At 44.5% G+C, this 72,089-nt stretch overlaps 1 protein-coding gene across 2 annotated transcripts; it reads right to left on the bottom strand.

Moving 5' to 3' along the window:
- Positions 1 to 44,243: 44,243 nt before the first annotated feature.
- FGF9 (fibroblast growth factor 9) lies at positions 44,244 to 71,663 on the bottom strand (the record flags this gene model as incomplete). 2 transcript variants are annotated; one of them, XM_084279143.1, is made up of 4 exons in its annotated part: positions 44,244 to 44,489; positions 63,661 to 63,764; positions 70,461 to 70,724; positions 71,459 to 71,663. In XM_084279143.1, 4 exons carry the CDS (start codon positions 71,598 to 71,600, stop codon positions 44,244 to 44,246), a joined length of 756 nt encoding a protein of 251 aa, XP_084135269.1. The 2 variants fall into 2 exon arrangements, with proteins under 2 accessions (XP_084135269.1, XP_084135270.1); XM_084279144.1 differs by lacking the exon at positions 71,459 to 71,663 and adding an exon at positions 70,965 to 70,986.
- Between the last annotated feature and the right edge of the window lie 426 nt (positions 71,664 to 72,089).

Here is a 72,089-nt window from a genome sequence, read left to right as displayed (position 1 = left end):
ACATATATGGTTTAGGAGACTGAAATTGCTGTGAACACATCTAGTTCAGGAACAGACTCAGAGCAGACTCCTGAAATTTATTACAAACACCAAAGACTGAAGGGGGATGAGCTGCACCTCAGAGGTGGAAGGAAAGAATCTCCCAAGAATGAGACACAATCAACATGTCATCTAGGCAAATTAATATCCCTGCTCCCAGACAGAGACATTGAAAGGAGGGGAGAGGGGGTGCTATTTTGATTTATAGGGATACTTCAGAATTCAGGGCTTAATTGTTCTTTAGCCATGCAAGCTTGTTTAGGATTTTACTTCTTTCAAATGTTTCAGACCTTCCTTCCTTGAAAGCTCACACATTCAAAATGACATCTGGCAATGCTTCATCATGTACCTAAGAACAAACTGAGATAGAAGTCCAGGCTGCAAACACAGAGATCAAGATCATTAAGGCAAAGAAAAACACAAAGCATGTTCCGCTCTCAAACAAACCATTTATCCTTTTTACTTCCTGATTCACCTATCAAAGATAACAGGGGGGGAAAAAAAAAAAACAACCCTGTTTATACCTCCACGCTGGATGCCGCCCTCCGGGCGAAGGCCTGGCACCTTCCCGCAGGTGCAGCTTTCCTGGACCCGTGTCAGACACTCAGAGTCAACAAGGAAACCCTCAGGGAGAGGCAGCTCAGGGCAGAGACAAGGCTGGCACTGGCACGCCGGCTCTATACCCATCTCACACCCCAAGACCTCTCTTCCTCCCTGCCCTTTGCACACCTGAAGCATGACAGGCAGGGGTCATTTGCTGAGCAGGTCATATCGTTAAGCGGTGCAGACAGAAGGTTTTTTTCTCTGCCACATGGTTGTCCAGCACCTAACAGATGGGGTCTGTATATCAACAAAGCTACTGGAATAGAAACTTGAAAATAGCAAGTAGCAATATCACTGCTGATAGTCTTCCAGTGCATTTACCTCCCAAGTCCAGCAACGTTGAAAGTTCGCTGTGTTACCAGAGTTCTTTGAATGTCACAGCTCCTTACTCTGATAAATTAGTGTCTAATCCTAAAGGTGGTTCATTGGTTTTCAGTATTAGGACCTTAATCTCCTTCCACAACTCAGGAATCTTCTCACCCCACACCCAAAGAGATCATCAGTCATTCCTTTGCAAAGGGTTACCAAACAACATCCAATTTTTTAGTAGCAATGTCAAAGTGTCTGTCTAAACATCTTCTGGTTTTGGCCTGAAACTGATAGGGGTTGAAAGTCTCCAGCTCTTCCCTAAACCCTGACAGTTAGCTAACAACAAATAAAAAACAGCCCAGTGATTTACTATGTCGATCCCACATTGTTGTGTTCTGTGTTTCTTTAAGAAAGGTGTGAGTATATGTGTAAGAGTCTTGAAATACAGTGGTTGCCATGGCAATTATCTGTGTTTAGAGAGCTGAGGGGAGTAAAGTTCCATGTAAGTGGCCAGAGTAGAGTGCAAGTTAAACATGCCTCTTTGCAGGTCTAAATTATGTACTTTTCTCCTCCCCCTCCCCCCCCCCTCGCTAAAAGTATTTGTGAAAATATGCATAGATTGTCTGATGAGCTCCAAACTATTCTTGCAACAATGCCAGGTTTGGGGTTTTTTCCCCTCCCTTCAATATTCCCACTCGCCTGTAAATCCTGTGAGAATAAAGCCCAAGCCTGCAGGGAGAGGAAAAAGAGGAGTTTGAGCACAGAATTGCCCGACCGAGCTCCCATCCAGGATTTTGCTTATCTGGTTCATTTCTCCCTAATGGGACTCAGTGCATTACTCTTGCAAAACTAACAGATCAAAACTATATGTGTAGCTAAATGGCTGTAAATTTAATTGGAAGGGAATGTTATATATGTATAAATCATCGGGACAAATATCCCTTAGCATTTATATTGTGCTTTACATTTTCTATCTACTCTGCGGATTTGTTGGTTTTGAACAAGTGTGCATTGTGCCTGAAACTGGAAAGGCTATACTCCATAAATCTTTGTCTTTGCATTCTCTCTTATTTTCATTTATCAACCTAGATTTTTTCCCCCTTTCCTCAGCCTTACAATAAGGGTACGATCCCCAGCCTCCACATGCATGCATGCAGATTGTGTATTTATTTACCAGGTGTTCAACTCTTGATGCTGGTTCTAAGGCCCTGCACAGGCCTCTTCTGATTTCAGACAGAACAGAAATCATGCAGTCTGAGTCCAGAGGAGGGTTAAGAGGATGATCAGAGGGATAGAGCACCTCTCCTGTGAAGACAGGCTGAGAATGTTGAGAATAGAAGAGAAGGCTCCAGGGAGACCTTATTGTAGCCTTCCAGTACCTAAAGGGGCTTACAGGAAAGCTAGAGAGGGGTGCCTTGTAAGGGCATGTAGTGATAGGACAGGGGGAAATTAGTTCAAACTGGAAGAGGGGAGATTTTTATTAGACTTTAGGAAGAAATTCTTCCCTGTGAGGGCAGTGAGGCCCTGGCACAGGCTGCCCAGAGAAGCTGTGGCTGCCCCCTCCCTGGCAGTGTTCAAGGTCAGGTTGGATGGGGCTTTGGGCAGCCTGGGCTACTGGAGGGTGTCCCTGGCCATGGCAGGGGGGTTGGAGCTAGGTGGGCTTTAAGGTCCTTTCCAACCAGTCTGTGATTCCATGATGGCTGCCTGCTCTGATTTAACAGAGTTAGCGTTCACATCAGACTCCACAATATGAACAGTGATTTTCAAAATATCCACAGACAAGACTCCATTCTACCTCTTCCTGCAACCCACTTTCTCCCAAAAATGGTCTGTGATGGTCAATGACAGGGTAATGAAATGAGAGCACACACTTTGCAGTAGGCCTGGGTAAGGAACAATGGTAACACTAGGAACAAGTTATTCATTAATACTTATTTAGAATTCACATACAACATTCATGTACTTCACTTGAGTATCTGGCAAATTCAGCAAAAGAACTGATACTATGACAGTTTGACATAGCTGCTCTTGAAAATGTGTTGCTAGGGGCTTATTTAAATATTAATAGGTAAATTCCAAGACAGAAAGACATGATTATGACATCATGAAAGAGTGGATCCTGAGGCTCTGCTGGTTTCCCAGCAGCTGTCAGTAAAGGAGCCATGGGTTCCAGCAGCCCTGAACTAAGGAGATGGAGCTGTACATGCTCCTAGATCTAGCAGTGCCGTGTTGGATGACACTGAAGTCATTTCACCCCTCTGTTCCCTCCTTCACCAGTGTTTTACAAGTTACAATAGTATTCTTCTGTAAAAGAATGATGAATATAATTTTTTTAGTGAGCTCAGGAGTATTCTTTACCAAAGAATGTGAAATTATTAAGTCCTTGCCTCACTGTGTTTACTCTCCAGTTTTACACAAGGCAGTTGGCAGCATCGATAAACAATTAGGCTGATGAGGCAAAGAAAGCCAAAGATTACCAAAATATGATCAGAGTTAATTAAGGTGTGTGACCAGCACGATGACTCCACAGCAAGGTTGGTTGTTAGGTAAATACAGTCCCTTCTGGTAGGCAACGTGGGAAGGGTGGCATTTTAGGAGGCATCTAGGCAAGAAGAGGGTGGTAAACAGGTAGAGAGCAGATGTAGAAAAGCTCTTTCATTATTATAGATGTACTACCATCAGCAGAGTAAATATGCTATATGAGTAAATTGTGTCCTTTGTCACTACAATGGGGACTGTATTTTCAGGCCCTGAAGAATAGCAGATCACAAGCACCACACCATTTACTCACTTGCAAAGAAAGCACTGCAACAGTATGAGCTTCTCTCTGAGCTAATCTCTTCCAGTAATACAACTGCCTGATTCAAAGGCTCTCCCAAAACCACTGTCTCAGAAAAATCACATTTTACAACTAGGCAATGTACTCTTCCTACCAGCTGATTTACTGCTCAGCTACTGGTCTTCAGATTATTTTCTTGATCTATCTAATGGATCCAATGAGCACAGGACCATGACATTGACTCACTGGACAGTCCCGATGAGGCTGCGTGTTATTGCTTAGAGTATCTCAAAGCATGTTAGATGCTTCTCAGGTTTGATAAAGACCCTGTCCCATACATCCTACTGCCTAATTGTTCTATAACTATGGTAACATTTACAAAAGCTTAGCAATAAATAGAATCTTCCATGAGGCTAGTTCTGTTTCAGAAAGTAATCATTTTGCATATACATGATATGACTGCTTTCTCCACAAGCTGAAGTCACACCATCTCCTCCACTTTGTTCCCATAGCACACAGCAAGCAGCTATAAGCTAGTCTGTGGTTTAACCCACTTTCTGAGGACACAGGCTAAATCTGTGTTGTTCTGCTCTTGTATATGCACAGGGTCTGAAAATTTTCAAAGACAAAGGTTCAGAAGCATATGATGGGAAGAAAAAGACAGACAGCATGGCAGAGAATAAAATGACAAAACTGTCCTGGTGACCAGGCAGTCCCTCCCATTGCCTGGGGGCACCTCAGGCTTGCTGGATCTATTTTTAAAAGGCAAGTTAGAAATGCAGGAGGTATCTTGGAGAGGGAAAAAGTCCATGTCTCCACATTAGTGCAGTTCAGTGAAAATGCGTGTAGCTAACTGTCCTCTTAGACCCAGGGAATGTGGTTTATGACACTCCAAATGGCCATGTTAGCACAGGCTGTATACAGTTGGGGAATTCCACCATATGGCTCCCAGGAATTGCACCTTTCCACACATCACAACTGCAGGTCAATTTTAACTTCAGTTTACCCTTGTACCTTCGCAACACATCCAAATGAGGGATTAACCCTCCTATGGGTGCTGTGTTAGCAGGACAACCCTGCTAGATGGACCCAGAGGTTTCCTTGCTGCTGAGGGAGCCTTAGGAACGTTAGTTACGGGCCGTTCAACCCTTCCTAGCCCTCCAGATATGAAGCAATGCATGGCCTCAGACACAGCCCACATGCTGCACTTGCCTAGGCCTTGGCATTGGTTTAGCTTTATTGAAAGTATTAGCTATAACCTGCAGATGAGTTTGTGATACAAAGCATCTCCTACAATTCCATTAACTATCAGTTTCATAAAGTCCTGACCATTTGGGCCCAATATTGCAAAATACCTACAATCTGTCCTGCAGTCTTACAGGATAAATTCTCTCCACTCCCCCACCCCAGAGTCTTCACATGCTTGCAAAGTGTTTTGCAGGATTGGGCCCCACTCAGGTGCTCCTTAGCTCATTCATGTACCATAATGATGTAGATTGTACTGGATTGTCAATTCAGTTTTAGGGCTTGGTCCATTTCAGTAAACTTTCTTCATGAAATAGGTAATACAAAGCTAGAAGCATTGAGGATTCATGACCATAAAACACTGACTACCTGTATTTCAGTCTGCTCTAGAAAAGAAATAGCTTCTGTCATTTGTAAACTTTAAAATACATTAAGCACGATGAGGAAACTATTAAGGAGAAATGCCTTAAAAACAAGTGGGGAAACTCAGGGTTTTTCATTCTGTGAAGACAGTGTGACAGCATATGGTACATAGTGGGTGGTTGTTCTAAACATAACATGTATGTGTTCGACCTAAAATGTTTTATTGGTTCCTACTTATGAGAGCAGCAGCTAAAAATTACTGATGACTGTTCTTTCTATATCAGCAGCGTGTAAAGGCCCAAGGAAAAAAAACATCAGTCTTTATATTCACAAACATTTTTAAACAGCCATAAGATTCTCTTTAACATAATGTTTTCTCCACAGTACCCTGTTTCCTCTTTGTGAAATCATAACACTACAGTATTATTAATATTATTTCTAGACCATCCTAAAGCATGTCCAACAACAAGGGAAAAATTTTCCCTTCCTCCAGAGTTACTGTAGCTATTATAGGGGCAATATCCTTAGAGAGAATAGGTATCTAGCACTACACTACATAACCTGGTTAGATTAATACAAGGGAAAACACAAGTCACAACTATGAGTCTCCCAGATCTATAGGAGAAAACAATTATATCCTCATCACCACTGAGACTGAGCACCTTATAAATACAAAAGTTGCACAGAAAGCGAAATCTCACCATCATCCCCTCCTTTCTCCCCTCTGCGAGTTATTATCACAGAAGAAACTGAGGCTGAAGCTGGGAAATCTTACACTGTGCTGCAAAGGCAGCCAGTTTGTTACTAACCTGTCCTCCTGTGGCAGCGATTCCTGCATCTGAGGCCAGCTGCCAAGTATGTTCCCTCTTCCTCCCACGCGAGTTTCATCCTTGTGGTCAGCTGTTTCTTGGAAGCTGAGGAACATAATTGATATTGCGACTACCAAGCTGTGCGCAGAATGAGCTTACACAACTTCATGAACATGCTTTTCTTGCCCTCTCCACCCACCTTTCTCTAAAGCTATGCGTTTGTTGGTAAAAACAGGACTCAGGTGTCAGTTTTATGGGTGGAGCTCAGGTGCTTCTGCAAGTGTGTGTCCTAACCCCACTCAGGGGATTGGGCTGCACCCAGGTGACTCTCCTCTTTGAGTGAGCTCAACCCAACGGCACGAGGGGCCTGATTCTTGTGCCCTGCACTATCAGCAACACTGGTGCTACTGGCTGGAAGGGTTGCCTCAGTCTGAAGGGAGACACAGCAGGTAGCCTGCCTGCTGGGAAAGCAGAGAAGATGTTGTACCTCTGCCTTCTGAATTTGTCTCATCTCTGAATTTCGTCTCACATGTAGCTGTCCCAGTGTCTGTGGAGTCCCTTTGGTTACTTGGGGTTCAGAAAGCCAAGTCTGTCCTAGCGGGGGTGGGATAATTCCCTACAGCTCTGGATGTGAGAGAGATGAAGCACCTTTTTCTGACTTTGTCTTAAAGCAGCACAGCAAAAATAGAAGGGACATGGATTTTGGAACTAATTCAAAACTGTTTGGGTTTTGTGGCTGTTTTTGTGGGGTGTTTTTTCAGTTGGCTGGGTGGGGGGTTTTTGTTGTTTTCACCAAAGTTATACAACTGCAAGCCTTTCCAAAGAAAGGACTGTAGAGCGGTTCAGCAGACAGCATGTCACCCTCAATAGGACTGGCCCTTGAGAGCTGTGCAGATGGATTCTGGGGGGAAAAAAAATCTGCTTTGTGTTTGTGCCTCTGAGAAAGAAGAAAACTCACCCAACCTGCTGTAGTAATGACTTTTATCAGAATTAGAGCATGAGAAAATCATTCTTGGCTATCCTACTGTGATTCACTGAGATATTGTGTCCTTTAACCATTGCTATCCTAAGAACCTCAAATCTTCTTATTCATATTCGTATCCAGCCCCAAGTGTGGAATTTTTACTAAAAAACTTTTTTTAGATTAAATGTTGTTCTGACAAACCATTCTGATAGCCTTAATATTATGAAATCTGTGCATCCTAATTTCATTATTTATGATGTATATAACCTCACTTATGCACACTGCTTAAAATGCCTGAGAGAACCTTGTCCCAAAAGATGCTAGTTCACAAATCTCTGAAAGAAGATATGCAGATTATTGTGGAGAGAAAGCAAAAGAAAAACAGTCACAACAAAGACAATTTTGGGAATTTGGTTGCAATAGTATTACATGATCCCTGATAATACGCACATCATCTTATGTATTTTCCCAAAATTAATTAGATAAGGTTAGATTTATCTGCACATTTCAATTATTTTCCTGATGGCAAATGTGTTTACAAAGGAGATGTCTACAGAGCTGCTCGGGAAACTGCATAGCATTGCAGTACACTGGGGAGATAAATCCTGAGTACTCAGGGCCAGCGTTATCCCCACTTACTGCAGCACTGGGAAAGGAAGTCAGTTATGGTGAAGAAGGAGACGTCAGGTCACAGAACACCTCAGAAGACTGAGACAAGAAAGGCTGTCAAAGAGAATTCATCCTCTTAGAAACTAATCCCCCAGCTATATAATATTCAGTGATACCAAAAAGAATCTTTTGGTTATAAAATTCACTGTATTTAGATCCTTGGTAGTGCATTTGTGAAAACAGACAGAATTCAGACTAACTTTATTATAATTCAGAATGGTTAATGACAAAATTTCCAGCAGTGTTTCAGAGATGTTGTTTAAGAGTATCTGTATTTCTGGCAAAGAGTTTCCTCTAGTGCTTTCCTTCAGTGGAATTAAAGAAGTTCTTCTATATTAAAAGTTTTATATTTTGATGGATATTAAAATTTAAGTCATACTTTATTAAATCATTCTAATATAGTAAATGTCATTAAATATGTTTTAAATCAAGTAGTTTGGAAGGAAAATCTGTGTAACCATTGTCAAACAATGTTCTCTTCAAAAGTAAAAACTGCAGTTTTATTATACAACTCGTTCTGACTCTTATATGAATTGTCCCGTTTTCCTGTATTAAAAGACTGGAGAAAGCATAGAAAGTGTTCATGTGGAAAGTATTCCCTTTCTTCGTTTTTAAAGCATTTTTGTCTAACTAGTTCAAATACTAATTTAAGCTACATAAAACAGAGAAGAAAAGTCACTGAACATCTGCGAACAGGGAAGAACTTGATAGGTGAAATATATTGGATGTCCTCAATAAAACAATTCTATTTTTCAATGGAAAAGGTTATGAAGCAGCTTAAATTGCCCAACTGAGCGTCTCACAGTGAATGTGGCCTGACGTGTATGTTTGTTTTCTTTTAATAGGTTTCTCCAGGATCAAACCGTGATTTATTTCAAGTGGGAGTACTGACAGTAGTTAGACTGAGAGAAGAATCATTTCACAGTTTTGTTCAATGAACTCCATCAATAACACTGGGAGAAGCAAATTAATACACCAAGCATTTAAAAGCTTGTGAAAACAAGCCATGCACCAAATCTTACCTTTAATGCATTATTTAATGAGACACTGCACGAAGCAAATGTGTTGTATTTCTTCTGCCTGGTTTCTACTGAGATGCTAAGTGGATGAGCACAAAACCCTTGAGACAGGTAGGGAAGAGGTTCATGGTGGGTTATAGAGATCAAGGAGGCTTCAGACCCAAGGGAGATGAGGAGTGGAGATTTGCAAGAGATGATTTTGGAATGCCTCTCTGTGCAGCAATGCCAAGAATGGTTTCAGTGCAGAGAGGAAGAGTACATTAATGAAATTCACTGCTGACATGATGTTGGGAGGCATTTTGTGTGCATAGGAGAAACATTCTCCTTAAAGGGGTGAAGACAGCTCTGAAGGTCTTGTCTCCAGCTGTGAGACACATGGGTACCAACATTTTACAGCAGGCACTGTGGCTGGGTCAGTGGCTCAGCTCTGCTAGAATATGGCTAACTGCTGCCCCATGGATGAGCTGCCTCCTGCTTCTGCTTCTTTCTTCAGCATCCTCTGTGACAGATTGTCTATCACAACACCAATTCTTTATCTCATTTTTGCAGTCAGTTCAGTCAAAAAGTTCTCAGACATAACTGACAGGCACTTAGAGGAGTGTTTGTGTCAGTACTTCCCAAGCCCTCTCCTTTATCAGGTACTCAGAGTTAAGCACATGCTTAAAAATCTTATTGGATCCAGGCCTATTCTCACACATAAACCAGACAGGGACAACGAGAAGTGGTCAAGGGACAATGCTCACTAGGGAAACATTGCATGAGTTGCCATTGAACAGAGGATAAATTGCAAGAATTTTAAAAAACACTAATGCTGTCATCCAGCTGTTGAGTGACCAGGTTCGCTGTGTGCACACACTTCCAAGAAAAATTAGAATATGGACATGAGGCTGGCAGTTGCCTGGTGGACTGCTGAGTGCACAGGATTTATGTCTGAGTAGTTAGGATTATATTACACTCACAAAGTAGTATCCAAATATCAGCAGCTGTGTCTTGTATCCATTATTTCCCTTCTCCCCCAAATATAAACCTTCCTCACCTTTTTAATTAGAAAAGCTGTTTATTGACTATGACATGGAAATATTTTACATGTTGTTGTCCAAAAAAGCCGTCATTAAATAAGCAGGAAAATATGTTCAGTGGTAAATAGAGATGACCTTTAAAACAATGTCAAGCCCACACACCCCAATATTTGTGTGTAGGTATGTGTTACTTTAAGTCACTGCAGATTACCAGCAGTGTGACATGGAAGGCTGCTGTGGAAAGTATCTTTAGTTCATGAACTGTAGGGTAAATAAATAATTACAAGCTAAAATGCATAGCTAACTTACCTAGGAAGCTGCCCAAATCAAACCTGTTCATGGGAGGCCTGACTTTATATTCACAGTAACACAGATAAAAATTGGTTTGTTTTTTATCTTGGAAATATTTTATAGCAGTTAATTGAGGTCAGGACATCTCTTGCTTTCTTGGCTGACTCATTCATCACTTGTACAGCAGCTTTCTCATGCGTAACAGAGAAGCACTGGTGTCACGCAAGGAGAGAAGTGGCATGGAGAAACCCAGGAATTGAGGCCAAATTCACCCATGTAAAATAATGTCACTTTTCAGAAAACATCCACAGAAGAGAAATTAATAAGAGAAGAGTCCACCCTATCCCTGTCCCGTGCCATTCCAATGAAGTGGAAGGGCTCCCTGGGGTTATTCCAGGAAATTAGCGAAGATTGTTTGCATTTTATTATTGTTGTTGTTGTTGCCATTTCTTTCAGTTTCGCTTTGTATTTATAGGTGAGGGAAAAGAGACCAAGGAGGGACAGAAGGAAATGCTGTCTTCATAGAAAACAGAGCAAAACACTTAGAGTAGTAAATCATTTCAGAAGTACTGTGAACTTTTACCAAAAACCATCAGTTTTCCTTTAATATAGATGCAAATATAAGTGGTCAAGAGAAACTGAGTCTCACATCTCACAAGCTGGTGGCAGCCCTGGGTCTGTAAGAGTTTTCCAGATGTCATCACAAGGATATCCAGCCACTAAGTCTGTGCTTCTAGGCATCTCTGCCAACATATATTTCTCCCATTATCAAGAACACAGACATGTCACTCTATGGGCATTTTATTTTGTTAACTGCAATGGACAGTACCTGTTGTATTTGCTTTACATTACTTCTGCTGTAAAGCTGTGGCTGGGTGGGAGAAGCAAGGTAGCTTGTTGCCTTGGCTGTTGTTTGGGGTTCAGGGTGCAGGAGGGGACACTGTGCCTTCCCAGGAGCATGTGGGAAATCAGGGGAAATCATGGGATGAGGCAACTGGGAAACCAAGACTGGTGCTCTCCATGTGCTGGCACTTTGCAAAGCCACATTTGGAAGACAGCTGTGAGCAGCATAGAGCAGGCTTCCACCAGAGATGGATGGATGGATGGATGGATGGATGGATGGATGGATGGATGGATGGATGGATGGATGGATGGATGGACGGACGGACAGACAGGGCTTGCTGTCATGACATGGGCAGGCTGTGTGGTGTCATCACACCTCCAAAAGTTACCAAGCTGATGGTATGCAGCAAAGCCTGGAGGAGAAGACCCACCTGCAGAAACTCAGCATGCAGAGGAAAATGAGTTCATAAATGTCTCCTTATTTTTACTTTGTCTCTCTCGACAGATTTTGAGCTTTATTTTTAAAAATTTACCTGTTATGGTCCCTGTTCAAACCACCCTCAATTTTAAGTTTAAGAGCTCTTTCCATAGATTTTGTATGCTCTATCTTAGTGAAGGTTTCCAGGAAGTCTGACACAAAATCTCTGCCTGAGGCAAGGTCCCACCACCCTTGCTCTCCATTGCAGACCCCTGGGGTCCCTGGGGCCATGTACTGCTGCTCAGAAAGCACTGGAGGCATAAAGCCATGGTATGGCAGGTCAGACTGAGCTCCAGCACACCTGGAAGCTAAACAGACCCTTGTGTAAGGAAGGGAGTGCCAGGGTGTGCAGGTCCTCACAGACAGACTTCGAGCTCGGTGCAATCCTGACGCAACAGCCGAATGTTTTACAGGATATTTATACCATGGGAACCACACACAGAGGGCAAGGGTTGATAGAAAGAGGCAGCAAGATGTAAATAAATAAAGGTTCTTCTTTTGTAAACGTGAGAGGTCTGTGGAGAGAGGGACAGCAGGACTCTCTCACAAGGGGTAGGCCAGAGGGCAGTGCAGGTCTGTAACGGCAGCCCCTATCAGATATTTAATGGAGAATTTTTCAAGTGAGAAATTCTTTACTGGAAAATAGTTATTCAACAAAATCAGCAATTTTCACAAAAACTTACCTGTTCTGAGTAAATTTTACCGGGAAAGAGGATCTGAAGCACTATATGAAACATGGGGACAAAGAAAGGGAAAGAGCCTTTGCAACTTGTTGGTATTCAAAGCATCCAGTTAAAAGGCAGAAAAAGGTCTGGCTCAGTCCAGACCAGAAGTTTGAGCATGAGTTTTCCTCCTCATGAGCGAGTCCAGTGACAACCATGAGATTCAGGAGAGCTCTTTTTCTGTGCCTTTCCCAAGGAAAGCAGCAATATATCTTGAGGATGTGTCAAACTGGAACTTCTTTTAAATCTCAGAGCTTCACGGGATAAGAAGATCATTTCCCAGCAAAGATATCTGATCTCTGGTAGTTTTCTCTTCTGCACACTGCAATGTGAGCAACTCTTTGAGCAGACACCCAGAAGCCACAAATAGCCCGTTCCCATGAGCATGGTAGCTGGGAGGAGGCTGACCCTCCTGAGATGGGTGTCCCCAGGTCCCCACTACTCTCCAGATGCAGACATAATAACAGCACATTTTCTGACAGCTCTACTTGGGGAATTTTGAATGGCTTCAGGTCGTGAGGGGACAAATAAGAAGAGTTTTAAACTCTGGGCTGTGTAGGGGGTGGGGGAGCTGCTTGTACAATGGGAAACTGTGATACAATGCAAAATTGCTCCAACTTTCCCAGACTAAGAACAGAGTTTGGAGGGGTGGTTTCTTGGTTCCACAACTGACATGCATTGTGAACTGCCCAACTCTCGTGGTGTGCATTGTGAACTACACTCAGGCACGGAAGAAATGAACTATTGACATGTGCTGAGCCTCTCTCTATCTTCCTAATGGCTGTTCCAGTGGGAAGCACCAGCTCAGGAAAGGGCAGAGAGGTAGGAGCGAAGTCCAAGAGCAAAGGGCATATCCTCTAATACACACCTCATGGGAAATCCAGCAACATTCCAGGAGTAAAGGTTGAACTTTGGACTCCTTCCACAACACAAGCTGTGAACAATGACACAAGGATGACAGCCCATGCTCCCATGTATTTGTGGTTATTATTCCTTCACTTCACTTACACGAAATGGGTTTTAAGCAGCCCCATGGTCAGACCATCATGGCCTTCAGTTGATAAATAGAAAAGATAGAGATCCCACAAAAAAGCTAGAGATTTAAAACACTGAAACCCAACTGGACTTAAATTCTTCATCTGCTCCCCTCCCAGGTATCTTGTTATTCTTCTTGTTTATTGTCTCAACCACCCCAGAGATCCTGGACAATATAACCATGTCCTCCTACCACCTTCATTGCCATTTCTTAGGACTTCACTCCTCAGAACTCACACCCTGCCACCTCCACTCACTTCCAAATACCCCAGTCTTCCAAATACCCCAGCCACTGAATGTCATTGCTTTTCTTCTGGGAAAAGAATACCTCTTCTGCAAGTCGTCTGCAAGTCCTTCCCATCTTAGTTTCTTCTCCATTGCTGCTTCCATACCTGAATTTTTCACCCTTTTTGCCTCTGCCTGTGCTAAATTATACACTCTACTGTGAACAAGGGCTCATTTTATTTGCTTTGTAAAACATCCACATGCATGGATGGAGCTGTATAAATAATTAATACATGCCTTAATTTAAAGATTATGAATAAGAAGGTGGTGATTGCTGCAGAAAGATTAATGTGAATGAAATAACTCAACCAGACTATAATTTTCTCTGGCGATCCATGAAAGAATTAACCCAAAGGAGGCCCCCTTAAGTACTTTTGCAGATAGCCCAATGAATTCCAGGTATGGCTTCACTTTGCATTCTTCATTTTCTTCTTTCTTCCAAGATATAGCTGCCTATCTTGCATGCAAACATACACATATCCTTGCCTGTTTCTCTGTGGGTAATTTCTCCTAGTCATTTCATGCTGTGACTCCTGCTAAATAGTCTAACTTCATGGTGCAGGCAGGGTAGCTGAAGAGCAGGAGGGGCAATTACCTACACACGTTCTTGCAGACATCTCAAGTCCAGAAATATGCAGCTCTTGAAACAAGGTCTCAGAGCTGAAAACTGGGTGCAGAAACACTTGCTGGTTCTAATTTTCTAAACATACCCTCAACCCTGAGCTCAGTTCCAACTGGGAGGTAGGAGAGGCAGACCAGCACAGACAGAGATCTGTCAGCAAGCTGCACAGATGTCTCCAGGATAATTTGGTCAGCCCAGCATTTTGTCCAAGTTAATGAATCTTGAAGAGGGATGCGACTCATCAACAAGGAGTAGCCTGCTACCACCCAAGCTATACTGCTTCCCAGATTCCAAACTCAGTACTTCTGTGGCCACCAGCTTGTTTGGATTCAGCTCAGATATGCCCAACCTTTGGGATACTTGAGACCCCTCAAGTGAGTAGGAGCAATGTGCATATCATGGGTTTTTTTCTACCCACCCCAAAAATCTCCAAGAACTCCCAGTATGGCTGCTCAGTGACCACCAACAGCAGCAGAAGTCCAAGCCTTGCTTTCTTCCTGGGATCAGCCCACTGCTTCTTTTGTAAACATTCTATTCTCTCTGTCCTTTGCTCCAAGAAGCTGTGAGAGCAGAGGAGGCCGGATAGACTGAGGGGACTGTAAAGAGGGAGGGAGACACAGAAGGAAGCACCTGCAACTGAGGCAGCTGAGCCCAAATCCAGCAAGTCCAACACAGCTGTGAGGGGAAAGGTTTCTTTTCACCCTTCTGTCTTCCTAGCAATGCCTTACAGGGAGAAAATCATTTTATAATGGCTGGAGCTTTCTGGTGCCAAAGAAGAATGAAGGAAAGTTACTTAAAAGCTAAGAGCAGACTTGCACCAGACTTCATGGTAGCAGCAGCTGAGTGGAGGATGGATACTTTCCACCCATGGAAAAACCTTCCCAGGGAGCAAGGCAGTAGTGGTTTGGGTCCTCAGAGCTGGCAAAAGAAGCTGAACACATACAAGACTGGTTTATGTCTGTGGGATCTCGGTCCTGTTAAGGACCGTAGGGTGGGAGCTTGCGGGGAAGCATGCACGGCTGGTTTAGGTGTCTCGGCGAGACACACTGTGTGTCACCTGATCACAGTGACAAAATGCAGAGGACAGGCACAGAAAAGGTCCAGGTCTGAAAGGCTTTCAGGCACCTCAACAGGCTCTGCTTGCCCCTGGATCTCGACACGAGCACATCACTGTCAGTTCCTGCCTTTCCCTCCATCAGTGCCAGCTTATGCCTTGTGGAACAGTGAAAGGTGAGACTGGATACACTCAGGGACCACTGAGAATAATGCAAAACATGGAGACTGCTTCCAGCTTTGCTAAAATTAATTTATCTGCTTTTTTCCAGGTGAGGCTTTGTGCAAACTCGGCACCACATGCGGACACACAACATCTGCGCACCTTCCTGGGCAGAAGAGGGGAATGGAGGATGCTCTAGGGAGCAAGGACAGACAACTGCCCATCTACTGGAGATATTGTCACTGCAAAGCCATCCCTTTCCTGTCCTTTGTGAAGAAGGGATGGAAGCTCAGAGACTTTGAAGTGTGGCTTCTGCAAGCCCTCATTTACCTGAGTGTCTGGTAACTCACCCTCTCCTTTGTAGCCCCTTCATGTTGCTTAAATGTCACAGCTTGCTTTTTTATTCTCTCACAGGATTTTGATCTTCCTTCCAGATCTTTCTAGAACTTTCTTCTGATGCCACAAAAACACTTCCAGCATTATGAATACAATAAATCATGATTAATATAATAAATTACAGTGCAATAAATCACCTAAGCCTGCTGAACCAACCTTTTGCAGAAGACATTCACTGATTTCAGTGGGAGCTGAGGTTATTCAGCACTTTGCAAGATCAAGCCTTAAAAGTAGTCTTAATGGTGGCCCTGAAACTTAGCTTTCTCCTTTGGTTTACATCAAGTGATGGTTATGATTTGTTCTCTTTTTCTACAAATTTGCAAATCTTGACCAAAGATACTGATTTTCTTATTGGTGTAATCTACCACATTTGAGTTATCAGCCTATTAAAAAAAAAAAAAGGTGGATACAGTAATTTCTTATATGGATTAGGTGTCTCAGATAATTCCCAGATACCACATCTCTATTTCACAGATTTCTGTGCTCACCTGAAAGGTCTGCCTTGATCTCTGCTTGGCTCCTGCATATAAAAAGGGAAACTCCATTGCCCAAACACACGTTCCTCACTAACAGTTTACATTAACATCTTTCTGCTTATCCTGTAATTGCAGCATATGTGCTCTGGCTCTTTGCATTCATGTTTGCCAAAGTAGATGTGTCATGTGTAACTGTCCTATCTATCATAACACCAACAAAACAGAGATATTTTGAAAAGATATTTGGAAAGTGCACAACCAAACTGTTTATAAATATGATGGTTAATCACTTTGTCAACAGGTGAAATAGGCTGCCTTAGTCTTGAGAAATATTGAGTGTATGGGGTATTCTGTGTTACTACTTTTCAAGATCCAGGAGACAAATTAGGCTGTGAAGATTGTTCTTATGTATAATTTTTGGCCTTTTGGTTCACAATCAATGCCAGTCCTTGGGTACAGAAGAATCACCTGCATAAATGGTTTCTGATCACTGAATTAAACTCTCATGACTACACAATAACTGAACCATGGTGCCATTTCAATCAACATGATGTTCACAGTATGCAGTACAAATATGTTGTCAAAATAGTGGTGCATTAAGTTGACTAAATTGAACAAATTGATAATGGCATTAAATAACTGCTAAGGTGATTTTAAATTAAATGAGGGGATAGGTGCTTTATATGTACTTAGCTATACTGTGCCTTGAAGCATGTCTATAGAACAGTTTAGGATGGGAATGTTCAATCCTGCAACATGTTACATGTTGTAGATGCTCTCCAGAAAAGCCCTAAGCACAGGCTTGATTTCAACCAAATCAATAGACCAAAAAAAAATATACAGCTGTGTAAGAGTTCTTAAGGATGAAGGGAATGATTGCCACAACACTGCTGGATCCAGCCCTTGGCAAGGACAAATTTAATGTGCAGCAGTAAGCATCACAAGCTAACATCACAGGGAGCTGGGGAGCAGGAGGGAGGGACCTGCTCCCGGAAACAGTCTGTGTTCAGGCTCCTGTTGAAGTCAGTGATTCAGGATCAGATCAAAAAGGATTTAAGCTATAGCTGAAAAACAGATGGGGAGTTGGTGAGGTGGAAAGAGAGAGTGAGCAATTAATCCGGACAGCTGGCACGGCAGCCAGGCAGGCCTGACCACCAGCGGTGGAAGGGAGCGAGGGGAGAGCCAAGGGATGGCCGGCGTGGGAGGCACTGGGCAGCAAGGATGAGCTTGCACAAGTGTGCAGGGTACAGACACAAGAGGCTTCAAATCACAGTTTTTAGACTAGAAAAGGAAATTGCTAAAGCTCATACTAATCCTGAAAACCTCATTGTGCTGAAGGTGGGAACATCAGAAATTGGTGATCCCCTAACTAATGTGGAGTCCTCTCCTTGGGTGGGCAAGGAGGGACCCAACAGCATCTGCAGCAACCTGGCATTTGCTGGGCTCTGGAAAAGTGCCCAAGGAGGAGCAGGAGCTACAAAAGCATAAAGTGTCCAGTGTTCAAATGAGCAATCAGCAGAGCATGCTTCAGTGCCAGGGAGCTGGACCTGCAAAAAAAGCAGCTTGCCTTGCAGAAAACAAGATGTCAGTCAAAGCATCCTCCTGTCACCTGTGTTCTGGGGCTTGTGTAAGTGTGGCCAACACTGCAGCAGGGACATACAAGCAGAATGTATGTTAGGTCTGTGCTGACATCAGAATAAGAAACATGAGCAAAGTCATGCATGAGAACCTCTCTGCCCATGGGAAGATGGGAAGCCTGTGGGCTTTAATGGCCTTCTTGGGATAAGCTTTGTGTCCTGACACCTGGAGCAGTTTTTATACAGCTGAGCTTTGGCCTTCACATTTGTACAGATGACAGTCTGTGGCCCTGCTGGCTACAGAGAAAAGCCTGAGACCTCTAAACCAATTCCTCCTAATACCAGTCCAGAAATTCACAATATTTACTTGTAATTGATGCCATTACGGGGCCTATGGTGCTTTGGGAGTGCTGGGGATGGGAGATAGAGCAGCAGGCATGAGGCTGAACCACAACCTCCTACCACAAGCGTGTGGGCAGCGCGGCTGCGCTCCAGGGGTGCTGCCTGGTCATCTGTGCACAACATAAGTCTGCAAAGCAGCTCCTGTCTTGGCTGTCATGGGCAACAGAGCAATCTCTGATTAATCACGTTTTAGTGGAATGGTGGTTTAACTTCAGTCAGAGCAGGCTTCACTTGTATTTCTTTCTTTATTTTCTTACTTCTTATTTTAATCAGGAATGTACATGCTATACAATTAGGCTGTATTTGATATCAAAGGCCTTGCAGAGTGGAGAATGTTTTCTGAAGACTTATGAATCCCTTTTGAAGGGGACCCTGTGATGTGGTTGCCTGCGGTAGCAAAGACCGGATTCAGTGACCTCAGAGGTCCCCTCTGGCCCTATCTATTCCTTCCTCCCTCCATGCAGCTCCATTCTTAAGAAGTCTTTGAGAACATTTAGGACTGCTGAAAAATCTGTGGAACCACAGACTGTGATCTAATTTATGAAGTGGATTTAAAAATATGTGCATCCCATCATCTGATCCACTAAACCAACTCAACTAATCCCAGTCCTTCAGCCATAGCAGCAGAGCACCATGACACTGCAAGAGCATTAAAAAGTATCATCTTGCCTAATAAAATGATGTGCCAAAGCTAGGGAGAGTTAGGAGACAACAGTACCACGAGGATGCAGTTAAGCGTGACTTTGCCTCTCTACCTATTGCAGCGATGCTATAATTAGTGTTAGCTCAGAAACTTCAGCAAACTCAAACTATGTCTTTGAGCTTCTGGTTTCATATGGCTGCTTTTGATAAAACTCCCTAAAATTTCAGGGTCTGAACTAAGCTAATTCCTTTCTAACTAAGGTTTTTACAGGCTGAAATTCACCATTTAAATCTAAATATTTGGTTACATGTTGGGTTGGGGGTTTTTTTTGCATTCTGAAGTACAAGTAATTTTTTGGAAATAAATTAAATAAAACAAACCACATGAGTCTAAATTTTTAATGGCTTATGCCAGTACAACTGCTGAAAGCAGTACAATTAATCCAATTTTCAGCAGTTGCAGGGTGTGAAGCAAAGCATGTATTCTAAGCTGTAAAATCCTTTTTAGTAGTATAAAAATTAAACTTAAGCAAATTTTCTTTTGTGCCACCTCGATGTAGAAGTGCTTATTTTAAATTAAAGCAGCTAAACTCAACATTGGAGGTTTTCTGATATGTAACTTAATTCTAATAAATTATAATGGCTGTTACTTTTCATACATAGCATGTGGAACTTGTTAATTAAAAGCTATTTCCTTATGCTAGATCTTGATCATGTTCCAGAATCTCATACTTAATGTACTATTAAAATCTCTCCTTGACAGCCCAGACCTGGGAGGTGCCGAATACCATCAACTCCCAGTGAACCTTCTAGGTTGCTTTGCACTTTGGAGGTTTTCCATGAGTTAAAAGTCAGGCTGGACTGTTGTGATTGTCCCAGCAGGCTGAACATCTACCCCCCAGTTCTGCATACACTCAGAAGCTTCAAGTCCAGGACTGTTCCCTCAGCAAAATTGAATTTTGCATATTTAGGAGCAAGCATAGGAGTAGACACGTATTGGCCACGCTTACCTGATGGCTCGGTGGTTTTGCTCAGAGATTCCTAAAGGAAGAACTGAACTCAGACCTCAGATCTCTCAAAAATAAAAGTTTTCTTTTATCAGCTGTGGAGAAAAGCTGGAAGGGAAACAGGCTACAGAGAAACGCTGTTCCCTTATCTTCCTCCCTGGTAGTTTGAGGACATTTATTTCCTTTGGCTCTTGCAGTGGCTTGTTGACATCATCTCAGTACCCTCTGCCCATGTGTAGATCCCCAACAACTGTTCTCTCTGCAGAGACACTGTGCAGAGTGTCCTGATCATGGAAATTCAGATTTAAATCTTGGCTGCATAAACCAATTGAGACTAAATATCAAGTCTAACCAGGTTTCCAAGAGACTTCTACTCTATTGCTGTCTTTCCAGCTGTGGCTGTGGCTTCTGCATTTTGTGCAGCCTTTCCTTTCAGCTAGCCCAAGGCTCTGACAGAGACAGAAGCAGAGACAAGCTCAGGTATTAGCATGACCAGGTCAGCATACAGCATTCCTAGATTATGCCAGAGCAGCCCTGGCTGGAGCTGCATGTCCAGCTGGAGTCCTTGCTCACCACAGAAATCACCCTGATTGTTCCTCAGTCAAGAACAGTATCTTTCCAGGGAGAATACAAACAGTGTTTTAAGATTTTTAGGTTTCTAGTATTTATTTAAAGCCTTCAAGTGATACACTCTAATACACACCCTTCATGCGCCTTTCCAATGATTATCTGTGCCATTAAAATGCCCATCGTTTGTTTAAGATTTCGTCCTCCCATTACTGAACTTCTGACAGCTCAATTCTGCATTCTTAATTATGCTTCTGAGCGTATTTTTCTACATGGATTCCTTGCCATTTGAAAAAGGAAAACCAACTAGTTCCTTGTCTCATGCTGCTTCTTCCACTTCTCATCTACCCTTGAGGATTTTCATTCTCGGTCCTCTCAGCTGACTCACAATCATTCCCCATTCTCCATCTCAACTAATTTTCCTCTTCTCTTTTTTCACTGTGAAGCCAGTTCTTTGAGCACTCACACAGTGTTCCTACCTTCAGGTCCCATCTTGGACTTAGAGCTACCACCAGCAACATGGTGAGCACGTTACATGCAGTCATCTGAAACCAAACTTTCCAGCCCTGCCTCGTACAAACACTGCATCTTGCATGGCCTAGTGACTCCTTGGGATGGAAGAGTGTGGTTACAACTCTGCAACCTGGGTGTAGGGGCCTTGGAGGCACAGAATCTAGATTTGGTTTCTGCTTCTGTGCAGAAAGCATGAAAAGTGAAACAGAAATTCAGGTCATTATCTCAAATCTATTCCTGCACAGGTGAATAGTTTCTCCTCTAAAGAAAGAAATGCTACACAAAATCACCTTTAATTGAGACTTGGATGTATTCTCCATTCATAAAAAGAGCTGAATTTGTCCTTGCAATTTTCCAAGACTCTTTGTCCTTGTGATTCAAGGATAGGGGTTCGATGAGCATCTACAACCTGCCTATGTGCCTTCCTCCCTCATTCCTGCCTTCCCTCATTTCTGAGTAGTTGGGCTTTGATTGGCCAAGTACTTGCAAAGCTGGAAGACCAGTAGCTCCTGGCATGGACAGGTACCTTTCATGGTAGCCCATCTCTGTACATGGTGGTCCTTGGTGGCTAGCACCATCCCTAGATCAGTGCCCACTGGCCTCTGCACATCTTGGGAGAGAGTCTGCTGAAACGAACTTTTCTGAGGCAAACCTGTGGGTGAGTGCTAAAGGTCAGGATGCTGGCAGGGAAAACATGCAGCAAAGCATAAAGGAGCTTTTTCTGCGGAAGTGCTTTTGGATAAATATACTTAGCTCTGAGGAAATGCCAGAGTAGGCTGCGAGGGGATTGAAAGACATCCCATTAGCCAGGGAAGAGGCAGCAGCCACATGCCTGAATCCCAACCTGCCCTGCGCTGGCAGCACCTGGCAGGGCTCCCCAGGCAGAGAGGCCACCCCACTGCAGGGTCCCCATCAGTCCAAGGATAAAAACTATTAAGAGAGCTTGAACAGGCCAGCAGGATTTTCAGGGATGTGCTAACAAGTGAGGTCTCAGAACAGACTCATTTTCCTCCAGCCACTTAGCTAGTGTCATCTGATAGCAATGATACTTGCTACTACTGAGCCGCCCTGGATTCAACCCCTCCTCCCAGTGCCCAGTGGGGATTCCTGCCATCCAAAATCTCTTTCTTTTTTCTGAAAAGGAAAGTAGTTACCAAGATATATCACACGTGGCAGGTTAAGATTAAAGCTATCGTTTTTACCAAACAAATAGCCATGCGTTGCTAAAGGTCAATAAACTGGCAAAGGAAAATGTACAGCTAGTCATAAAGAAGCTTTTCTGTGAAAGTGTTCTTGGATAAATAAACATGAGTTCTTGTAAACACTGTGTACTCTCCAGATGTAAATATTCAGAAGGTGTGCTCAAAAAGCCTGAGATGGTTCCAGCTCAGCATTTTATTAATAGGAGATGGTGAATTTTTGGTCAGCTATTAAGTACAACTTAATGTGAAAAAGTGTTTGTTTGCCTAACAAGACTTACTGCTTACACCAAGCTGCCTCCAAGATTTTGATAAGAGTATTCAGAACAGTAAAAGATACTTTGGATGTTAGCAAACACCTTGTGCAATATAGAGAGATTAGATATGGAGCAGGTCGCAGGACTCAGGCTGGGATGGAGAACGAGGCGGGGCAGTTTACAGAGTTCATACAGGGGTAGGATGGGTTTGGTTCTGCGATATCGTTTTGTATCATTAGAAAATTATAGGCTAATTTTCTGCTTTTTTTCTGCTGAATTTGAGTTTTACTTAAGTCTGGGAGTTGTTTGAGCCCAGGATTTATACTTGCTGTGTGAAAAATGGTAAATTTGTTCACAGGACGGTAACTTCACTGGGCTGGGAGAACAAGGTAAGGTATTGTCCCGGGTCAGGAGCACACCTGAGGGGACAGGTTTAAAATCTTCAGACTGCTCTGATGGCACAGAGGAGGTCTGAGGCATCATAGGAGCACACTAGCCCCTGCCATCAAAGTGGTCACCTCTGGAGTGCTGGCACCTTCACCACAGGGACTTTTGGGAGGGGATACTGCCCTGTGGGCAGCCAGGCAGTCCAGCCTTATTAAACCCAGTGGTTGTTTTCCTAACTTGTCCTCAGAGTCTTAATTACTATTGCCTTAAGCACACCACCACCCTCCTTCCACAAAATCTGGACAGAATGCACCTGCTGGGGTCAGGCAGTTCACCTCCCTCCTGGTTTGGAATTACTCCTACTGTACCCTTTCTGACTTTCCCCCCGCCCCCAAGTAACACCAAAGCAGCAAGGCTTCTGTCCCTTCTCCCACAAGCCTGGTGCTGGGGCTGGGAGAGGGCACAGCCCCTCTCTGCCCATACAGAAGCTGGGATCCTGTATTCTCTCAGCTCAGAATCGGGAGATTGGTTTGCATCTCGATGGAAATTGTGCAAAAATAACTGTATGTGGTTGGACTCCAAACCGGCGTAAGATACACATCAGACATAGTGCCTGTGCAGCCTGGGGCTTAAACACAGGCTGGGAGTAAACCACGCAGAAATGCATCAGAGACTCGTCACGTACAGGACACTGACAACCATGTATGGCCTTGTGTCCTGTTTCCTTCTTGGACAGGAGGAATTCGGCACACATGGCACCCAGCTCGCCCTGGGAGCTGGAGCCTGAGTTTCCCCTCTGAGCAGCACACAGTGGTTCCCAGCAAAGGCACTGCCAAAGGGCTGAGTCTCTCAGGGGTGGGTGTGTGTAGGAGGGGTGAGGCCCTGGGGACAGTCCAGCTGTGCACAAAGCCTTTCAAGGGGGCTGGATCTGTGTCATACAGCAACATATCCCAAAGCAACCACTGAAATGCCTCTGACCCCTCTGCACTGGAGCCCATCGTAGCTGCTTTCCAAGCCACACATGAGACTAGTGACCAGAAGGAAAGAGGTCGTTATCCTGCTCTGTAGAAGCCTCTGACAAAAGACCAACACGGTATGTAACCCAACCCTGAGGACAGCCCAGAGCAAGGCTCTGAAGATGATGGTTCCACTGGTGCTCCCAGTGCCCACTCCCCAGTTTCACTTCTGCAGGCACCAAACTGCACCGCAGCCCTGCTGCTCCTGCAGCAGAAGCTCCCAATGTGCTGCCTCAGGCCCCTTGCTACCATCATCCACATCCTGCCTGGGCACCCCCCACACCACCCGGCCCTGTACTCATGCCAGGGCAGAGCCCAACTGCAGCAGTCTCCCTGCAGAGCTCCCAGGTGCTGGGTGTTGCACCGCACCCCATGAGCACTCACACCCAGATGGGTGCTGTTCCTGCTGGTTGTTAGGTGAGGTGAGCTTCACCACTTTGCTCTTTTTTTTTTGCTTAAAATAGGGAAGGAGGAAACTAGCACTGTTTTAGTCACAGTGTGTGGAATTTTGCAATCCTGGGAATTTCCCCCAATCATTGCATGTAGAGGAGTCCTAGAGAAGGAAAGCATGTCCATGGGACATGCCTTACACAGCTGCCCAAGATCCCTACCATGGATGCCAGAGGAGACATGGGAACCTACCCCGTGTGACAGGTGTCCAGCAAAGAAGTTGCCTCACACAGTGCTGAAGTGCCTCAACCATCAACCCTGTTTGGTGCTACAGCAGCGCTGGGCAGCTCTAGGACACCTGAAACTGCTTCTAAGGGCTGTGCCTACCTACAAGGAAAGGTCTAAAAATATCTTCCATTCCTACAGCATAGACAAGGAAGTTTGCAATGATGGTTGTCCTTGGAGGACGGAAGTAGGAGGAAAATTTGATAGACATGAGGTCAGCTTGCTTTTCTTACTGCCATATACCAGAGTAACTCTGATGTTTCTAAATTCATTTTTATACCAACCAGAATGGAGATTATTTCCTCACTGCTTCTCTGCTGTTAGAAAAACTCATATCCTTCCTTTTACTTAGAGACAAAAAATATTCACCAAAATCTAAGAAGAAACTCACTGCACTGTTTGATAGAAAGATGCATCTTTACCTTATGGAGGGTCGTGCTACCAGGGATCCCTCTTCAGGGTAGGATAAATGTGTGATGCTGTACCATTTGTGCCCACCTTTGCTCCTCAGATGAGAACTTCAGCCTACAGGCAGGCTCAGTATAGAAAACTGCTGAAAAATTGAAAACTCTAGCTAGATCAGGAGATTTAATGGGTTTGCACAGGTCCTCTTTCATTTACAAGCTCACATGTTAATTGAAATCAATTCTGCCTCTCTCTTTTCCAAGGCTAATGCTGCATTTAAGGGAAGCCTGAAGCAAAAGCGTAAAGTGGAGGAAGCAGAGACAGTGCAGTCCTCACAAAGAACAACAAGAGCTGGAGAGAAAAACTGGTCATTTCTAAATGCCAGATAGGCTTCAGACACTGGTTATACATTTGGTCCCTTTTTAGATAGCTGCCTCCGTCCAGCTCACAGCTGTTCACCTCCCAACTGAACATTATCCTCCCCCTCAATCTGGGGGCCTTTCCATTTCTTCCTCCCCAGCAGAAAGTGACCTTTCATCACCAGGACGAGCTGCCTTTCTCCATCTCGCTGCAGATAGAAACCACTGGGGATATCATCCATTAGCCCAGTCTCTCTTCCCCTCCTCCTCCCCAGAAAGTTGGCAGACACTGCTGTCTCCATCCTTTTCTCTGGAAAGGGTCTCCATCTCACTCCGGGCATGCCCTGGAGGTACCTGCCTGAAGCACACTGAATTATTGCACCTCAGTTTGAAGCCTGGCACTACTGAAAGCAGACAGTGGGAGCCACCTCCCTCCTATTTTTTTCCCCTGGATCATATATTGGTAAACTCCAGACATCCCTCATTATGCTACTTTAAATCATAGCATTCGAGATTTTTTTTAGTTTATTGACTGCTGCCACAAATCCCTTCTATACTGTGGCATTAGAGGCAGTTTTTGGCTCATTCCTCACTTCTTTATGTTTAGAGAGGAGAAACAAAGGAAAGGGAGGGCGGAGTAATCTTTACACTGTCTATTTAAAGGCAGTGATGGCTGCGTGCAGACCAAAGCACACAGCAATGGGAATTACATGGCTGGAGAAAACGGTTGGATGGGTGTCTCCTATGATGATTTTTTTCCTAGTGAGTAGTGAAGGAAAAGAGGCACAGGATTCACACATCATGCAAACTACAAAAATCGTGGAGAATGTACTAATGAGAATTAAATGCTGGTAGGTGCTCTCAAATGTCATCTGAGAAACTGAAGTGGTGAGTACCAGAAATAGGTTGCCAGCTGTCTCTGGTCATATTCTTTGTACAAGAATGCTAACAGTTCCCCCTCCTATACACCCAGGGACAAACTCTGCCATCGTGTAAATCCATGCAAGCCTCCAGCTTCTCCAGGACTGCACAGCTGTAAAAGGAATCTCACAGTTTTATTAAAGGCTGAGAAATAACACTTGGCACTGCTGCCTGCTGTCAGCCACCACCTTTCTGGGAAGCACTAGCGGTCCAGCCCAGCTCGCAGCATCTCACCCCCTACAGCAGGCTCAGCACATTTAGCACATCAGGATAACAATACTCTAACTCTCCACAGTGTGGGTAAAAACACCCCACACAGAGCAAAAATGAGATGGGTGCCAGGTATGCTGAGTGTCAGCCAGTCAGGCTACTTGCAGTTGCATTATTCCCTCTGCTTGCTCTCTCCCTGGGTGGTGCAGTCTTCTCTGTGCTGCACTGCAGCTCGCTGCTGAGCTTTGCTGCTGCAAGGTGAAACCCATCCAGCTCTGGCAGAGCACAGACCCCACCGACGCTTTCTCCACAACACCCAGCAGAGTGGACAGAGCTGTCTTATGGGACCTACACCCACATGCATATGAGAAAGTTGTTTCCAAAAGCCCGGTCGTTCTCCACGATGACGGTGCCAGCTTGACTCTTACTGTGACAGGCCACATATTTAATTTTGGAAATGAATATGCTCTGATGGAAGGTTGAACTGATTACCTTATGAACACCATTCCTTACTACAGACTTACAAACGCCTTCACAGTAATTGAATCTCTGGTTTGAAAATTGCCTAACTGGAATATCCTCTGCCACTACCTTGGTCCCAGACCTCCTCTGTGTACAAAAGATACAGGAATGGTTTTCAATTTTACTTTACAGTTAACACTTAATGGAAAAGAATCCCCCTTTCTCTCATGTAGTTTCACCAAGTATTTTTGCTTCACATCCCATTACTAAAGAATTTGCCATCAAAAGTTGCTAATTTGCCATCATATTTGCTATAAATATCCCCTTTCCCTCTGCTGTTCTTTACTCCCCAGCCTTTTTGCAACTTGAGTAAGTAGCCAAACTTCAATGCCCTACATGTTGTTTCCATTGGGAAGAGAATGACGCAAACAAAGATGTTTTACTTTCTGCTGTAATCCTATTTATTTGAAAACTAAAGCCCTTCTGCCCTGGAACCCAGCAGGACTCAGACCTCAGGAGATGTTTTCTTTTCTCACTGACACAGACATTGTCCCATCCCCCGAGGTACCCCAAAGCATGTCCTGCCCAAGTCCCTCGAAGGCTTCCCCGCTCACCTGCAGCCTTTGCCCCCTTCCCCACTTGCTGCCTTCCCGTTACCAGCTGCCATCACATGGGTTTGCCAGGCATGGGGTTCCTGGGCAGCCCTTCCTGCCAGCAGTGTTAAGCCTCTTTGGCAGCTCCTGGTGCTTTAGCAATCTGTACGGAAAAAGCCGCATCATTCTCATGTTAAACTTGTGACACCCACCAGGAGCAAGGAGGCTTCTCCCAAGTTATCGATTCAATGGTGTTCTTTGCATCCATTTTCCTGGTTGGTCTTGTCTCCTTTTAGGAGAGCCTTAACAAAGTTCTCAGTACTTGAGTATTTATGGCATTACCACAGCTGGGGACAGCCTGACAGGCTGGATGCTGTGTCAGCTTCCCTGGAGTCAACCTGACATTTTTAGAGGCAGTGAAGGAATCCTACACTGGACAGGCTGTGCACAATGAGTAGGGATATTTTCTTTGATAAAAACCTCTCACAAATGGGAATTGGAGGAAACATTGCTGAGATGTTCTTTTGAAGGTGGAAATTGCTGTCTCCTAAAATTAAATTACACAAAGCTGGACAAAGACAGATAGCAAACCACGTGCCAGATGAACTGCCATTCAGCTAATACATTACTTTCTAAATATAAAAACAACCTACTGCCTACACTGACAGTTCAGCACATAGGCAAGAAGGGAATGATGTATAACACCGGACTGAGCTGAGGCTGCAGAAGAACATACTCAGTTTCCTTTCTGTCATTATTTATGAAAGAATGCTGAGGAGATATGGGAAAGCATAGCCAAAGAAGAGGAGCAGCAGCACAGAGGTTGCTCAGCTAAATCCCTTTTACTCACAGAGGTTGTCCAAACCCACAGTTGATATTGATTCCAGAGGGACATGTATGACGTCCACCATTTCCCCTCTGCCCATCCCATGTCCCCTCCCAACCAATTTCTTGCTTTGTTCCTTTATGTTGCTGTTTTGAAACACTCAGGAAAAAATGCCTATAAGCCACTCCAGTCGCTTCTGACATCCTTGGCCACAAAGACAACATTGGGTCTCCCCAAAGTTATCCTGAAATCCATTCGTGGAGAAAAGCAGAATATAAAATTCTCAGATGTTCCTACCTTTTGTGATCCCACAAGCTTGTTCAGGATTCCAAATAACCTTCAGTCTTAACCAATGTCAAGTATAGGACACTCTGCAGATTGACAGGTTTCTCATTTATGCCAATTCCCTAGGCTCATGCAGCCAGAGAGTAAGACATGAAAAGAAGAAAGGAGATGATAATTTTCTTACTCTTAGTACTATAACCTTAATTTCTCATCTGACCAGCCCCAGGAATGCCATTCCTACATTGGGATTCTCTATCCTTTTCAAATTATAATACAATCAATGAAGGTACTGTTAGATTCAGTAGAAAAAAATAAAATAAAAATCCATCTCTAACACTTATTTGTAGAATATAGAATTTTATAAAAAAACATCAGCTTTCTGCAGCACTGTGATTCATAATATTGAAATTCTATTGATTATCTAATAACTTCGGAATTACATGCACTTTTGTTAAAGAAAAATGAGATCTTGGGAAACTTTGAAGCTATGTCAATGCAGAATGAAATCTTTTCCTTTTATTGGAGAAAATGGATTCCCTTTAGCCAGCAGTTCATGAAGTTCACTAGATTTTACCCTCATGCTGCTCCAGCATCATCATACTTTCTCCTGCAGGCTTCATCTGGCAATACACCTTCAAGGCTGCACTCAAACTCTGAGAACAAAAAGTCATCAGCACTGGTAGCTGCTGTGGCAGCTGAAGTCAGGTTAAACTCTGAGCAGGAGCTGAAAACATGAAGGGAGCTGGGAGCAGTCCTACCTTCATGTGTATACTCTTAACAAAGGAAGGTCATACTCTAAAACAGATTTTACATGGTGCTGAATTTTAGCATTATAGAAGTTAAAAGCTGAATTAGCAAGGTTCCTATTTGTCCTTTCTTTGTGTCCCCATGCCAGCCAAGCACAAAAACACGGGCTACCACAAACCTGAAGCAAGCTGAATATGAAAGCTCTTGCCATGCCTGCACTGCAGTGGTCGTTCACACACTGGCAGGTTCTGCCCGCAACAGGGTCTCAGTGAAGACACTTCATCTTGGAGAGGGGAAACACAGCAGGTTTAGGAATATTCACCTCTAAATTTCAGGAAACTGTTCATTCTTGACATCATTTAAAGTGGTGAAAATGTCAATAAATTATTTTGATTAATTAGATATCTCCTGCATTTTGAGGCTCATGACCTGTCTGTCCTAGAAAGATTGTGTCAAACCAGGACAGATAACTTTCAGGATCATTTTTGACAAAGAAATGCAAAACTGCACCACTAACTTTCTAGAACTTTTTCTAGTGAACAAACCTGGGGAAAAAAAATTTGGTTTCACAGGTCCTTTTGGCAGCTGGATCCCCAGCCAGCCAGAGTGCTTTGTATTAATTTCAAACGCCTGCATCATGATTTGAACGTGTTCCTATGCCAAGTGGTTTCCACTAAGTTAACAAACAGAAGTATTCAGCCCCATGCTGGAAATCTATTCACATTCCAGAGGACTTGAGTAGATGGGCACCGGGTTGTCATTCACATACTCTGTCTAGCAAAACAACGTTCCCAGCTTACTTACACAGAGCAAAAGTGTTCTAGGAATTTGCAAGTGTGGTGTTCTTAGAAACAGCGACCTGCAGCCACTTCTCCTGAAGGCATAAGCGTTACTGGTGGTCTGGGGACAGAAACTCAAGGGGGAATGTTTGCATTGGCAAGGTCAAACAAGTAAAGGGTGGAGAGCTCCAGGGAAGTCACAGCGCTACTCTTTTCTGGGAGATAGCTCACAGCATTGTATGTGCTGGATGCAGGAAAGCTTTCTGGAGTTATATCAGGGGAACTCTCACCCCAGATGTCCATCTTTCTGTACCTCTGGCTGGAGGTTTTAAGGGAAGTAAAACCTGATGATCCCCCACAGGAAATCATACCTATGCTAGCCATAATGTAAAGGTAGAAAGATACTGTCAAACTGGAAAATGACAGAAGATAAATCAAACTCAGTGTGGAGCTGGAAGGAATGAACTCTTTGTAGCACAGAGCCCTTTGTGTAACTCAGACTCCAGACATGCAGGTATCCCCTCCCTGCATTTCCTTTTTGCAACAGGAATGCCATCAAAGTAGGACACATCAGATACACTGCTGCCACATTCAGATCATTCCGACCTTAATGCCACTGTTCAGCCTGTGAGGGGGAAATGCCACCTCTTCCTTCCTTCAGTTTTAAAATAACATCACTCAGCAGCAGCAAGAGTTATCAGACAGTAACTTGTGGTTTTGCACAGTAACTCGCTCTGGTCTGCCATAAGAAGACTGACAAAACAATTCAGCATTTTGCATCTCAGTCCTTTAGACCTCCTTGTGGGATGCAGGAACTCGCAAAATCACTCTTTGAGTTTTTCCATCTTGGCCTGTCCCTTGTGGAAGAAAAAGTGAGGTAAAATGAGAGCAGTGTGCGTGGCACCTCCACGAGCTCAGATTCCAGCCCGACCGAAAATGTCAAACTTAAATATTGTCACGTAACCAAAATATATCTCCCAAGAGGACTCCTAAACTCTCTACCTGAGAAGTTTTCTCACTGAAGATTTTCATTACTGTTGTTCTTCCACCACCAACAAATGAGAGCTCCTATGCATCTGAGAGAAAGTCTTTTCATTTTAGAGGGTTTAAAAAGTTTAACAATCCAGTAAGAAATAATCCCAGTCATTGTACAATGTGTTATAAAGTGGGGGATTTTTTTTACATCTGTGGCACGTGTTTTTAGATACAGTGTGTCAAGTTGAAAAAGAAAACGCACCAGTTTGAAACAGCATTGCAAGCTTTGTGTATATTTATAATGAAATTATTCGTCACAGAAATTTGCATAGCTTCCCTCTTTTTAGATACAACAAAGAAAAACTCAAACCCTGCAGAAGCCATCAGCAAAACTCCAACTGGCACAAACAGCAACAGGCGCTCACCCATAATCTATATCATAAAACCGTAATTGGCCACCTCCATTAGGACTGGAGTAAGAGGAATGTTGTAGGTCAGGATGAAGGTGTACTTGCAGCCTGCATAGTTTCTGCACACATTAATAGTCCTTCATAAGTATTATGTTCACATTTTTCAGAATGTATTTGTGGTATTTTATTTGCTAAAGCCTGGCTGGGTGGTCACTGCTCCCTGAGACAGAAAATTATGACAGCCCCAGCCTAACCAACAAAACTAAGCAGTGGCTGAGCTCACCTAGGTTGCTCCAGAAGCTGTACCCCGACTGGAGCAGTGCTGCCCACTGAGTATCTCTGTCTTGGGACATCGGGAATTAGAGAGGAGAAAAGTCTCATTGGGAAGGATGAGAAACACGGACAGCACACAGTATCTACAGCAGCAGAGCTGCAGTTTGCTTAATTTGCCTCTTCGTCTGCCTCAGCGGGAGAGGAAGCTGAGTTTACAGAACGGCAACTACCAAACAGCAGGGAACTTGCTTAGCTGAATCCTGACTCACGCTGCTGGCCTTCCATGGGGTCAGGAGCTCTGCTTTTGCTTATTCACTGCAGCAGCAAAGAAAATCAAACCTGGCACACCAGACCAGACCCAGTGCTACGCCTGGCAGCTGTCACAGTATTTGACTTTCAGGGCCGAACCATCAGCCTCAGTAGGTATTTATTGGTGGCAAAAAGGACAAGCAAAGGGTGCCCTAAACAGCTGAGCTGAAGCCCATCTCCAAACCTGCAGGACCCTTCCCAGTGCCCTTGAGATGCCCCAGCTGCACCTCCACACCAGGAGCTGCCAGCTCTACTTCCATGCTCCTCCGCTGCCGGTCCAGAGGGGCTGGGTGTTGAGGACCACTTGATGTGCTGGCCTCCAGCCTCAGGCTTCCCCCATACAGAGGGGACTGTTTCACACAGGCTGGCTCTGAAAACAGCCCCATTGCCCACCTCGGTAGGCTGCAGCATTGCCCACCTCGGTGCTATGGGGCTGGGCTCGCAGCTGCTGCCTCCCCACCAGCTGCAGTGTAGAGTGAGCAAGCTTCTGCAGCACTAAAGCAATAAATGTCACATGAAGGAAAACTGTGTTTTGGATCTATTTCTCTGTGTTTTGCTTTTTGGGTATCTTTTCATGCAATTGAGATAGGTCAGTCCAAAACCTGGCAGCCCAAAGACTCCAGTAAAAACAAGGCATGTGAAACAAAATAGGAACAATTCTCCTGATCCAGTTTCCACCATAACTATGGACCCTTTTTGATTGCTTCTCCTCAAATGCGTGTTATCATGAATCAAAATTAAAACCAAGTGTGCTAGATGCAGATTAATTAATATTCTGGATGAATGTTTTTGAGTTTTCAGAGAAAGGTCACTTTGCTCTGAAGGAGCCGGGAAGAACACGCTCTGCTGCACCACGCTCTGCAGCAAGTGCAGAGATTTAGTCCTGTCAACCAAGCACTCCTAGCAGATGTCCACCTTTCGATATGCTTAAATAACTGTACATGATGCTCTAATCTAATACTTTAAACCAGGGATAAGGAGGAGGATGAGGGATCAGTAATTGCATCTAGAGGTGTGAAAGGGGTTTGGCTCACTGCAGCCCCTTTATTTTTAGTAAAGGAGGTAGGACATATCTGCAGTACATAAAAAATAGGAAATGCTGTGCCCAGTTTTGCACCATATGCATCCAGTTCAAGAAGGACAGCAAGAAACCAGAGAAGGTCTAAACTGGAGAGTTACCAAGATGGTTACAACAAATGACCTGCAAGGATGAGCATCCCATAGCTACGTGAAGGACAGGGATGATGAGATCTGAGCCAAGATGGGAGCAGAAAATAAATCAAGGAGAAGCCAAGAGGCTTCCAAGACTGTAAATAATAGCTACTTAGTGAGCTGAAGTGGAAGGGTCAGAACAGCGGAGCTGCTGCCATTCAGACCTTCTGCTTCAGCTCACTCAGTAGCTATTCATTTTAGTCCTTGCTGTTTAAGTCAGTTTTCTAATGGCTTAGAGATTTTAGGAACAAGCAAGTTTTTATGGATCTTAGAAGAGTTTTTGTGCTGAATACCCATCCCCAAAAAGATTAGGAAAAGACTTTAAAGCCAAAAATTTGAAAGGGCAATAATCTTTCCTTATTTCAACATCATCGTCTGGGTGAATTTTTTAGATTGATTTTGTTTAGCGTAAGAAATTGAATATTCTTCTATGTTTTCATTAAACATATGTTTGTTTCATGTTTTCAATAAGCGTACAGTCAAATATGGGCTGTGTGGTTGCAATTTTAACCATCTACCTCCCAAAATTACCATATATATTCAGATATTGGCTCATCAACCACTGTTCCAGTCCCCTTGAAATGATTCCATTTGTGCAGATTATTTCCAAAACTCCTGAAAAACTCAGTCAAAGAAGTGGGAACCACCTTGTGTTTTCACATCTGTGGAGGTGTCCTCATCCACATTTTCTCAGAACCAGACTAGTGCAACCCTTTCTCCTCCAAGCAAAAGGGAGAAGGCAATTGCACATGGTTCCCTGTGCTTTTCAAAGCAAATCAGGGCCAAGTTCTGCTCCAGATCTCATAGTCTGATGTATTCAAGATTGCCACCAAAACAAGTGTTCCCCATTAGGGATCAGGGGCCCTTCAGCCCTGTCCCTACACAAAGCACCATCACCTATTCAGGCAGGGTGACAATCCGTTATTTCCAAGTGTATTCACACGGGGCAGTTGCCAGCTGCACTGTGACTTTGCTTCCCAAGAACGGCTGCAGGTGAGCTCCTAGATAATGCTAGCTCAGCTGAGCTGTGTGGAAGACACTGAGCCAATCTCAGTCCTTGAGTTTGATTTATCCTGCTGTCAACTCAGTGGAGTGAGTTTGTATTTCCACCAGTTTAAATGTCAAGCTCCTGGCCCAGGCTTTCTTTAGGTGCTGGGGAAAGGAAAGAAGAAGTTTCTTGTGCAACTCAACAGGAGACATTCTGTTTGGATGAGCAGCATCTTTGCTGCATTGTGGGGAACACACCCCTTGTAGCCAGGGCTGGAACAACAGCATCAAGCTCCGTGGTCGGAGCTTGAGCAGCAACATAAGGTTCAAGATGAAGAATCACCTGCTCTCAGAAGAGGTGAACGGAGGGTGAGCGAGTACTACAAGATCAATGCAAGTTGTAGCTCCTGATGGGGAAACAATGTTAGAAAATTAAATATGTCAGCTAAGGTCTAACATAGTTTCATTGTTTGCTTTGGGCGGGAAGATCGATTTAATACAGGTGAATTCATTCCCTGTGTCTTCTATAAAACATAACAGGTGACAAGCTCTGTGCTTCTGATATTTCCCAGCATCATGGCAAACACCCCTGAGAAGGAAAAAATGAAAACAGAAGCATTTTTCTTTCAGTTCAATAGCTGGTTACCACCTCAAGTGATAAGACATTGGTATACTAGATTGCCAGTGTTTGGAGAAATTATAAAAGGACTTTTTCTGCCCTTTTGGGAGGCAGAAGCAAGTCAAAGTGACAGATTTTTTTCTTAATCTTGCCTTTCCTGCCTCGTACCTAGAAGAACCACACTACAATGGATTTCTGTTAGTCTTTAAAAGCTCCAATTTAGGCATTAGCCTTATGGACATGATTAAAGCCCTGTCTTCTCTAATTACCTGCAGGCACAAATTTTGAGTTTGAGAGTGTGAAAGAGAAGAGGCAGACAGCTCGTGGAAATCTGCTGTTTGGCTAGTTTTTACTAGGAAAGGCAAGATACAAAGAAAAGAGGAAAAAAACCTCATTGATCTGGGCATATGCCTGATAGGTTGCAAAAGTAACACTGGGACACACACTTTTATACTTTCCTTAATCAAATCCTAACTGTTGGAGAAACCCCCTTTTTTAAACTGGGTGTTAATTCTAAATTCCAGACACAGTTCAGGGATTGATGCCAACACTGAAATGGATTTGGTCCTGCTCACCAGAATCACTGCTTGAGTACGTGAAAGCTGGGAGAGTTGGCCCTTGGTTCCTCTACAAAAACCATTGCTTCATGTCTGTGATGAGTAGCACTATGGAAGAAAGGAAAACTTCAAGGCTATCCTAACTTCTCTTACTACTAAGCCTGACTCCTTAGGTTCATCAGTTAGACTGATCGTACAGGTTTTCACTTCCTTCGAGCCAGGGTTTAGCTCTGAATTCATTTATGTGAAGAAAAATGAAGAACAAATTGCCCACACCTTCAGTAGCTGTCTGTGGCCACCTAGGGATTTTGCTAAAGGAGGAACACAGACATCTCCTGATGCCAGGCATGGCCCCGGCTCAGCAGACACCTCTGTTGTCATCACCACAGCCCAGCACGTACGGATCAGGCTCTACAACACCCCCTCACATCAACTGCAAAGCTGCTGCAGACCTCAGTGCATGGAGCAAGGGCTCGAACCCCAGCAAGGCACATCTGCTTGCAAACCTAAGCCTCCCCTGTGGTCTGAATCTTTTTTAGTGCCATTTGAATCACAGACCTAAGCCTTGAGATGGATCCCTCGTTAAAGGTGTTGCAGTGCACAGTCTTCTAAAGTCACTAAGGTCCAGTTAATTCCGCCACGACTTGTGATAGCTGGAAAATGAAGAAAACAGGGTGTGCTTGAGGGAAAAAGAGCAGCACACAGGCAAAGCAGGGAGAAGATACTGAGATATTTGTATTTCTCTGTAATGACTCTGTCCCTGCTTCCAGCCTGTGCTGATTTTCCCCTGGCAAACCCAAGACCTTCCTTGTACCCCTTCTTAGATGAACCCCATTCTCTCTACCTCTCTGCTGCCTCTCTCTCCGCTCACCAGGGACGTGGCTTGCCCTGTTTCAGAGAGACTTTCCCTGTGGCACAGACAAGTGCCTCAGCCTGTTTGAGCAAGCACTTTGCCCCGGTGGAAGTTCAACCCTGCAGCTGGGCAACGGGCAGCTGAGGGGAAGGTTTAATGGGCATCTGCAGCAGGCAGGTAGTAAGCACTTTTACTGTGCGTTGGAGGCTCTGCGTAGCCATGTAAGAGCTGAACATGGTCTCCAAGACTACCCTTCTGTGAACAAATCACATTTGCCATCAAGAAAGAAACAAGCATTCAGCTGCACATGGCTTCACAAGCTGTGGAGCAGTTACCTGGCTGTTATCACAACTACAACTATGGCTACAAATAAAAGGGCTTCGAATTTGAAAATTCAGCCCAAGAGTATCCTGGCTGGTTTTTAATTGGTTGTTTAAGTAATGCAAGAGAGGAACAGGAAATAAATCCGTTTGCATGTGCTCTCAAGCTTGTTGTGCATCTAGATTTACTTTTTTTTTTAAATGTGTCACAGTCACCATGTTTATATAGTGAAGAGAGTCACTGAGAACTGGGACGAGAGCACCGCCTGTTTTCCGTGACACTGCTGTGGGACAGTGAGGCTACTCCTGGGATGGAGTATCCTCCCTTAATCTAAACAAGCATGCCTGCTTGTCTTAAAGAGAAGGAAGGCTATCAGATGTTTCTAGCTGTCCTTGGGAGATGATGTGTGCATCAAGATGTACCTGTGCATGCATGTACCGATATGAAGACAGTCCAGATGGAAAACACCCGTCTGCTCAGAACAGCCTTCTGGCATACACCAGCAATGCAGTTTTCAGATAATAAGGCCATAAAAATAGAAACATTAATTAAGTGCATGGAATGTGGGCCAAGGTGGGAAAGATAAGAGGTGCAAATTCTACTGGAGCCAAGTATGAATTCCTTCATGTGGTCCTGGAACGAGGAAGGTGGTCTAATCCTGGGGAAACTGCTTGTGCAGTAGAATAAACCAAGAGACAGCATCTTCCTTCCTGTAACAAGCAGCAGCCTGGTTGGCACACTGTTACAGAGCTTGGAACAAGCAGGAGACGTTCGGCTTGGAAAAGAACAGGCTGATCTCAAGAAAGAGAAATTGTCAGTGGCCATGGCACCGTGTAGGAACATCCTCTTAGCAGAGAATTCAAGGAGTTCATTGTACATGAACTTCATTGATATTCAAACAAAGCTTTTGCTAGGAAGGCAGATAGTATCACTTGGGAAATAATGGGATGTTAAAGAACCCCAGAAAGACAGTTAAGAGTATGGAAATCTCTTAAGAGCTATCTTAGCATGAGCTAATTCACATCAGCTCTCCTTCAAACCCACTTGAGATAAGGGATAACAACATGTATCTTTTTTTTCCTTCACTGTTTCTCCCATACTTCTTTGTACTGGATAAAGATTGGCTTGATTAGAAACGAGGGTACAACAATTACAACATACAGGTTTCATTGGCGGTATCTGCCTCAACACCCAAATACCACAAAATGATATTAGGAAGATTAAGGTGATAGAAAGAAGCAGCTAAAAAAAAAACCTGGTTGGAAGAAGGGGTTTTTTTTTAATCAAAAGGAAAAGTTCTAATACAGGAGAGCAGGTGACATTGCAGGTTGTTTGGGAGCAGTTTCCATCCACAATGAGGAGGCCAAAAGAACTGTTTCCGTTTGAACTCATCTTAATGGATAATAAACAAGGGTTTGCACGGAGCACTCTGTGGAAGGAGAATATATGCCACATCTGAATAAACTGACATTATTTGTGGAACAAACTTCTAATGATCCTGTTAGGAACATAGGGGAGATAAAGACCCAAACCATCCTGAAGAGGAAGATACAAGCACTGATTCCTCCATCCAAACAATTTCTCAAGGATGAAAATGCACAGAGAGATTACCAGCAAGTCTTCTGCTTCCCTGGAATGAAGATAAATAAGACTGGATGTACAGTCTTACCCCGCAGGTCCTTTGTGAAGGTTTGTGAAACTAACTACAGGCCATGAAAGGTTGTGGCAGGAAGAAGAAAAGGAATAAAAAAAGTTCCTAGCTGAGAAGCTACTGGCTTGCCTGCCAAAACATAAGGGGTCCAGAAAGAGAAAATTAGCTTAACCAAAGAAGACAGAGGTATGTAATTTGGGTCTAATTAAGTCAATGTGTGTAGGACATTCACAGTAAGCATAAAGGTTTCTAAAAAACAATAGAAATTATATGAGAAATATAAAAGAAACAAGCAGGTATTCAAGAGTGCGGCTGTGAGAGAACATTTGAAGACTCTGCTTCAATTTGTACATTTACTCTTTCCACAAGGGGAGAAATAATAATAATTTTAACTAAAGCTACGCTTTGCCAAGGGTGGTTGTCAATAAAATGAATGAGTTACAACATTACAGAAGTGCTCTTTTCACCTAGACTTGCTGCCTCCAACAGTGAGATATACAGAAACCCAGGCCCTCTGGACATGGAAAAAAAAATCTACAGGGCATATTTTGTGTATCACCATAATTTGATGGTCTGTGATTTCTCAAGAAAACAGAAATGTGAGAAATATGTTGACAGTTCAGTCTAATTCCAGAATTCTTTTGACTATGTCGTAGTTCCTACTTGTGAGTACTGCACATAAAAATAGCTTCCCTCAACCTAAAGAAAAAGGGAAATTTTTTTTTAATTTATAGTTTTGCTATGAGGTGAAACCCCTCTGCATCACTGAGCAATATGGAGCCAAAATTAACTTTTAAGAGGATATTCGTGAGTGTGTGTTCAACAGACACACAGGGTTTGAGAAAGCCAGCACAACACGAGGATCATTTGAAGAATTCTCTCCTATAATAACAACAACAGGCAATGCATTAAGGCACAAATAGAGTTGTAGCTCTCCAGCTGATAGCTCCAGTAAGACAAGGTCACCCTACAGACTATACCAGCTACTCTGAGCACAACAGCCGCATCTTCATAATGTGTGTTATCCTCTGTCCTAACACAGAATCATATAGTGACTTTCCTGCCCTGGGGTTCAGATCAGAGTAAAACTCTGAAAAATTACACAAAGACAGCTGGGCTTCAGAAATAACAAAAGGAAAATAAAGGAGCTTTTTCCAGTATCATCACAAGCTATTCAAGATACATAACCATCAGGGGAAAAGCAAACAAGACTGGTTTGTTGGGTTTTGGGGTTTTTTTTTAACACCTTTGCAGGTAAAACTTGATTATTATTCTCATTTTAAATTTCCTGAGTGTCAAGACACATTCCCTGCTTTCAAACTTCACACAACTGGGCTGGCAAGACACCTTGCACAACAGCATTTCTTTGTCTTTCTTATCCTCAATTGTCTTTCTTATCCTCAATGGATAAATATTACAAATCCTAACTTTAAGATGTTAATTAGTCATGCCCTACTCACTTCACAATACCAAGCGATTCAGTGACAAACTCTAGGGCAGGCTGTTCCAGCTTCTTGGCAAGAGGGGATGAGATTGTACTACAGGTACTTATTTAGGGGCCAGACAGCAAAACAGCCCTGTAGTTCTAAAGTAAGGTGGAAGATAACACCAAGGCAGGACAGAACTGACCTGTGAACAACCCCTGGAGAGCTCTAACAGTTTAAGAACAGAGATAAAAGTCTGGAAAACAGAAGTCTTCTGGTTTCTATTCTCAAGCCAGTAAATTATATGCTGTGTGGAAAAATAAAATATTGAGGACAATGCCGGTTACTTCTTCCCACAGGCTCCCTACCTACAGATACATCTGCCCTCACATATACAGCTACACAAGCAAGGGGTGAGCTCCCAAGATTTCATCAAAATTTCAAAGAATCCAGAACCTCACATTTCTGCAAAGCAAACTGTGGTTGTAAGGAGAGCTGACCGTATCCTCATCCCCATGTTTGCAAACGTTCCTCACAGGCACCTTGTGAGAATTCACTAGCTGATACAGGAGTTCACACAAAAAGGTATTCAGCATAGCTCACAGCTCCTCTAGTTCTACTCGTATAATCATGGGTAACAGAGCTGGACCTTACATTTGATTCTTTGCAAGATACAAGAGTATGCAGAGCAGAGCATAAGCTAAGAAGATGATGCAAGGGACCCTGAAAGACGTGATGCAGATGCAACTTCTCTTATCTCCTGCCACATTCTGTCTCCAAAGAAACTTGGAGGCTGCCTTGGAAGCACTCTCTCCAACTCCCTCCTATTTTTACACTTATTAAACATATTTATGTTTTTCCAGGAGGACAATGGAAATGCTTGATTTTCTACCAGAGTCCCCCCTCCAGCCTCCACATTACATCCAAGTCATTTACTAAAGGCTGTTTGGATTTTTTTTTCCCCTTCCAGTTGGTGGGAAGTTTAAGTTCTGCACCAACTGGTGACAATTTAAGACAATCTTCCTCTGTTTTCTCTCTTTTCACTCCGCTGAGCTCTGCTAGGTTTCTCCCATCCCACTTAGTGTGGGAGTGCTGCCTGACACATCACTAGGCTCAGCTCAAGACCAGCCCATACAGTAACGTTGCTCTGGATTTCTATCACCTCTTTGCCCACGCTGCTTGCCCAGATAGATCTGCTCCAGGTGACATGCTAATGCAAATCTTGCCAAAAATATATCCCCCCACTTTCTTTTTTTCCAATTTAGCAAGAAGACAGAAAATGCCGATGGTTTTAGGTCTTCCTGGAATTTTCTCACACCCTTTCTTGGAATATGAAAGGACATCTTTTTGCAATCCTGTTATTACACATGTGCATGGTTATAAGAAAATGCTCTGCAGGGACATCAAGCAAATGATACCAATTTTCAAAATGCTATAGCAATGTATTTATACAAATTACAGAATTCTGTATGTATTTACACACCATTACAGAATATCAAGTAAATAACACCAATTGTTCTTTTGGGCTATGGGGTTTTTTTTTCCCCTCAGATTTTTTCTTCAAGTGAATTTTAGTGCTCAAGAAAGGTGCCAGATGGACAGCACTAGAAAATGAAGACTTCTGTTTGTCTGCCTGCCTGCTTTGCCGCATCAGCCCTGGTTTAGCAGGAGGACATCCGTACCCCTTCAGACCTTGGCAAAGGAGCTAAGCAGCACCCAGGTGACGATGGCTTCGTCCACCCCCCCCACCAGAAAACAAACAGAAATAACTCATTTTACACAAGTGACTGAACAGAATCTGTTGTTTGCTACCTGAAACAGGCCGAACTTGACCCAGTGAACCTGCAGGGAGTGGCAAGCTGCCAGCTCCTGGACCATCCAGTCTCACAATAATGCCTATGTTAAATCACATGTTTCTATATTTACATAAAGTCAGTATTTACACACCGTTACGTGCTATTTGAGTAAATCGGTTACAGTTTATTTATATGGACTGCCATAAACTCATAACATTTTTCTTGGGTTTAATCCTTTCTCTAGAAAAATACAAAAAAAAAAAAATTAAGTAAAACACGTTAACTAGTAGTAATGATTTGCCTATGACTAAAAAATCCACGTCAATTTAACAATAAGACTCAAACCACGGCCTAGTATTGGGGCCTCAATCCATAGTATTCTTAGACTCTGAGATGAATTTCCTGGTGTACGTCAGATTTATTGACAAAGCAGAGTGGCAACCTCCCTTCTTCCCTGCCGTAGGATTGATCCATTCAACACTGAGGAATGAACCCCAAGTCCTTCCCAGAAGCTCACTCTCTTCTCCTAAGGTCCAGTATGGCTTTGCACTGCCTGGGTAAAATGATTCAGCACCTGGTTGATCCGTGGCAGCCAAACTGCCCAGAGGTCTCAGCAGCTCCCCAGGGTTAAAACAAAACTCATGGGCTGCAGTCGAAGGCTATAAACTCCCAGAGAATAACAGTCCCTAGAGAAGTATATCTAACCACATCCTACAAATCAACTAATTTATGTAATAAAATGCCACATTTTACTTAAGATTATGGGTATCGCCAGCTGAGATGTGGCACCTCCTACCTGCTTGAGTAGGGGAAGGTCACGTTCATTCAGGACACCAAGCCAGGGGTTATTCCAGAACAGAATTACATTTCAAATAATATATAAATCACATGGACAGGAGTGCCTTGGAGCAAAAAATACTTAACTACAAGTAGGCTATAAACTTATATATAGCTCCTCCAAAGTACACTGCGCTCAGCCTCCGTGCCTTTGCGGACAGCCAGGGGTGTCAGGACCAGCCACGCTCCCAGCAGATCCAATGGCAAAGGTTACACTCAATGGCACCAGATTCAAGTCCTAAGGGATACAACTACAATATGCATTTGTCAGATGGATCTTACATGATTTTTCTCTCTCTTTTTTTTTTTTTCCCTTCAGGGTACTGGGGAAAAAAAACGCATTTTCCTAAAGGTTAATTCCCAAATGATAACTGCTAATCAACGTGCTTGTGTCCTTAACATAAAATGCTACAATCCCTTAAGCATCACATACTGTCAGCTCACTTACAGTTCGTGAATATTTGATCATACTTTAGGAAAAAAAAAAAAAAACAACAAGTCTAATACTGTCCCCCTCATTGTCATTATTGATAGAGATTTATTAGTTTCATTTTGCAAGTTTTACTTTAGGAAGGGTGCTAATATCATGTATTATGACAGTTCACACTGAAAGCAATTTTCCATAAAAGATGTTACAATGACCCCTATGGAACTTGTATAATTTCATAGTAGATAGTCAAGTGCACAAATAAACATGTTTACAAGAGTGATCCTGTTAACCTGGTTCTTGCCCTCTGAAACGGTTATGTACTATTTGTGGAACCTTAAAATTAGTACAATTGATCATATTACTTAGGTTGTTTCTGGCATTCTGCTTTAGGAAAATAATAATTAAAAGGAAAAAAAAAAAGCATATTTATCATTTAGCTTTGGTATAATCTGCAATAGGTTTTAACAAGTAGAATATATTCCAACCCTATATTTTCCACAGCTGTGAAGATTACAACGATGTAAAAAGTCACTTTATCAGAGAGGAAATATTACAGACACAGAAAAAAAGTTGAAGACCCAGTTTTCTCTTTAATCCTCTGGGGGAAAGCTATGAAACAAGCAGTCAGAAGAGTGAGGACTCAGTGTCATGAGTGGTGTGCATTCTTGTACAATAATACGGGCACAAAAGAGATTGTCGCCTTTAGTACATGAGGGTCACTAGAATTTATTATTATTACCTTTTTTATTGTTTTCTTGTTGTTGGTTTGTTTTTGTTTTTTTTATCCATGCACCTTTATATTTACTTGCATGAATTTACCACAGGTTCATAGTGGCCTTTGCCATTTTAATGCTTACAGAGCCTAAAGCTTCCAAAATGCCTATCTGGCCTGTACATATTTCATTAAAAATAAACTCTATATAATAAATAAATATATAAAATAAATAAAATGTTGCCTTTGGAATTTCTATAAATAAATTTAACTTTTTATTTTTATTTTTTTACTAAGAGGTCTTTGCTTTAAACTCAGTGGGGTGAGACCCAGAGAGCGATTAACTGAAAAGTCTCTTGTTTAAGTAAGACTGCACCCTCCATGCCTTTGTAAATGCAGCGTACACTTGAGCAGGCCACCAGCCAAAAATCCTGATGAATCGAAGTATGGCAGCTATGCTGATATATGACGAAGTACAACTGATCAAAAATTTAAAAGCGTGTCTATTCCCCAGCATGCATCAGGCCTTCCTCCTCCTCCTCCTCCTCCTCCTCCTCCCCTTGGCTCCTCTCTCTCGCGCTCTCACTCCCATTCATCCTCTCCCTTTCTCTCTCGCACTCACTCTCTCGCGCTCCCTCTCGTACTAAATCAAGCGAGTGGGCATAGGCTCTCCTCCAGGAGGACAAACCTTTAAGTGCAGAACAAAATCAGCATGTTCCATCCAAGCCTCCATCATACATTATGCATGCGACAAAGTTTGGCAACAGTGGAGCTGATGTGATGACACAGCTAATCAATAAGAACCCACCGCATGAAACCTTTATAGTGGTTACTTTTTAAGGGCTCAAGTGAAGGAATTGTCTTTGTCAACTTTGGCTTAAAATATCCTTATATAGTTCCGGTACTTTCTCAGGGTCCACTGGTCTAGGTAAAAAATGTGTAAATTTTTGATGCCGTTTAGTCCTAGTCCCTTCTCTTGGAGTCCCATCTTTATTTAACGCAACGTAGTATCGTCTTCCAGTGTCCACGTGTTTATATAGATTTGATGAATATGTGTTATACCAGTTTTCTTCAAACTGCTCTCTGAAAACACACTCCTGGGTTAATTTTTCCTATGGAAAGAAAAGAAAAAGCAGTAAGGAGATGGACAGGCACAAAAATTAGCTATTTTCAGAAGAATCGCTATTTTCACAGCTTGGAGTCGGTACCTCCCTGCTCAGTTCACAAAATGATCCATTTCAATACTCCTGCTTTTGGCTAAGTAAAGCTTCATTGCTGGGTATTGCATTTAGGCAGTCACACGGGTGGATTATTCCGTGAAGCAAAAAAGCCTCAGGTGCACAACTCAAACCAGCAACAACTAAACTGGAAACGGGTATTTTAATTTCTGATCATTTCTGAGCAGCTCCCAAGGCATTACCAGACCCGTATAACTAATTGTTTCAACCGTGAGTGCAGGCACTTGGATGGACAGAGATAAAGAAAAGTAGAACTGGGTCACAGGGCTGCCATACAGTCTAGGGCCTTAAAATCTCTATATCCTTTCACTTCAGGGAGAACTCGGTGCATTGCTTTAATTCAAAAAGATGTAACTTGCTACTTTTCATTTGGTTTATTATTTGTATCACAGAACTACAACCCAAGCGAGCCTCATGTCCTAGATGAAGTTAGGTGAGGAAACTCCTCCAGGCTTGCTTTACTTGGGTTATCTTCATGCCTTGTCCTACTGACAGGACACACTGAAGACATCAGCCATTCATCAGATCCCCTTGCCACAGACTTCCAGTCCTTCCAGTTCATCAGCTTCTTCACTCTGTATGTACCCCTCTGCATCCTTTTGGTCTAAACAGATGGGGTTTGCTGAAAATACAACCACTTGACAACTGGATTCATTTTAGGAAGGACTCACACAAGTGACTGAACAAGAAGACTGGAAAAAAGGTGGTGAGATCTAGCATGGGAGAGCTGGTGAAAATTGGGAAGAATAAGCCTGGAAACAGTCTTTTCAGCTGGCACAAAAGATACGTTCATGATAATATTAGAATCATAGGATCATTAAGGTTGGAAAAGACCTCCAAGATCATCTAGTCCACCGTCCCCCTACCCACCTATATTACTTACTAAATCATGTCCCTAAGTACCTCATCCAACCTTTCCTTTAATACATATTTTCGTAACATTTCTCACTGAATAGAACTCTCATTTACCAAACTCCAGCTGAGGATCAACTTATTCCAGACCTCCACACAATGCAGATTTCTGTGCAGATCTCTTAAAAACATTAAATATTGAAACAGCCCTTTAAGATAGATACCCAGAGAAGGGAAAATGGTGACCAAGCTCTAGATGCAGCAAAGCATTTACATCACCTAAGCTGTAAATGTGTGCCTCAAATACAACCAAGGAGCCACAGCTCAAGTTCTAGTGCTCCCCAAGAAACTACCATCCATGGCTTAATCCAAAACCCATCATCACCAAAGCTTGTGCCTTGTCCTAGGGCTACAGCACTTTTAAGGCCACCTGTTCTGCTCTGGACTTAGCTTTCCCAAAGCAACATGCTTCAGCACAGCTATTCTGTTGCTGCTTTGCATGGGAAGCACACTGCTCCCAGGGCAGAGCGCTGCAGCTCACTTAAGTTAAGGACCAGGGTCCCAGTCAAGTCCATGGAGCACTATGTACCTTACAGGACTCATCCAGGAACCACCCCATGTGGGGACAGCAGCCCCTGCGCACATGGGGAGAACAAGGTAGCACCCCTCTGGCACCACTACAAAGTGTGTACTGGGCTGTACAGTACACACTTTGCTCAGTGCATGAAGATTGGGGATTTGGAGGTTTCTTCTACATTTGACCTGTGGCAATTCCAAAAGGCAAGCAAACAGTTTCTGACTTTCCCTCTGATGGGCACTGGGAACCTCTTCACAGAATTGTAGGGGTCGGAAGGGACCTTGAGAGATCATCAAGTCCAACCCCCCCTGCCAAAGCAGCTCCCTAGGACATATCACACAGGTAGGTGTCCAGATGGGTCTTGAATATCTCCAGTGCGGGAGACTCCACCACCTCCCTGAGCAGCCTGTCCCAGGGCTCTGGCACCCTCACTGTGAAAAAGTTCTTCCGCATGTTGGTGCGGAACTTCCTGTGCTCCAACTTGAAGCCATTACCCCTTGTCCTGAAACTCACTGCCCCTTGTCCTTGTCTTAAGCCCTCTGGAAGGAGAAATCCACTACAGGACTGGTGTGGGACTTTAAACACTTGAGTATTCACTACAGCAGTGGCCATGTCCCTGTGTGGACCTGAGTCGCTGTGGTTTGCACAGTCACAGGAGCAGCCTGTTGTGGAGGAGAAGAAGGTGTCAGTCCCATCCCTCTCATCCTCTCCTGTGCTTTGACTAGGACACCTCCCTCCCCACAGGTCCCAGTGAGCAGCATGTGTGGAACCGTGAGCACACGTGCAGACCAGCTGCAGGCAACGATTTATTTTGGAGGCGTTTCCAACTACAGCGTTTTTAGCATGTGAAGCAGCTCAAACACAGTGACACTCCACACTGGCTATGGGGGAAAGAGGGAAATGAAAGCAGCACAACACTGTTTATGCTAAATCCTTATATACAGACCAGATCCTGCAGCCTCCCATTGACCGTTCCTTCTGTCCTTCCACAGCTAGAAACTGCAGCAGCAAGTTACACACACTGCTGTAGTCCCCTCCTACAGCCTCAGTGTACAAAATATTATTAAAAAACCTATTTAGCTGCTATAAGGATTGTCTTTAAGTACAGCTTTCGTTAGCATTTTATTTAGCAGGGAGTTTAAAATCATTTCATTTGCTTTAAGGCAGAAGCAGATGCTAAGGGGTATTATATGCCGGGCCCGCAGGTCCGTGGGGAAAGAGAAACTAATTCAAATTGTTTCCCTGCTCTCCAAAGGCAATAGGATCACATGACAAGCACTGCAGAAACACTCCCTGCTAAAAATAGCAGCATTTTAGGAAGATATTTCAGTCCTGTCTTGAATTTATTAATTATTCACTTCATCTGCATTTTTTTTTAGCATCATCATAAATTTCTATCTTTGTGAGAACAGTACTTCCCCGTGCCCTGAAGGAGAAATTTTAAAATAGCCTCTCTTTATCTGGCAGGTTTGATGGATCATGACAGTGCTGTGGTACACTTAACTAGCAGACCTTGAATAAGGGGGTTTGCGTTGCCCTGAGATAAATTCAATGGATTTCAAGCCTACAAATTCAATCTTTATTTCACAAGCTTATCCTGCTTTTTACTTTTCACCTTCTTAAAACACAGCTACATCTCTTTTGTCCTTCATCAAAATTCTCAGGAATTCCTGTATAGGCAGTGGGCAAAATACTTCAACATGAACGGGACAGGGCAATCAGGATGCAGGTTCAGATACGTAGGAACAGCCACAATCACACTGTCAGAGAAGTGACGTCATTTCTTTATAAATCCATCCAACCGTTTCCTTCTAGGACACCTAGAAATTCTGTTTGTAGTCAGAGATGACTGGAGTAAAATCAGTGTCGGTGACTTTGGATCAGGTCCTGTAAATAACGTGGGAACCAAAATCCCAGCTTACTCTTCTTCCCATGCCCTGGGAGATCTTTAAGTTAATGAAACATCTAGTATCAAGACTGACAGAAACCAATATCCATGAGGACAGTCATTTGTGTAGACTTACAGAATCATTTAGGTTGGGAAAGATCTTTAAGATCATCTAGTCCAACCTCTAACCTAGCCCTGCCAAGTCCACCACTAAACCACATACTACCAGAACACTGCTTCACGCTGGCTTACATTCATGTTTTGAGTGCACATGTCTTTATTCAAGCCAGAAATGAGCATAATACAGGGGTGAGGCTGGTCCATCCTGCTAACAAGCACCTCTTACCTCACCAGCTTAGGATGGGAAAGTCTTTCTGAAAGCCAACTCCCAGTATGGGAAGAAGATGGTGTTTCCTGATCGCAAGCGGTTTGCATTTCCCCTTCTGGCTATGACTTTTAGAAAGTCCCTGCATGCACAGTTGAAAAGCAAGACTTAGCCCTGGAATAAAGAAATTTTTGCATACTTTTGTTCTAGCAGCTGACTTCTCTATCATTTTGCACCGAACATCAGGAGACGTCTTTGTGGGAGGCTGACACAATTACCAAACATACTCAGCTGGAACAGGTATGGAAAGTAACCTGCATTCCTGTGAAGAGGGAGGCTGCTTGCCTTGATCAAATCATTTAATTCAGGGGCCAAATAAGGAGGTGACCTCAAAATTATATAAATCAGATGTTGCACCACATACCACATGTTTTCTATGAAGACTGTTCATAGAGTACTCCACTACAAAGCGACTGATTCTCATTTTCCCACATTTCCATGCTTTACCTGCTTGGGGTTTTTTAACCTCTTATTTAACTTGGAACATTCAAATAACTGAACGGTGCAAAGATGCACATATCACAAGGGTGGAAACCAGAGTAAGATTTTATTCACGAGTCTGCTAATGCCCAAGCATTGTTAGAGAGCCCAGAATCCCTTTCCCTTCCTACATTCTCCACCATCTAAACAGGTAGAAAAAAAATTATTACATTATCCTGTTTCCAGGTGGATGGATTAAAAGTGAAATTGTAAATTAATAAAGCAGATAGTTATAGTCATCGGGATAAAAGATTTGCCAGCTTGTTTAAAATTAGATATCCCTGGGAAGCAGCTAATTGGAAATAAGTGGAAGTACACACAACTCATATACACTGCCCAGAGAATGGTTACAAGACTCTAAAGAATGCTTAGACAGTTATGCTGCTTAATAGTTGAAAGCACAATACAGGGCTTCATATAAAATTCATCCATATTCTTTTTTCTCTTTTCAGTATTACTTTTCTTTCAGGAACTTTAGAGCTAAAACTCCAATTTACTTTGTAACCTGGCAAAAGGCAACCTCTCCAGGCCATCATTCTTTAAACCACAACAAACACATTTCACGTCTAGCAAACTGTCCCGTGACATTAATAGTTTTCCCTTTTGCAAATAGCCACACTCATTCAGTAGACACTTCACAAGAAAACACCTAATCCAGAAGTCCAAACAACTATTCACAAGAAGTACACCTAATGTAGTCAGCATTTCCTACATACCTGCTGCACCTTATCACCACGTTAATCCACCCCGTCTTAATAAAGTCATATTTAAATACTGTCTCCTAAATGAGTTCATGCAAATCCCTTATTATGGCTGTATGACATTAATAAAACCTGGGTATGTTGTGAAGAAAAACAAAACAACCCCCCTCCTATTCTCTTCCAAGGTGTTTTTCTCTGCTGTTCAGCCTACGAGCACACACATCTTACATGCAGCCAGCCCTTCCCATGCAGCAATGCAAACAGCCTCTAGAACACAGGACATTCAGCTAATAATTAACACTCATCCAGAGTTGTCATAAATAAAGGTGTAGTTTAGCATTTGCTGTGGTGCTGTCTGATCTTCCGTGCTAAGCCTGTTAGCCTCTGGCTGGGCAGACAACCTCCAGCCACAACGAGAAGCCAAGAACTGGAGTGAGAGCAACACCGCTTCCCGAGGCAGGCAGCAGTGTGAGCCGTGCCCTGCACATGGAGACCTGACTGGGCACATGTCACAGGGTTTTCTTTGAACACTTTTTTCAGGCAGTGGTGGTTTGGGTTTTTTTTCTGAATGCTTTGTTTAATAATTTGACAAAATACAGAAAAAAAAAGGAAGGAGAAAAAAAAATAGTCTGCCAAAAGGACTAGCTGACTAGTGTCAGTATTTCTCCACAAGCACGTCAGAAAGACAGCAGGAAACCCTGCAGGGCCAGAAGAGAGAACAAGCAAATAGCCAGGCACCCATGCTGCCACTCACATGCATTTCATATTCCATGGCCCTTCTTATAAGATTAGGCAAATTAGGAAAGATGTCCTGGCAAAACCATAATTAGGCAACTGCTTTCCCCCTACCCTGAGGGTCACCCTGTACTTTCATGGAGATGGAGTGTTCATGTCAGCTTCTCTTCCTAAACTTCTAGGAAATTTGTATAAAGTTTTTATTACACATAAATCCCCACTTAGAAAAAAAAAGTGCTGTGAGTGTTCTGTGTTGCTGCCCCAGAGCTGTTATGACAGTTCCTAAAGATTAATATCTTTACAATACAATAAAGTACCCAAGACCCAGCAGAACCTGGTCCCCCTTGGGTGTGTTAGCATCAAAAGCCACAGTGGGTACACAGATACAAACACTGTAGTGCTTCCACATCCCAATGAGGGTGAAAAGACAGAGCTTCTAGCACCAACCAGAAAATCCTAAGCAACTGTCAGTACAGCAGGGATTTCATTGCTTCTTCCCTGTGCCCCATTGCCCTTCTTTTCCTGCTCACTTGCTCTCCACACCATCATGAACCTCCTCTGGAGGGACCAGACCGGGATCCAGCACTACGCTATCTCAGGGTTGTTTACTGAGCTCTCCTGACATGAGCTGCAGGAGGATGAGGTGCCAATTAGGCCTCCATCCATTTTTGCCACTGCCAAATCCACAGCTCTTGGGTTTATTCATATCCACTCATTTGAGATTTCAAGTTTGCAGCATCTGTCAAGCTTTAGGCATGCCCTCCCTGGACACGAAATCATTATATGAAGAGCAACCCCACTGTGCCTGAGTTCGCATCTGCCAGCACAGGCTGCCTACAAGCAGCCATGCTTATGTCCATAAAGGTTTGATTTAGATCTGCCCAGCCAAGTGCATTAGACGAAAACTCATTTTCACCTAAACACCCAGGGTCTGTTCATGCTGCTGTTGGAAGTGATGACAAACTCCAGGGACCAGACCCAGGCCACATAAGCTGTCACAGCACCATTTCTCTGGGAAGCTGAAGTGCTTCCTTCTCCATGCTATAGTGGAGCAGGACCAGGACTAAGTCAACTCTTAAACACACAACCAACCAACCAGGCATGTTCCTCTCCCTTCCACACCAACAGGCCCACACTGTGCCATCTACTAGTCACACTTCTGACCTCTATTTTATTTTTGATTTCCCTGGCACAATCAAGAGCTGCAGTCAATGTTATCTAAGCATCTAATTCCTAACGCTTGGCTGAACCCTTCCAAGAACCAGAAAGCAAGGTGGTATGCAACCTGATACAGGGGCCGGAGCCAATTTTTAAAGAAGACAGGAGAAAAGTTCCCATCAGCTTAAATGGAACTTGGATCAGGCTTGCAATGATAAAAAGGCAACAAATATTTTAAGACACTAAAAGAACCATTTCAAGCACGCTCAGATTTACTGAAAGCTGTAACTTGACCTACTCCAGCTCCCCACGCCACAAATTCTCTTCTATCAAAAGGCAATGTGTATGTCAACCCAGGGCTGTTAGCCTGCAGCTTTACGCACACTCTTTAGCCTGAAATACTTGTTAGGCTTTTAGCTGAATAGAGATTTTTAAATAAAACATACTTTCCTTACATACAACTAAGATGGAGTATATCATCAGAGTATTTTGTCAGTATCTTTGACTTTGTTTTGTGGTTCTCTGAGCACAGAATGATGGGTTGGAGGACAGATAGCCCTCATTTGCAGACACAGCTAAACTCACACGCTGAAAGGCACTGTGAAGTGGGTGATAAAAAGTACTTGTTCTTCATCAGTCTCTACACTCAGCAAGTACCCCAAACTGGATTTATCCATCCTTAGGGAAGCACCTTATCCCTCAGCTACAAGGTGTCATCACAAAAAAAGCACAACGCTGAGGTCCCTTCATAAAATACTTTGCTATGAGGATTATAATACTTATATAGAGATAAAAATGTACTTCGTGGCTTATTTGTTCAGCAAGATGGTTTGGTCAAGGATTGATGAAGAAAAGCCTGTCTCTATTTTGTTATTGATTTCATGCAAAGCTAACTACTAGGTAGCTCAGAGGACAGGGACATGACTGACCACATTGTCATTCTGTGGATGGGGGTCATCAAAGAAAGCATCACAGGCCATCACATTTTGGAAAGATTCAGTCCTCCCCCGTGAAAGGCCAAATATCTACTGGAGTCTTGGAAAACATAAGTTTGCCAGAGATATTTTAAAACTACAGTGTAGGCAGTATGGCACAGGGCTGGTACTCTAAGATCTTTATGCAGCAGGACTCAATCAAATATTCAGCTTAAGTTGTTTAAAAGTGAGGCCTTTGACTTCCCCACCTTTCTTGGCCACAGAGGAAGGCCAGCATTTCAAAGAGCTGCTGCTGAAGAAAAGATGTAACATTTACCCTTTTAGCCAGCAGTGCTCCTCCATTAGCAAACATTTCTCCTAAGTGGTCTCTCCAGAGATGCCTCTTTGGACACTTCCCCCATTCCTTTCCCCAGAGGCAATCCCACCATAAAGTCATGGATCTACATACTCAGATTTTAGTATTTCACTTTCTGAGCAGGACAAAAAGATTTCCCTAAGATTTCTCAGAAAATTCTCATACATCTTTAGTGCTGCTAAGCCCTAACTTAAGTTCTAAGCTGATCCAGCCTTTCCCAAAGGAGGAGGAGCTCTGCTCCTCTGTGAGTCCCCTACTCCTCACACACACGCACACAACAGCGGACCTGTCTTTCAATGGGTCAAACTTTAGCCACACAGTTAATTTCAGCTTTGATGAAAGAAGTTGTCAATCTGCCTGGGGAAAAAAGAAAAAGAAAAAAGAAAAAGAAAGCTATATAATAACAACTTCAACAGAACTGGTGATTGAAGAGCTCAGAGACCAGGCAGTTGATCTACCACGTACCAGCAGCAGCACATGGACCTTCCAAAGAATTCAGGTTGTTAAAGTATAAATTTTTTTAAAAAAATCAAATTCATGATTTTGTTTAAACATTATAACATTATTATATTCTAAAATGACTCAAAGGACTTTCCTGATGTCTTCCCCAGTAAGTTTCCTGTTCTGAGTCCAGATCATACATGAGATACTGTCCTAACAGAGGCATCAGCAGGCCAAAATTCCCCTTGCTATGGAAAAGCAATAAACACTTACACATTAAAAGACTTGAGATTGCAGACTCTCACAGGCAGGAACCCTGTCTAGATTTAGCTTTTTAAAATGATGAATACAGTAGAGCTCTTATCTTGATTGGGGTCTGCTGACACAACCGTAAAATTAATTGGTGGTTTTACAGGAGCAGGTCCAACTCTGAATCCATTGAAGTCAATGGCATTTCAGCCTTAATAGAATGAAGTCAAAATTTCTCCTGAGTCACAGTTGCTTCCATAATTGAGTTAAATATGAAGAGTAAAGTTTAGCAGATTAAAGATTCACAGCCTGGGACAGACCTCAAAAGCATGCGGCATCCGCACCAGAAGCCAAGATTTTCCTCAGCAGCAGCCGTGGGACACAAATAGAAAACCTGATCTTCAAATCAAAAGTAACGGCAGAGGTCTGTCTTTATAAAAGGAATTAAAAAGAAACCAAAGGGCTTTATAAAGGGGAGGGGGAGGTGTTTGCACTGTAACAAGCTTTTTGAATGTGACACAATTGAACTGCATCGCTGCGCACCACCAAATCAGCCTGAGCACATGCAAACTGCAAAGCAAATATCAACCTAGACAAAAATCCCTAATGAAGTCCCCACAGGGCAGACTTTTTCCTACTCTGCCTTTGAAAATGATGAATGGTAAAGTGTGAAAGAGTGCCACATTCACATCCCACTGGCTCCTGAGCCAGAAACAGAGCACATCAGATCTTTATCTGATGCAGCGAATAATCCCCAAGCATATCTCAGTATGTCACTGCTGATGATGCTCTTTTAGCATGTCACTTCAACACAGTATTCTCGCATCAACTGAAGGCAATGAACTTTTTCACACCTCTGTACTGCTAACATGGCTAGCTCCAGAAATGTTCAGGGCTGCAACAGCTGAGGAGCTACACAACTGCAAAGAAATGAATCTGAAGACAGGCAAACTGAACATGCCCCACACTTGCTCGCTGGGCAGGATTAGAGTTTGTGCTGGAGTTATGGCACCTCAACAACTACCTGCTGTTGACAGCACAGCACTCAACTCCTCTCCCATCACACTCTGCATCTGATTCCCCCACTGAGTGCTAGTGCTTGCCCAAACAGTCAACGAGCCAGTTCAAATTAGCCTTCTGACAAGTCAGGTGAGTGCTGGTGCCGGAGCAAGGAAGAAAGCAGAAGCACGCAGCAGAGTCAGGCAACCAGTGCTGCCCTTTCTGCAAGGTGCTAGATCACCTTGGCCACCTCCTCAAGCAGCACCTCTAATCTCCTGGTTTTGTACAAATACAAAATTCTGGACATCTCTCATTAAGGGAAAGGAAATCATTAAATTAAAGCTCGAGTAGGATCTTGCTTTATCAAAGCTTAGTGTTATTTACACACTTGTATATGATTTATGCAGGAGATACTCTAATATACTTTCCAGTCCCAGGCACACAGTGAGAATCCGAGCTCAGCACAGGCCAAGGTGAGGAGATCACTGAGGATTTTCTCTCACAGAAAATTATCCTCAGACCTAGCAAGCATGAAGAACTCTGAGGAAAATCAAAGACCTGAGGAAAAGTGTAGTATCTGACTTGCAGGTCACTATTAGCAGGCTTCCCCCTTTGGTGACAGGTGTTATAATCCGTGAAATTCTGATTTTAAAAAAAAGACTGAAGCCTTAAGAACCAAAAAAGCTGCAGTTTCTTGCAGAGCTTTCTCCCATATCAACGCTGTTAAGACTATGGAATCACCTATCAATTCTTCCTACACAAGTACCCACATCTCACAAGACCTTTTTTCCCTACAGAGTCCTTCATACCTTGCTGAGTGGGTTGCAGTTTCTGCTCCCATCCCCAACGGTGGTACCTGTGAGGAGCACCATTTAGCAGCACCCAGCTTTCAGTGAGGCTGTCCATCCCAATTCAGAGAGATGCTATCTGCAAAGGTGAAGTAGATGAGGTTGTAGACAAACCTCTGCAAGTAACTAAAGTTTCAGGGCTTCTCTCAGGCCTATGCCTTCCACCAAGTAAAAGTCCACAATTACAAAGCTGTTTCCTACCAAGAGGAAGCATTTGTGCTTCATCTCCCACCTCCATACAAAAATTCCTGAGCCCAGCTCAAAATCTTACTTCCTCTTATCCAGCCTAAGCTTTCTGGTGAGCCACTCAAAACAACTCATTCTCGTCCTCTATTTCAAGGACCCTCTCAGTTTCCATTCTGCAGGCTAAATAAGCCAAGATCTTTAGACTTTATCATTTGATAGTCTTTTTATCCCTCTGATCATCTCAGTAAGCCCTTTCTGCACCTGTTTTGTTTTCAATTCATCTTCTTCAACACAAGTGACCAACTGCACTTTGCATTTGGACTGAATCCTACCAGTGCTGCACGCAGTGGCATAGACAGAGCTCTCCCTGAGCCCCATGTGTAAACATTTTGGGCACTTTAGGTCACCAAGTTCATTCTGTGAGGCTGCCTTCTGTGCTGAAAATACTTCCCAGCTTTGCAACAATTCCAACAGCACACAAACAACTGCTTTTTTATGACATGTTTAATGTCCCTAATAATTTTTTTTTTAAAAAAAAGGGACTAAAACCAAACCATAAAAACTCCACTAATAGCTTCACTTCAGTCTAGTACTTTTCAACACTCCCCATTGCTGTCTTCAGGTTTTTTTCACCATCTATCATGCAGGTCTCCTACTTACACCCCTTATACCCGCTGTGGCAAATGTTCTCTTCCATGGGTCATACCTGACACAGCCCTGCAGATTAGCACAACCGTATTTCCCATTTCTAGAAAAAGCTATTCCAACCAAAACTAAAATACTGGGCTTGCCTGAAACTATTTATCCAGCTTCAGTAAATTCATCCTGCACGTTCTTCCAGGTTCTCCTCTACTCCTTCATTTAAAGGCGTGTTCCCACAACCCGAGTCAGACTGAAAGCCTCCAGCTTCTGAGGTCCTGCCCCCACCAAACAAAAGCCAGAGGTCCACAAATGGTCGAGCTGCATTACCTCAAAGAGAACCAAACCCTGCCTCACCTGGGCTTGCTCCCACCTTTGCATCACCCTGGGAAGGGACCACTGCTGCTGAACACAGCCCTTCTGCTTGGCCAGACTGTTTTCCACTTCCTCGCTTCAATTCACCAGGCAGCAACAGAAACGCTTGTGCCAGCAAAAGGGAGGGGACGGATGGTTGGATGGAGGGAAAATAACCACTTCTTGTCACAGTGGTGTCAGCTGCCCCTGCTCCCTTTGTTCATCACACCATGGGAACCCCCCAGCCCCCTGTTACCACCCCAAGGAGTCTGCCAGAGATACCGGCTGGCCCGGTGAGCAGCCACATTCACACTACATTGCATTTACACTCCCACCTGAATAAACCGTGTTTGTAGAGACTCCTGTTCCCTTCTCATTTATAAAGCTTAAAGTTTTTGCCTCATATTTCAGTATACACTTCAGGGCCCCAGTCCAGCTTTATTGCAGCTATTTCCATTCTATCCCCTTGCTTCTACACCTCTAAAACATGTGTTTTTCTGCAACCTGCCTTTCTCCTATTCCTCACAGACCGTCTGCCAAGCGCCCACAACCTGTTCATCTCCAAATCCTTCCCAGCAGCTTCACCCCTGCGGGGATACTGTTTCCACAAGATTTCTGCTCCTCTGACAGAATTTCGAGTTTCCTTCACATTCAGAGCCATGAGCACCTTTTTGAACTTGTCTTCATCAGATCCCAAAGTTTGCCCTTTCCAATTAGCTACAGCCCCGCTTCTTACCACTGTGCTGCTTAAAGTGGATAAACTCAGGAAGACATGAGTGGCTGTTACTGCTAACAGCCACCATTGGGTTTTCCATCACAGGAGTGGCCAGTTTTCCTGAGCAGTGCTGCTCCTGTGGAAAGCCTGACCACTCCTTGCAACCCATCTGCCCCAGGACCCGCCCTCTGCTTCCCCACCACTCGCACCATTTACCAAAAGGCCCTGTATTATTTTACACACAAGCAAAAGGGTGTTAAACCTGCTGCTGCCGTGGCCATTATCCTTCCTGGGACTGGATTGCTTTCAGCCTAGAAGTCTGCACTTTCACCCAGGGAAGCTGCATTTAATTCCCACTCCAAAAGTTGTTGTGCTCTGCAACTGTCCTGCTTTGAGGCTCACCTCAGCCACAGGCACCTGTGTGTACACTGATAGACACATAATCCAGATTATTTTTAAAACAAAAGAAAAAAAAACCCCACCCTCAACCTGAAGAATACAGAAAGGCTTTAGATTGGAGGCGTTTAACACCAACAGGAAAGCATGAATGATACCCCAGGGCAAATTATTTACCTATCCTATTCTAAGATATCTGCAGTGACCATATACTTGGCCCAAATGCTGTTCCCAACATGCACCTTCAACCTGTTTTTTTCTTCACGTTGTTTCCGTGCACCTTGACCTACCATTTGAAGGGCTGAACAATTCCCTTCCCTTATTTGCACGGCAACATAAAAGGTATTTTTAGAATGCAGCAAAACAAATCCTTACCTATACCAAGCAATTTTCAGTAAAATATGAAAAATTGCCCATTTTTTGGTCAGAAAAACCCCTTCTGTTCACCGGTCTTTGTAGCTGCATAGTCCCTCCAGGACTGTGGGCACCCAAACAAAACACTGCAGGTGCAGCCCTGCTGGGACAATAAAGAGGCATATCGTCACCTCCCCGCACACTTACTGGGAAAATATGTTCCTTCAAGGACAGTACTCCCTATCTCCTCCTGCACCCTCTCCCCACTAGTTTTAGGAGTAAAAGGCAGGTTTAGTCTCCTAAATACATTGGGAGAAACAAGTTTTTAGGGTTTGTTTTTTTTTTTCCTGAAGGACAGCCATTTATTAGCCTGTTACAAACAATCCTAAAGCTCACTTTGCTGCACACACCCTGTAAGTCTAAAACTCAGAGGTGAGGAGCCTCCCTCCCTGGCTCCAGATCTGGATTCTTCATCTCTGTCCCAGCTTCTCTGTGGGCACATAAAGCCTCTCCCTCTCTCTCTCTCCCTATGCTCTCCTTCTTCCTCAACAACTCCACCAGCTCCTCTCCCACCTTCCTTCTCCCCCCATCACAGCTCTCCTTGTAGCTCCTCCAACTCCCAATTTTCCTCCTGAGCATCCTGCCTTTTGCCACCTGCTAACGACACAAGGAGCAATGGAGACATGAGCATTTCATACACTCTTAGAACAGTCTGTGTTGGAAGAGCCCTTTAAAGGTCATCTAGTCCCACCCCCCTGCAATGAGAAGGGACTTCTTCAACTAAATCAGGTTGCTGAAGGCCCTGTCCAACCATACCTTGAATATTTCCAGGGTTGGGGCACCTACAACCTCTCTAGGTGACCTGTTCAGTGTTTCACCACCCTCATCATAAAACATTTCTTCCATGTATCTAGTCTGAGGACTAGGGCAGGTCCATGTCCCTGGGAGACTAGTGTGTCAGGCATGCCAGCAATGGGATGTACCATGGCTCTCTACTGCAGGAGAGCCCAGGACAGGAGGGCAGCAGAGGCAAGGGCGTCCTGTGATCCTGCTGTGCTCCAGGTAGCTCAGGAATGCCTCAGAGGACAGCCTACAGTGCAAGCGATGGTACCTCTGTGGTGTGGGTGCTCATCACTGCTTGCCATGTGGGTGCCAACTGTTTATATTCCCAAGGGCAACGATGCAAAGGCAGCATCAGGGTGGGCACAGCCCATGAAAGTTGTGGAATTGATCAGAAAGACCTCCCTTGCTCTGTGGCACCACACCAAGGAGCACAGCTAAGATATTTGCTAACAATCTTACCAGAGGTGTTGGCAAGACCCAGCTGGCACTCAGGAAGGAAAAAGGTCTCTGTGTCTGGTCTTAACAACTGGGTCCTATCTGTAGTTTTTTCCTCCTCTCCAGTGACAAGCACAGTAGCTGTTGTGAAACATGATGAGTCATAGCTGCAGGCTGCAAGGGGAAGGCAAGGTAAAGGGAGAGCAGGAACAGGTCCAGAGGGAGGGAAAGCTGCTGCCACTAACCAATCTCCAAGTCATCACTATATAGCTACTGCTGGCTTCTCTGCAATACCCCATAGCATATATCTTCAGCTTTCCCTGGCTAAACCCATGGGGTGAAGAGGAACTTGAAAACAGCCAGCCTCTGTAACACAGTGCTGCCTGAGAGCATGAGAGTCACAGTGAAGATGAACAAGAAGATGCAGTAGGAACTGCCCCCTCTAACAGTGGCAAGTTGGGAAGAGTTTGTAAGGCAGCTCATCTAAGAGGAAAGCAGCACTTTGAGAAGGCCAAGAGGAACATGTCTGGATCAAGATACACTGAAACTGCCTTTGCTGTTGCCTTTCATGCAAATTGGCAGCGATCACCCATCCTGGCTGCTCTGCTTCACCATATGTCCCATCTCCAGTGGCACCACAAATATGCTGGGAAAAGTATTCCTGTGCCAAATGTTTCAAACACAAATCTAGAAGGGTAGAAGTCTTTTAGGTCACTGATTTCATTCACACCTAATATATTTTTCATGCCATAATTTGAATATAGTGTCACAGACACAGAGCATCTATTCCAACAGTGTGAAGTACTGCAGTACTGAATGCTTGCAGAAACACAGTGTTTAGATCCACAATGCAGATACAGAGCAGGACCAGGTATTTCACAGAATCACAGAATGTGTAAGGTTGGAAGGGACCTTTAAAGGTCATCTAGTCCAACCCCCATGCAGTAAGCAGGGACATCTTCATCAGATCAGGTTGCTGAGAGCCCCATCAAGCCTGACCTTGAGTATCTCCAGGGATGGGGCCTCCACTAGCTCCCTGGGAAAACTGTTCCAATGAATTCTGTGATTCTGTGATCTACCACCCTCATACTGAAGAACTCTTTCACTGATATTCAGTTTAAATCTCTCCTTTCTGAGTTTAAAACCATGAACCCTCATCCTACTGCTACATGCCCTCGTGAACAGTTCTTCCCCAGCTTTCTTACAGGTACCTTTCAGGTACTGGAAGGCCACTAAAAGGTCTCCCTGGAGTCTTCTCTTCTCCAGGCTGAACAAACTCGACTCTCTCAGCCTGTCTTTGTAGGGGAGGTGTTCCAGCCCTTTGATCATTTTTGTGGTTCTCCTCTAGACACACTCCAACAGGTCCATGTCCTTCTTGTGTTGAGGGTTCCAAACCTAGACACATTTCTTAGGTTGCTATTACAATACTGTTATTTCTTAGGTTGCTATTCTGTTGTGCATAGGAAACAGTTTTCCTGCCCCAGAAAACATGTTCACAGCCTCACAAGCATACCAGCTCCACAGCAAAGCTGGTGTTATTTGTGGCCCTCAGTGAAGAAACCAAGACAGAGGGACCCACTTCCCAGCACAGGCAGCACAAGGACAACTTGCTGGTGCTACAGAACGGTTCAACTCAAGCGACCACTCAGCTTGAGTCTGGTGAAAATCCTGAACTTCAGCCTATTACGTATCAGTCTCAAAATTAATTCCATTTAAACTGATCTCTCCCACCAGAAAGATAATTCTGTGCTGGATCATGCCTTGCTTCTGGTTCAAACTGCAACATTTATTCCCATCAGAGAACTTCATTTTCAGTTAATTGCTTTTTTTTTTCTCTGCACCAAAACCAAAAGCCAAACACTGTCACTTAAAAATGTCCAGCCAATTCCACACAAAAATCTGTTCTGAGACCTGCTTATCTCAGTGTTTCTATGAGAGCTGACAGTTGCTGAAATATAGGCACTAGGATTGCTAGTGTTGACAAGGCTTTAAAGCATCATCACACTGAGTAGCCATTAGAGGTTATATTTCATTGGAAGCGATGTAATTCAATTACCATCACTCTTTAGTATGTCCCATCTCTGGAGGCTGATAATAAGCCATATCATCCATCAGATTTTAACCTGAACTTTGCATTCTGGCCCTACAGATTGCCAGTTCTCCATTATGAATGGCTTCAGATTTTTAGCGTCATTTCTTAGGGAAAAGAGGTTATCCAATTATATTGTACATCCATCTGTCCTTCCTTAGCTTTTCAACTAGTTTCAATCAGGAGGCAAAGGTCTTTGAGAAAATTAAGTTCCTATCAGTTTTGCGACTAATCAGAGGCAGGGTAAAGAAGAGAAATCATCTGCACTTCCCACTTGGGAGTGGTGAGCTATGTAATCCTGCAAACTGACAATCCAGTGAGCCTCGCCAGCTAAAACCATCTCTTTTACCATGCAAGAAGCTCAAAAGGCTGGTGAATTTGTGTTACTGCAGGAACAGAAGGTCAGGGAGACCCATGTCTTAGACTGTGAGACACAAGCCCTGAGGAAAGCAGCCTCTTATAGAACTGCTGTTCATGGAACAACTATTTCATTAACGCAGTGAGCTTAGTAATTTACAAAGAATTTCTCGTGCATATTTCTCCAGCCAAGAATGTTTTGAGTAATTCACTGACAGTCAAACACGTAGCAAATGCACAGAAAAGCAAGGTAACATTTTCTTCCCAAAGTCTATGTATTTAAGCTCTATTAATGACCACATTTTCTGAGTATCTGAAGCATGGGGTAGCTGATTCACTATGTTTACCTGTTTAAACGATTGCTCTTACTGATGGTTATCAACATTATTGATTCATATTACAGTTGTTGTTCTGCCTTTTTGCTGCCTAACTGAACCATAAAGGTACTCATGACTTCCCAGTTCTTTATCCTATCCATCAGCTGCACAAGGATTGTGACTTATGACAACTTACTCATCACAGGCAACTTGTTTACATTTGTCATTGCATCCATTCCCTTCCTGTCTTCCTCTCCATCCTTCCAACCTCTTTGTCTTCCACATTGCCATTTATGACAAATCCCTTTCCTTTGGCCTTTCTCACACATTGGTTCTCACCATTTCTTCATCTGCCCTTCTCCCATGCCCACACATTCTCCATCCCAGCCTTATCCCTCACTCTACCACCTCTTTTTCTGCCTTCCACATACACATGATCTGTACCTTCTAGCTTCCTCCTCTTTGCTCAGAAGACAGTCCCCTTCCCCTCTCTACATTCACTCTCTCTCACAAAACATTACTAGGAAGGGATCAGTAAATATGGACACCTCCATAAAACCATTTCTGCTAGACCTTCCTGGTCTTACTTCCTCACACTCCATGAATCATTTATAGGGAAGCTGGACTTCCTGCTTACTCCTGTTTTCACATGTCTATTCATCACCATCTTATGTTTCCTCCCGCTTTCACTGCTGTCCCTCTGAGCTCCTCCCCACCCTTTTCCCAGTTACAGTTACTTCCATTGACACAGGTATCTTCAGATACACCCAAAGCCACATTCTATCACTGCAACTCTTTGGAGCATCTCTCTTTGCAACATTTACACCATCGGTCAACCACTGCACTTCATGCCTCTAATGAAGGCCAGCGAATACACAGCTTCCCCTCACTTAAGACATTTGCTTACCCTTCCTGTCACCCTCTTCCTCAAACACAACTGCTTTTCTAGTCTTTGTCAACTTTGGAGGTGGACATTTCACTGCTAGAAGAGTTTTAATTCTACTATTTGGGAAGCTACCTGCTCAATTTCAGATTCCCCTTGTCCACGGTCTACCCAGAGTGTGAACCCCTGTGTACGTTGGATATCTCAAATACTCCCAGGTACGACTCAGGTCACAAGCGCGCGCACACACACACACACACACACACACTTATCTGCTGCAAAGCAGCCCATGTTGCCAAGAATAGTCACCCATTAGCTCCCACATCTGAAATACCAAATTGTACTCCTCCCTCACACCTGTTACTCACTCCTGCTGCCATCGCTCAAGGAGCATCAACTGAACTTTCAGGACAAGACCACCAAGCCCCCTGCTTTCCATTCTGATACTATTTCTCATCTTCTCATGCACGTACTACCACCCTTTACCTCCCCCTCTACTTTCTTTTATCAATTCCTAGAAAGCTCTCTGCCTACGCACGGAAAGCAGCGACTTCATCTCAGTTTAGGTCTCTACTGAAAAGACACATATATAAATCTTACAGCACATCCTTCAGCCTTCTGTGACCAGCTCTGGCCATCAGTCTCCATTGCTTGTATCTAAATCATTGTCCATCCACATTATTCCTGATTATGTCACCTTTTCCCTCTACCGTATTTTTTTTATACCACCCACATGGTCTTGTTTCAAATTAGACTTTTAGGGCAAAACCAGTGCTTGTACAGCACCTGGTGCAAAAGGGGCTTGTAGGAGCTAGCAAGTATTTTTCCCACAAGACGTAAGGACCGCGACTGCCCAAGGCCAGCGGGAACTTACCGAGCCGTACAGTTCCCCTTTCTCATTCATTCCAAGGTAGAGTCCACTGTCGACTCCTCGGATGCTGACCAAGCCCACTGCTATACTGATAAATTCCAGTATACCTATAAAAAGCAGGAAAAAACAATGTACATGTTGTTTCCATTGGAAGATTATATTTTTCTTTAGATGTGACTGATCCCTGAGCAACAAGCAGTTATTTTCAAGGGCGTTTTCCCATTTTCAGAGTTGTTTGGAGGAAGATGAGGAACAAATGGGTATATCTTAGAGTACAATACATGGACAGGGAAGTCCTTTGAGTCTCTGCTAGAATTATGCATTGCAGACAGCATTAACATAGCAAATTAAAAGATTATTCTTGACCTTTCTTGTAGTTTCTAAACACAAATCTAAAGCTCAGCCATATCCTGTTTTGCACAAAAACATTAACAAATATTAACACCCCCGATTTTTTAGATTGCCAAAGTTAGCAGTACTAAAGAACCTATGAAATTGGTCTTGCAAAATAAATTCTGGAAAAAAAAAATACATTAGAATCAGGATTGTAAGATGAAAACAATGTTATACATGGAACCAAAAGATCTACTTCCAGGCATCAATGAATCAGGAATATGCGGAAAGATTTATTCACACTATGATCTTCCAGGAGCTTGAGAAATTAAAATCTTTACTATAGTCCAGAGTCTCACACATTTCTGTCTACGTATTAACCATCTTTCTGGCGTGTTGGTTTTCACTCACCTCAAATTTGAAAATTAAAAGCACTCTAAAACTAAGTAGTAGTGTATAAATGATTAAGTCTTCCTGTGCACTCACAGCAAGCTCACACAGGCATTTGAGCACTGGAGGTAAGACCATTTTGCAGAGCAGCACTGCTTCTTGCAACCCTCCCAAGTTCAGCATCAGCGTGCATGGTACAGCGAGTGCCTGCATCAACTATCAGCTCATCTGGTTCTGAGGGTTTGGGGTTGGTTGGTTTTGTTTGGCAGCCTTCCCTGCAAATTGCTTACCTCCTTCAGTGAGGAGGATGCTACCGGCCAACCCTTGCATAAACCTAGAAAGAAGTCTTGTGGAAACAAATGGAAATTGCTGCCTATTTGGGAGCGTTTGTGTAAGACGGTAATGAACTCACAGGAGTCACCCAGCAACGCTCAGAAGCACACTGCTGTGTTATGCTGCTCTCTGAGCCACAGAATGAAGCACAGAGTAGGATTTTCAATATATTTTGTGAATTTTCGTGTCTAAAGAGCACTACGTAAGTATTTTTAAAGCTTATTGGAAACTATATTTACATGGAATAATAAAACAACAGCATAGTATGTGTGGTGCCTCACGTGGCCAATAAAAAAGCACTTCCATGGATTTTTTCAACAATTAATTTGGCATCTCCCACAAAATAGTTCAGCACTAATCAATAACAGGCATGAATCACATAAATCTAACACAGCATAAGTTGAAGCCAATAGGGAAAATTTATAGCCTAGCTAATGTAAAGATGAAATGTATTCCCTGTAAGGGATTATTGATCATTACCTTATATATTATTCAGTACTACAAACACCATAGTCTTATTGTTTTGATAACCCTGTTTTAAGGCCTGGGTATCTTAAATTATTCTCTACATAAGCACAAATCGAAAACACTGGGAGGAAATATTTTGTGATTATGGATACTTTTTTTTTAAGTAATAAAAAGTGGTAGCAAGCTGTTTATCTGGTATAGGTGGTATCTCAGACACAATCGACCCATTGAAACAATTTAAACGTTCCCATTATATCTGGGCATGAAATACTTTCAGATTTCTTACTAAGGCTTCTTCTGTAAAGCTTTTACCAAACTATCACATTACATGATACATTAAAAATACCAAGCAATCTTATGCTTAGTCTGTAATATACTGTACTACAGCTAGGTTAGTTGGTCTGGCATCTCTCTCATAGGTATAAATGTAGACTTTAATTGCTGTCCTCATTTCAAATATTTGGGTGCATACTGCTTAGTGTATCAAAAGAACAAAAAAGCACTGTCACATCCTATTGTAAGGGCAGAAGATGAATTTAAGGTACTTGGCAAAGTGCATCCACATATTTGAGATCAGAATAGAGACTTGATCATTTGAAATATTCAAAAGCCTATTCACAGCAAGTTCTATGTGCCATGCTGTTAAGTCCCTCAAAAGATTATCTGGGGCCAAGTATGCAGTCTTACGCAAGTCTTGCCAGTTTAAGGGTTGCATGATTTGGCCCAACACTCCTGTGAGTATTTTCGCTGTATAAATTTTATAATATACAGATAGTGCTTAGGATCTGAACCAGATATTAAAATATATGTTATTCTTCAGAGTGAGGCTGGACCAAACCAAAATCGGGACAGCTACAGCATTTAAAAGCTAGAGCCCTCTTTATAGCTAAAAATGGGGAAGGGGAAAAAAGGAGAGAGGAGAAAACTGCCTCAGCACATGGGATGCTGAATATCTTCCTTTCAGATACTGAACATTTTCTTTAGTGAAAGCACTTCAAGGCAAAGACCGACTCATCCACAAAGAGGTTAGGAAGAAAGTTTTGGGGAAAGTTATTCCTTTACATGCCCTCATCAGCCCTTCTTCCATGTGATCTCATTTTGACCGAGCTGAATGGCAGCAGGACACCAGCCTGACTGTGAAGGCCAGCCCTGCTCTCCTGCCAGGCTCACAGGAGAGGGGAGGTGGGTCGTTCACGCAGGGTGAAATTTTAACTTTCATCTAGCTTAGCTGTCAGACCTTCAGAAGCGTTTGCCTTGGCTGGAAGCAATGAGCATCTCTGCAACTACAGATCTTTTTGTCGTTCCTGTTCCGCCCTGTGCACATTTTTGTCTTTGGCTATATATAGGCTCTCTTTGTACTCCTGGGTTGAAGCAGTTTAACTTCCACTTAGCACCCTAACGTGCCATCGACGACAACGAGTACGACAAACAAGCATCTCTGCCAGCCACTTCTTTGTGCGACTTCCAGGGGAAGCAGAGGGAAGGGAAGCGGCCGAGGACGCGCAGGCAGAGCGCAGACACCGGAGCCCTGCTGCCGTGTATTTAGCGAGCAGCCATTCACCCGGGAGGAGCAGAGGGGAAGAGGAAAGCAGAGCCCTTCCCCTAAGGGCTAAGAAGCTGCCGGGAGGCCAGCCCGGTGATGGGGGCGAGGGCAGGGGCTTCCCCGGCGTCCCCCCGTCCCCGACGCCTCCCGCCCGCCGGCCGGGGCTGCGGCGCTCGGCTGAGCAGAGCGCTCCGCCGGGATGCGTCCCGCCTGTCGCAGCTGTCACCGCTCCGCCCGCTCCCCCACATGATGCCAATTAAGAGACTGGAGCGCAGACAGCCACGGCCCCCCAGGAGGCAGCAGGGCCTTGCTTCAGTTTTAGGCTTTTACAGGCCAGTGTGCCGCCCCCTCCGCCGCCCCCCCGCGTCCCCTCCCCTCTGCGACGCTCAATAGCGGGGAAGACTGCGGGGGCTGCGCAGGGCCCATCCCTCCCCCCTCAAACCCGGTCCTCAATTTCTACTCCCGGGGGCCAGAGCCCTCCGCATGCATCATACCCCGCCCCCTGCCCCGGTCTGCCGGCTCTCCCCGGAGACAGCACGGGGCGGGGGGCGGCCTCAGCCCCTCACGCCCGGCAGCAGAAGGAACGGCTCATCACAACCCCCCATCCACCACCACCACCGCCACCCCCGACATCCCCCGCCTGGAGCCACCCCCCGCGCCCTCCCCGGCGCTGAACCCGCCTCGCCAGCCCAGGAGCCGGAGCAGGCAGGGCGAGGTGGAGAGGCGGGAGGGCGGGCTGCTGCGCGGCTCCCGCAGATGATGAACGCAGCGGTTCCTTGTAGCAGCAGGTCCCGGGGAGCGGAGGTCACCTGCTGACAAGCTTTTTTTTTTTTCCTTTTCCTGCATGCTCCTATTTTTTTAATGCTGTGCATGCAGTACTTGTGCTGACGCACAGGGGCACGCCTCTCCGCTGTTACAGAGTTCCTGAATTTACAATGACTCCACTGTCTAGCAAATGCCCTAGACTAAAGGAGACTGCATCAAAAAAAAAAAAAAAATTCTTTTGTCACCCAGGAGAGATAAGGCTTTGATCACCTGAGATCGCATTACGGGGGGGGGAGGATCGAGCGAGGCTCTCCCGGGGAGCTTTTCTCTCCGAGATGGACATCTTGCTGCAGGAATTGCGAAATGCCAGGGCTCCCAGAACCGGGCGAGTATAGACACACAATATGGCTCGGTTTATTGTATGCAATAGGCACATATCCAACATAGCATCACAAAAGAATTACTCTTATCTGATGTCTCTCCAGAGGTGTGTGTGCGAGTGTGTGTGTCTGTGCGCGGAGGGGGATTCCCACAGGGCAGAGCCCAGAGAGGAGTTTACGCGCAGCCCCCGGGGTTTTCTCTTTGTCCTCCTTATTCCTGTAGGAAAACTTCCTTCTGACTCGTCCCCCCACATACACACACGGCGAGGTTTCCCGCACACGCTCAGAGGAAACCAAGTTAGCCCGTTCTCCCCCAGGCAGCTCCCGAGTTGGGATGCAGACCTTCCCAGGATCATCACAAGACATTACCATTACCAAAAGCCAAATAGCATCTGCTATTCGGTGACCTCCCGGCAAACACAGCAGCAATGTCACAGCACCGATACAAAAACAACAAGATCCCCTCTGCGCCCCCAGACAAGCCGGGAGCCCCGACGCATCCCGTGGCTTTGCCGTGCCCGGTCTGGCCGACCCCCAGATCGAGCCAGGGGGCATCACCGGCGTACTCCATGGGAGAAGAGTTATCGCAAACATCCATCCCGGGGAGGAGAGGGCGATCAAACCGAGAAGGAAAAAAAAAAAATCTATCTATTTAAAGCCAAAGCTCCGCAAGGGCTGGAAGAGCTGCCCCTCGGAATTGTCAGCTTCCTACAACTGCGGCTGGAAAGCCATTTTTAAAAATAGACGCCGCGAATAATGTGGTGACGGCCGCCTTGCGAAGGGAACAGCTGGCGGCCCTTCACCGGGGGCGGCGGCGGCGGGGCCCCGCGGGGTGCCGGCCCCCCGCAGCCCCGGCTGCCGGTGCGCGCAGCGGCGCGGCCGCCCTACACCTGCTGGCGGCCCGCTCCGCGCCTCCCCCGCCGGCCCCGCACCGCGCCCGCCTCCGTGTGCCCGCGGCGGGCAGGGGGAAACCCGCGGCTGCAGTTCAGCAGCTACGCCCGGCGCCTGGCTGTGACAAGGAAAATGCCTGGATGCACCGTTCCCCCCACACACACACTCCCCGCGCTGCGCGGCTGCCTAAAACACTTCCCGCACTTTTTTTTCGCCAGCAAGCGTGGATGTTGCGACCCCGGGAGGGCCGCGCCGCTTCCCCTCTTCCTCCTCCTCCTTCCCCCTCCCTCTGCCCCCCCGCCTCGGGGAACCCGGGCGGGCGGCGTGGGAGGGAGGCAGAGCCTGGAAGCAGCGTGAGAGTGTCAGGGAGCAGCGGCTGGCGGGGGATGGAAGATAAACCTGCGCCCATGCGAGTATGAGCCCTCTCCCTTCCCCCCCCTCCCCTTCCCTTCTGCGCCCTTTGGAGATCATCTCCTACAACACCGGCATTATCTAAACAGCTTCACAAAGCAATAAAATACAGTTTAGATATCGTTCAACATCTGGCATTAAAATACGGAGAAAAAAAAAAATCACCACAGGACTTTGTTTTTACGACCGAATTTAAGTGCTGTCAGGTTGGCTCACTCACAAGTTAACTCCTTCCAACAGCTGGGAGCGTGGCGAGCTAACCTGGCATATTTTCCTCACCCTCCTTAAAAAAAACCAACTAACCACCAAACCGAAGAATCAGCCCATCCAGGCTGCTTTAGCTACTTTGGTACATTGAATCAGCCGGGCCCTTAACAGTCTCCCTGGCAGCAAAGAAGTCCCAGGCCCACTCGACTCGCGTGTGCGTGCAGAGGCTCTGAAGAGCGGCCGAAGCCATGAGCCCTCCAGAGCCCTCGCTGCTGAGTCACAAATAGCGTCCCCTGGAAATGAAATCCAGGGAATGCTCTTTCAAATTCGCTGCCAGCTTGACACGCCACATAGCTCGGGAAAAAAAAAGAAAAGGCAGGGTTTGGCGTGCGGGCTTCCCGGCGGGTTACGGGTGAGCACGGACCCCACCTGCGCTCCCTCCTTCTCGGGGCGCCGGGCACCGGGCAGCGCGCCCCGGCTGCGGGGTGCGGGGCCGGGCTCGGGCGTGCGGCGAGCCCCGGTGCGGATCGGCGGGCGCTGCCGGTGAATCCTCGCCGAGAAGCGAACTAGGCTGGGTTTGGAATTCAGGCAGTTACTAGGGCAGGTAATCGGCAGAGAAAACGAAAGAAAAGCCCTCGCTGATTTACGTACAGGGCGACAGCCACTCCCTTCAGGAAACTCGGCGAATTTTAAATTGTAGTGGTTAATGATTAAAAACCCTTTAAACTCGCGAAATCAAATCATTCAGCAGAAACGTCCCGAGCAAAAATTCCACCACCGCCACCACCACCTCCCAGTACGGGTCCGCTCTGAAGCGGAACTTGGGGCTACACAAACATCGCTACCAAACACCCGGCGACTTCGGCGAGGGCTCCTGCTCCGCTGCGGTGGTGCCGCTTGTGTACATCTGCAATCCCGGACACATCCATTTATTTATTTTTTTTTTTCCTCCCCTCGGCGGATCAGCCATCAGCACGAACCCCCCCTCCCCGCCCGCCTCGCACCCCCCGCCGTCCCCCCGCCCGCAGTTCTGCCCCATTATTTCATCACATGACCACTAAAGGGTTAACGATAATACCTACCAAATCTGCTGTGGTCTTGCCTGGTTCCCTGGATAGTACCATTGGGGAAGATTTCTAAATGAAATCCAGTCCTGCAGTATAGCTGCCTCCGCCTGAGGATCCCCTTTAAATGGTCCAAGTCCGTGACCGCAGGCCCCCTGGGTAGCCCACCTGCCTCAGACTGACCCAGGTGGTCACTTAACAAAACCGGACTATCCACCGGCAAAACGGGCACATTCCCAAAGGGTACTGCATCCTGCACACCGAAATAGTTCCCAACTTCACCTAAGGGAGCCATCAGAAGATTCTGCTTTTAGAGAATAAGAATAAACAATAATGATGGTGCCAAACCCAGGAGATATAAGATTAGGTATATTCCACTCCTCTCCCCTCCCTAGCGCAGTTACAGAGAAAATGTTCTTTCTTCAATCCATTAAATGCATAAATAAAAGTAATATTCTGTTTTGACTGGTACAGGTTCAAGGTCAAACCAGTTAGTCTAAGAAACCACCACTTTATACTCACACACTGACATATTTATAAACATATAGATGTGTATATCTATATAAATGCATATATCCCCAGCTCTTAGCAAGCAACACGGTCTTCAGCCCATCCAACTGTAATAAAGAAAAAAATCCGTAGTTTCTCCATTTGGTTTAAGATAAGAATGACCATAGCAACTTAAATACCTAGGCGTTATAGGGATTTTTTTTTTTTAAGATGCACAGGCTACGTCAGGATTTATGGATTCTGACTCCAGAAAGGCATGCGCTGTTTTTACTCTATAACAGACTGCATACATCAGCATGAATCCTGCAAAGGGGGAGGGGGGAAATCTCACGTTGTTGGCTGAGATAAATCCAAAAAAAAAAAAAAAGATAAAAAAAGGAAAAAAGAAAAAGGAAAAAAAAAAAAACTTTTGACGTCCAAATCTATTATCCAGAATTCTCAGGAGGCTCAGCAGATGTCCACTGGTTTAGGATTTTTGACGATCCACAAGCAAAGCAGCAACATACAAGTGCTTGTGTCTTTCTTGGCTGGCTCGAAACAGGTGTTGCTTCTGCAGGGCTCCCTGTGAAATGTTGTACTCCAGCACTGAGCTGCAGCTCTTGACTGTGGATCTCCATCCAACACGCAGAGTGGCGCAGGAAGAGGCATTGGGCTGGGTTTAAGGTAGTCCTGATTGCTGCTGGAAGGATTCTCCGAGGTCCTAGCGCTCAGCCCTACCTGCTGCAATACAGAACCGCTTCCAGCGCTAGGCACGGCGTGGAGCGGCTCTTACTGCTCTGCGGCAGCGCGGCGCAGGCAGGCAAATAAATAAATAAGTGGGCGAAACTTTGGGGGAGGAAAAAAGCGGCGCGATGCTAAATATACCGAGCCCGCCCGCTGCGGGAAGCGGGCTCCTCGGGAGATGCCCGCATAGCCTGAGTCCCCCTTGACATTGGCGGGGGGAGCGGGGCGGGCAGTGCCCCCCCCCCAGAGTCGCCCAGCCCTGGCCCCGCCGCTCTGCCCCGCCGCAGGGGAGGCGGGGGCGCGGCCGCCCCGCAGCGCAGCGCAGCGCACAGCAGGCCCGGCCCCGGTCCCGGTCCCTGCCCCAGCCCCAGCCCGCGGCCGGCCGGCCGGTCCGCGCCTCAGGTAACCGGGCTG

This window comes from Gallinula chloropus (assembly GCF_964237585.1).
Source record: "Gallinula chloropus genome assembly, chromosome: 1".
Lineage (NCBI taxonomy): Eukaryota > Metazoa > Chordata > Aves > Gruiformes > Rallidae > Gallinula > Gallinula chloropus.
The sequence above is the reverse complement of the archived record's forward strand: the minus strand, read 5'-3'. Positions and strand labels throughout refer to the sequence as shown.